Source organism: Thalia democratica, chromosome 5, assembly GCF_965202585.1.
Source record: "Thalia democratica chromosome 5, ktThaDemo2.hap1.1, whole genome shotgun sequence".
NCBI lineage: Eukaryota > Metazoa > Chordata > Thaliacea > Salpida > Salpidae > Thalia > Thalia democratica.
This window is the reverse complement of record NC_139169.1, coordinates 52,281,011-52,341,637: the sequence shown is the minus strand read 5'-3', so window position 1 is coordinate 52,341,637 and position 60,627 is coordinate 52,281,011. Positions and strand designations below refer to the sequence as shown.

Here is a 60,627-nt window from a genome sequence, read left to right as displayed (position 1 = left end):
GAGGTCACTGATCAATACCAGCAAACGGCTGCTTTATGGTTAAACATGATAGGCCGTTTGTAGATTGATGACTGCCGGTTTTTTAGTTGCGGCTGACTGACGAGTTTCAATAAGAACAAAACCCATGTCTAAGTCTACCGAAGGCTTGTGATCTGATGATTAAGTTTAATTGTTTTTAGTGTGGATCAATGAAATAGATGTCTTAAGTAGAATGTTCAAGCTATTAGGAAGTATCCCTTGCCATTAACCCGTAAGAACCTTACAAGTTTTTTAGGTCTAATAAATTATTAGACAAGTTTATCCCCAAAGTAATAGAAATAACAGCACCATTAAATGACATATCAGGTGGCCAAAAAAGATTAACAGGACAATGCTATAACTAAATAAAGCACATGCTCGATATTTTTATATAGCAAAGTTTGCACTTGCTGAGACAGCAACTTAAGAACATGAAGATCGCAACAAGCCCCTAAAACTGTAATCGGACGATCACGTGGGGGCAGATTGAAAAATGGTCCCACTTGAGTTTTTTTTACAAGATGCCTATTAAGACTAAGTAGGGTACGCTCTGTTTTCTATAAAGAGCTGCGAGCTCTAAGTATAAAACATTTTCATACAAGGATATTGGGTCGAAAACTCAACATAAGATCTGATTGTTCAGCGTTGGTAAATGTGTTAAGAAACGAGCTTAAAGACCAACTACAATCAGAACAAAGATACGTTAAAAAAATCAAAGAGTATGACCCTGAAGCTTTACACATACCAGAATCATAAAATATCGTGGCTGATGCATTCAGTTCTCCATCCAAGCAACAGCAATTTACCTAAGACAGTAAGAATCAGACTCAGATAACTAAGATTTCCTTTTTTTTTGTTGAACATAAATAAGTTTCTCTGTGTTTACAGTTTCTTGTATCTTAACAGCTCAGTTGAACTGTAGTACAGGGTTGCCACTTTACCTGGAAAAACCTGGAATTCGACAATTTAAGCAAAAATAACCTGGAAAAACCTGGAATTTGAGAAATTTTGAAAAAACCTTGATAAACCTGGAATTTTTAATAATTTTAATAGTAAAATTTCGATTTGACATAAAAAATCTATCATATAAACAAGATTTTTTTTGTCATCATCAAAAAATTTTTTATTAAAAAACACATTTAAAGTAACTTTAAAGTATCTTTTTAATGTTTTTATACTATTTAACACAGTTTTTTATATAGAAATTAGCTTAAAACTAAAAATAGACCCAAAAATGTGTACTTTTAAAAACCTGGAAGAAATTTAGAAAACCTTGAAAAATTTTGAAAAAACGAGTGGCAACCCTGTGTAGTAATTTGTTTAACACAAAAATATATGTCTTAGTTCAATAAAAAAAAAGTTCTGTGCAAAATATTTTTATCCACCATAATTATTAATATTTACCAAATTGTTGTTATGTTGAAATGTTTTGGCGCTATTTTGTGTATTCTAACTAGTAATAACACACTAAACCCTTAAAAAAGATTTTAAACAATGTTTAACAAGAAAAAAATACGCTTGAACCTTTTTTTGAACTACTTCCTGAATTTTCTCATATATATTTTTAAGTAGTTATTTTAATGATGAAAATTAAATGAAAAAATATTAGTTGTTCTTTTCATTGAATTCTAGTGAAAAATGAAACTTTTATTCGTAAACATTGTTTATTAAAAAAATAAAAACTACTTGTAAGTTTTACTTGTTTGCTTTAGTTATTTTAACGGTATTTTTCACGAATTTATTCTAACGGTATTTTTGATAACTTTATCGATAAATAAGTATCTTTTTTCTAATAATTTGTATACACTTATAATTGAAACACTGGTATAGGATTATTAAAAAATATTATTGTTTGTCAGCATGAAAAAAAAGTTCAACAATTTTTATTATGTAGTTGTCATGTTGGGACGTTCTAACACTGATATATTAGTGTTTTTAATCTAAAAAGGATAGAAGTATAATTTTCATTTTTTATTTATTTAATTTTTTCAGTAGAAGACACTAATAAGTTTTTAAAAGTTACTCAAAACAACCCTACCCTTAATTAGTTAACATAAACCTAAAACAGCGTAAAAACTTCTAAACACGATAATTGACTACAACATGACAAGTACTTAGTAAAAAAGAGTTAGATATTTCTTTTAAAAAATTCGACTAGTAATTATGTGTTTACTTAGAGCAGGGTATCCCAAACCGGGCCATTGCAGAAATTTAAGGGGCAGCAAAGGAGGCCATAATTTGAAAGTTACACTATATATTCTGGAGTTGATGATGAAAAACAAAAAAAAAGGTTTCAATGGTTTTTTGAGAAATTTTGTTGGAGGGTGTTATAGCTTATTTAATTTCTTTATAGGGGGCCTTTAAAAAAAAGTTTGAGAAACACTGACTTTAATTTTACTCAAAAAAAAAATTATTCATGCACTTTGTTACCTAAAATTTGTTTTAACATCGTTATTACAGATTAAATAGTTTTTTAAGCAAAATTTTTTTTTTTAAGTAGCTTATTGAAAAACACTGTTAACGACCTCTTATGTGTTTATCTAAAAAACTAATTACAAAAAAACTATGTTTTATGTTTTCATCTAAAACGAAACGTAAATATCATTAAAATTATTATCATTAAAACAGTTTAAAGATTATAGTGGAGTAAAATATTTGAAATTATTAGTGAAAATGTTTAATGTTTTCGCCAAGAAACTCTGTATATTAGGAACTAAAATAAAGTTTAAGCGTGTTATTACTTTAGATTTTATACGTTGCTTTAAGGGTATTCTAATTGTAAAAAAGATTAAGTCATAATGCACTTAAACTTTTTAAAGTTCTATAATACGCTTTTAGAGGCGTATTCTAACTGATTTTTTTTTAATTAATTTATATAAACCTTTTAAGTTTTATAGGACGCTTTCACGCTGTTTTAGGTGTTTTACAACTGAAAAAATAAGTAATATATGATGCACTTAAACATTTTAAGGAAAAAAATGGATTGATTCCTTATAAAAAAAATTAATTCTGATTGCCAGTTTCTTCACTGCATGTTAAACCGCAAAGCTCTAGTTCTAAAGCTAAAAAATGACATCAAAAAATTCTAAACAAAGTACTTTAGAATATGAAACTTAGACGTCGTTAAGATTATAAGTCAAAGTAGTACAAAATCCAAAATAAGTCGTGAGTTTACTGATTTCTGCCAAAAGTATTTTGCTGACCGCGACACACTTTCATTTAGAAGTTCAGATTTTGCAACGAGGAAAAGTCCTCAAAAGATTTATTGTAAAAAAAAACAATAACAATTTATTATTTAGAACAAAAGTAAAAGTGCCAATCACTTCAAAGATCTAGAGTGGAGCGGCTGAGTTCATTACTTATCTTTTATATTTTTAGAACTGAACTTATTGAATACTTTACTACAAGGTTTATAGTTTATTTAACGACAAAAGTTACGCTCAAAATATTTGATCCTAGGACCTAGTGCACGAAAAAACCTTTCGGTTATCGAGTCGTTTACTACGGATACCTTACAACGTTTTGTCCAAGACAAGTTTAGGTGGAGATATTTTTACTTATATTGATAAAACAACTATCATGAAAGAAAATTTAACACGTTTGGTCGAAAAAGTTACTCTTGAGACTTTTGCATACTACAAGATCTTAAATATTTTTTGAAAACATGTAAGTGGGAAACTGAACATTCTGATCTAGAAGGTAAATAAAAGTAATTAATCATCTCAACTCGTTTCTGAACTTTTTTTCTTATACTTCTTTAAAAGTTAATCAGATGATTAAAAGATTTAGATAGTTAAGGAATCTATTTTTCTACAAGCATTATAAAGATTACCATCTAGATAGGCCATTGAAGATATAATTAAAAAGGTAAGTAATAATAGAGTTCAATAAGCCTACTTCCGTGAAATCAAAAATTACTCAAACTTCTGGGTCGAAGTTCTACAAAATTCTTGATTCAACTGTCTTGCGACAATAGCAGTTAAAAAACTGGTTATGATGCCAACCACCTATCTTGCAGAAAAGGGTTTCTCAACGGGAACGGGTCTAAATTGCACGAAGACAAAACTGCACGAGTACACAAAATTGCACGAAACCAAGTTTTCACGAGAGCACAAAATTACAGAAGGGAACAAAGTTGCACGAAGACGATTTTGCACCAAGGGTCAATTTTGTACGAGTTACATTTTTATACGAGAGTAAAAAGAAAACTAAAATATATTTTTTTTTCAAATACTGACCGAGGGTAAAGGTAAGGAGTAACAGTGATAGTGCAATTAAAATAAAGAAATAACTAATAAGAATTATTATTATCATATAAATAATAATAATAAAATAATAGTGTTAATAGAATTTAAATAAAATTAAAAATTATAATTATAACAAAAACCAAAAAAAAAAAAATTATCGACCGAGAGTAAGAATTAGGGGTAACAGTGATAAAAAAAAACTACAGTAACCTCTTGCATCTTTACGCACTTATGACGTTACGCACTCTCGTTTTGTTACGCATTTAGTTTTAATTCATTATATCAGAAATTTTAATTTCTTATCAATTATAAATTGACTTGCTATGTATAACAGAAAATAAATGTTAATTATCAAATAAGTCACATATAAATAAAGATAGAGATAAAATCTACTTATTATTAAAATTAATAAATTTTTTACAAGTGTTATTATTTCATATATATTTAAATTTTTTTTAAACATATGTATAGTTTTATCTTATGTTTTCATATTTATAATTAAAGTAAACAAATTGTTAAAAGTGGTAAAGTTCCCAGTCTGCTTTTAACTAAGGCAATATCAAAAAACAGCCATTATAGTAAGTATATTTGGTACGTCTCGTATCTCTACGATATCTCGTATCTTAACGCTTTTTTTCTGTGGACACAATGAGCGTAAATAAGCGAGAGGTTACTGTATATTGAAATTATTAAAAAAAATTACCTGTTAAAAAATGTCTCCGTGCAAAATTGTCTGCTCGTGCAAAAGTGTCTTCGTACAAAAAAGTATCTTTGTGCAAAAATATCTTCGTGCAACTTTATCCTGTCGTGCAAAAGTGTCTTCGTGCAATTTTTTGCACTCGTGCAATTTTGACAGCTATCCTTCTCCACTCTAGTTGGCAAATTTTTGGTTTCTTTTCACATATTAATGACCAATAGTTTTTACGATTTTTTAGTGAAATCTAACTAAAAATTTTCAATTATAACACAGTGTTTTAGTCAAAACGCAATCAAAACTATTTAAGTAAAAACGTTCTTCAAAAATACTACATTTTAAATTTTTTGTTCCTTTTTACTTCAAGCTCATTGTTACCTTAAGTTTTTGTTATTATTTTGATTGAAAAATAAATACAGTACTCTAACATTAAGATACGCGCTTTTTTAGCCGTAAAAGCTTTGCTCAAAATGCAATTTTCTTAGCTTTGATATTAAAAAATTAAAACCTAAAGTAGTATTAACACAATAGTATTAAAAATAATTAATATTCTATCAAACTAAACTCACCTCTCTATATCTTTAGACTTTGTAAACTTATGTTCCTTGACTAATTGATAAAAATTTAGTTTTACCTCAGAAGTTTTAATTTCTTAGATTAATTATAAATTGAATTTGCTATGTATCTATAAATGTTAAGTATCTATAAATGAATCACATATAAATAAAGATAGAGATAAAATCTACTTATTTTTAAAATTAGTATTTTTTTTTTACAAATTAACATAAAAGGAGCTAGAAAATAAGATTAGAACTTATAATTTTTATATCAAATCCAGTATTTAAAACAAAAATAATATATTCTAACGAAAATAACTTGGGTCAGTACAATTTCAATTTACATACCCAATGATTAAAACATAAAAATAATATTACTTAAAAAGTCGTAAAAAATTTTTTGTTTAATTTTTCTTCGTAATTCTATTTTTTAGTTTTTTGTTTACTAGATATTAGTTGTTTATTTGTTTCAGAACATAGAGATTCTAAATTTAGGTGTAAAAACTTGATATTTCTTAGACATTCTGGTTATTTAATTCAGTTTTAGGTTTACAAACAGTTTATTTAACTTAATTAAAATACTTTTATTATTACTTTATTTTTTTCAGAATATTTGTTAAGTTTTATAATTTTGTTTTTTAAATTTAGCTGTTTATTGTTAGGAGTGATTTTATTTGAAGTAGTTTAAACAAGTTCTATCAAGTATTAATGCTAGCTTTTGTTGATTAAAACTGAATTGTTTACAAATCTATAAAAAAGTTAAACTTTTTTTTTGCTCTAATTTTATTTACCTACAAACACATATACTAGAAATTTAAAGACACTATTTTAAAATACATGGTGCTCTTACAGTTTTATGACATTACTAAATATTTTATGCATACTGACATTACTAACTCTCCCCATTTATTTAATTTTGAGATATTTGTTGCATTTTTTGTAGTTGCTCTTGTAGAAAGGGCAACAAGAAAAATGTGAATGTACATAATAATAAAAATCTAGGGGAGGAGACGGTGTGGAGCCCGTAGTAGACTATGGTTTCCATGGTCAATATTGGCAGTAATGGATTAAAAAAGGGTGCTTACCATTTTTAAACTTAAAAAAAAAAATTGTACTTATAGCTACATTCAAAGTTTTTATTTTTTCATTACTGTTTTAAAGCCTAAAAGAATTAGTTACAAGTAAATGGTGTGCAGCTCGATGACCGAAAGGTCTTTCTCCACACCAATCCATTGACCTTAGTTGTGAGCGTTCACATTTTTCTTTCTTTCTTAATGTTTTTATGATGAAAGTTTTTGTTTGGGTGAATTTTGCTTTAATAATTATTAAAAAACTTGGGTGGTTTTTAACATGTTTGTGTTAGGCTTAATGTACGTAATTAAAAATAGAAATTTTCTAGCCACGCACTGCTGGTTGAGTACTCTCTTTTGAGTTGTGTTCAAAGTGCGTACCCAGATGGCAGGTTACTGTAACATCAATTCTATTGTATTTAACTTCTCTTAAAGTAAACACTATTTAAACAACCATTTACCTGATTAAATTTATGTACAAATACGATCATATAACAGTTTTTGGAATTTTTAAAAACAATTTCCATAATTTAAAAAATATTAACATTTTTGTTCCTTAGAAGCTTGTTTTAGGACCTTTTAACGCAGTTGAGTGTATTAAAACTGAAAATATAACACATTTACTTATTATACCGGATTTTTTAGAAAATATTAACACTAACTATATATAGCACTATAACACCATAGCAAGGCCCTAAAAAGGTTAGAAATATTTATACTTGGTTTTTATCTTAGTTGACTTTTTTTTAAAATCGTTTTAGATGAAAAAGAAGTTAGCATAATTAAATAGCATTATATTTGTAAAAAAAGTAAACACTCTTAAAATAAATCAACTTTAATTTAATATTTTGTAAAAAACACTGTTAAAAAAATCTAAAAATAGTTTCTTCATTTTTTTTAAAGATACTTTATGTCACCAAGTCGTTATGTTGGAACATTTCAAACCAGTTTTGCACATTCTTACAGATAAGTTATTTAATGTTAATTAAAATCACGATCTTCAAGTCAAAATTCACTAATCAGTTTTTCTACAAAAACAACGTTTTAAAAATTGGTTAATTAAACTTATGTCTTTTATCCTGCTTATTTACCTTAAAATGTTAATTAAGTATCATAAAACATTTTACCTTTCAGTAAACCATTTTAAAAACTTCTGAAACAGAATTTTACTTCTGAAGTGACAAAAAATTTAACAATTATTAAAAAATATTATGAAAACACTGTTTTAACATCTTAAAAAAAAGTTTTATAGTATGCAATAAATTATATTTTACCTTTTAAGCATAAGAAAATACAATGTTATTTTATACGAGAAGTTTAAACAGCTATTTTTTACGAAAAAGTTAATTACGACAGTTTAAGGTTGCTGTTACATTTATTTTGGAAAAAAAGAATCATCTAAATTATAAATAAATTTTCTACAAAGCAGCTCAAAAAAATCATGTTTTTTAAAAGTTGGTCTTAATTCATAGTTTTTACTAAGCTTTAAATTGCTTTTTGAAGATGCGTCAAACAAATGTTGCCCAATCAACGAGAAGTATTTTTCGTGGGTTTCTCTCACGAGAACATTGAATTGGAGAAACCCACAAATAAATAAAAATTCTCGGCGATCATGAGTCTGCAAATAATTATAAAAAAGAGAACTTTTCAGTTTTAGTGAGAGCGGAGAACTCTTTTCAGCTACATATTCTAGAAGCCTTATACATTCAATCTTTAAGACCCAGTTTATGTAAGCAGAAAAAGTTCGTATACCAAACTAGACTTTTTAAATCCTTATATCAAGTAATTAGTTTCTCATCATTTTTTTTAGTGTAGTTTTTTTATCTATGGTTTATTTCAGTTTGATTTTAATCTAACGAGTTTTATTATTATAGCTAAGTTCTACAGTATAAGCATTTAGTTAATTTTTACATTCGATTATTACGTCATTTTATATTTTAAAACTTTAAACTATACAGTATAATTTTATTTCAATTTAGTTTAACTTAGTAAGATACAATTTTTGATAAGCCATACTACGAAAGTACTAAAATAAATTTAAGAGAAAAAATGAAAAAATAAGTTATACACCGGAAAAATCTGTTCAAATACTCCTTTCTGCAGGCATTGACCGTTGAACGGACACTGAGTGGCGTTTCTGCAGTTACAGGGTTTATCAGTTGTGCTTGGTACAGATAGCACTTTTTCATTGCGTGCTTTGATGATTTATTTTAGGTTCATAGAACAACTGTAAGTAATCTTGACTGTGTTCTTGTTGAATATCTTGTGCAGCTTGGAACCTTCGTGGAAATGCGTGTTTAAGTGTTGCAGGAATTTTGGTTTTGATCGAGTTGCGGTAAGGGGAGTGGAAATAAATGATGTTTCTTCTTCTACACTTTTTTTTTTACTGGGTAGTGTCGGACATTTAAATTCATTAAATGGGTTGACTTGAAGCCGCTTTTTGTTAGGGCGTCATTGTACGGATTTTTAGCAGTGTCAAAGATGTTTTTTTTATTGGCAGGTAATTTGCAAAGGCGGTTATGAACCATGGCGCTGGTCGCATTTATTATAAGTTTTGGATGTAATTTAATGGAATTAATAGGAAATACGTAATAAAATAAGCTGTATAAATTGTTATGATACTTAATAAAATATACTATGGTTATTTTTTTATTCGTCATAGTTTATACAGACAACTTTTATAAACTAAGCTAAACAAGTTTTTGTTTAAATTTATCTTTAAAAAGCTAAATATAATATTTTATGTTTTAAATTTTTTTAATCTAGGAACTGTCAATTAATGTTAAATTCAAAAAAGAAACTGTAAGTAACATGGATACACTAAACTAACTTTCATAAAGAAAACTTTGCAATTTAATTTTATTTGCTATAAGAATAAATATTAAAAACGCGTGCAGCACAGTGTTGTTTTGCCAAAAAAAATGGTAATAAAAAATAAAAATTTTTAAATGTTAACTAAGTAAGTTTGTTAAAAATTTAAAAAAAAATTCAATTTTTTTTATTTAATTTGTAAAAACTTAAAAATAAAAAATCATAAAATACCACAAGAAAAACTAAATAGTTCAAGTTTTAAACACTTAACATTTTTTTAACAATAAAATAATTTTTGTACATTGACTGCACAAAAAATACTTTGTTAGTAAAATAACTCAATAGATATTATTTTTAGCAGAAAAAAGAATTATCTCACATACTTATAATAAACGGTATAAAAATATTTGTTTTTTAGTATACAGGCATATGCATAATTGAATTTCAATGATACATTTTACGTAATTTTTATGTTATATCTATTACGTTTACCATACAATTTTTAACTTTAATTCAAGTAACAATGCACTATATAAAATTTTAAGTATTTAAATCACAAAACTAACTTATTCATTATGATCAACTTTAAGAACACTCAAAGTTTATTTTTAGATAAAAAAATTTCAAAATACTAATGCTAGCTTGTTTAAATTAGTCATGCAAAATTATTAAAATGAACATTTTTAGTACTAAATTAAAATTTTAATTTAACTTACATTAATCATAAAATATGTAAGAAAACAAATTATAATTAAAGTTTAAGCCGTAATGTAGCTATTTTAATCAGAATCTTCATCATACTTTTCTTTAACAAAAATAAGTTCATTTTTACTAAAGATTGTAGATAATTTACTTCTTTGGTACATTTTCGAAATATTTCTCATGGGAAAGTGAGCCATTAAGTCATAATGTTGGCGGGAATATCCGTCTTGTTCCATGCGATTAAGTAGAGACTGTTAGCAATTACAATCATTATAAAACGGTTAGTTTGTACAAAAATTTCATTATTTTAATTTTTACATTATATTACTTTTTATAACTTTATTACCCAAACAACTTGAACCGTTTTAAGTTTATGAATAATTGAAAACAATATAATCAACTAAAAAATCTTTTTTCTGTTTTTTGTTATGTTTCTTTTAAATTATGTTGTTAATATATTTTAGTCTTATTATCAATTTATTTTTATTTTGTTAGCAGTTGTTTATTGCTATTTTTACTACAATTTGTTTATTTTTGAATTTTTATCACTATAAAACAGGTTTAGATTTATGGTTTGTTAACAAAATGTTAGCATTTATCCTTGTAAAAAAATCTGTCATAAGGTTATACTACTGCGGTGCACTAACTAGTTGCGTACTGTTTAAGTCTAAATTCTTATGAAGTTAATGAAGTTATAAAATGTTTCCTTATGGAGTTTTTCATCAACATCGGTGCGCATTTGCAATTACGCACCGAATCAGTATACTGGGTAATTTACCTAACTTGTCACTAATTGGTATACGAAATTTCGTTTTACTTTACAAATACTAGAAAAACATAGTTGAAAAAAAGCAAATTAAGCAGAAAAAATAAACAATAAAGGATAAAGATATTGCATTTTTTTTTACTTTTTTTTTTTTTGGGTGGCACGCATGCGCCAGCTTCCCTCCCCACGCTACGCCCCTGCTATTGTGTATCAAAAATTTTAAGTTAATATTAAAATTTTATTTCAAGTAGAACTACATAAATAATAAGTTTTGTTTGAGACAAAACAAATTTCAATTTCAATAAGAGAATAGTTGCAGGGTTGCCACAGATCAAGCTGAGGAAAAATTCATAACTTTTCTAAATCAAACTCTTAATTTAAACTTATTATAAAATACATAATCAAACACTTAAAACTGTAAAGTTTTTAATATTATTTTTATATTTTTTCAATTATAAATATTAAATTCTATTAACAATACAATGTATAATACAATATTTTCTATTTGAATAGGATTTTATTCAACTGATGATCTCGTTTGAATAGTTTCAAGCGACTGAAACATTGTATTGTTAATAAAATTTAAAATTTATAATTAATCATTTTCCTTATATTTAAGTTAAGAACTTTGATTGTCATCTTTAAAGTATAAAGTACACAAATATTTTTATATAGGTTAAAACAACAGTTTTTTGCTGAATTCAATCAGCTAACTTTCATTAAATCACTTAAACTATCTGTGTATGATTGATGTATTTTCAATAAACAGCTCTATCAGCAAAATATAGTCAGACTTAGCATAAAAGTTGTAAAATAACCTAAAGGTAATAATTTCTAATTTGAAAAAATATTTTTTTCTAAAAAATGTAATACTTAAATAAATTGTTCAATTAGTTTAAAATACTACCTAAACTATGTAATATAAAATTCTTAAACTAAAAATCAATTAGAAAAGAATATACTTAAGTAACTGTAAAAAATATATAAAAAAGTAAACTATATATCTGTTATAGAAAATATTTCCTCCTATCATTTAGTATAAAATATGAAATCTACTCTTATTTATTTTAAAAACTTAAGTTATTCTACAAAAAATTACAAATAAGTCAAATTACAATGGAATATACTTCTCTTATAACTTATTATTCAAGTTTAAATAACTTTAAAAAAATACGAAGAGGTATAGTATACACATAAACTTCCTACATAAAATACTAAACTTAGTGATTAATCATAAAGAACTAAATTATTTACTTAAACAAAAAACACTTTAATTCTTAAACTCTGCAAGATAAACTTTTGTGTATATATCACAGTTTAACAATGGAAGTGTCCTTGCCACAGACAGGGTTGCCAAATATTTTTGTCAAATTTTCTCCAGGTTTTTATAATTAGACGTTTTAGGGTCTATTTTTAGTTTAAAATTAAGTTTAAGGTAAAAAACTGTGTTAAATAGTATAACAACACGGAAAACAATGTTTTTTAATAAAAAATGTTTGATGATGACAAAAAAAATCTATCAATATGATAGGTTTTTTGTGTCAAATCGAAATTTTACTTCTCAACACATGTAAAAATTATTAACAAATTCCAGGTTTTTTGGCAACCCTGCACAGATCATCAATACTAAAAAGCAAACAAAAACTGCTTGTTTAAGTAGGGTAGTTGTTCAATACGTTAATGGAAAAATATTGCAGTTTTATAAAGGATATTTTATTAATTTATGCCAGATGAAGGCATTGGAAATTAAGTAATACTGTAAACTTCTAGGAAAATTTTGCAATATTTTTCTGACATAAGAATTTTCAATTGATTTTTACCATTTAAGGCTTTGAAAAATAAGGAATTTTGTAAATCTAAACTGCCAATTCTAACTTTTTCTTAAATTTTGTTAAATTTCTTGACCCTTTTTCAAAAACCCTCATTTTTTCCTGACTTTTGTTATTTTTTAGTTTTTCCTGACTTTTCCTGATTTCCAGACTTTTCCTGACCTTGTGGCAACCCTGACAGTTTGGTAAAGTTTAGTTTTTTTTTTTAATGAATCCTTAATTGAAAAACTTCAAAATAAACAAATTTTTACAGACTGAAGTAGAAATTATCGGTTTAGGTATGATTAGGTTGAAACGATCGAACTAGAAGTGATCGGTTTAGATCGGGTTTGAAATGATAGGTTTAAAAGTGATCGGGTGAGAAATAAACGAGTTAGAAGTGATCAATATAGAAGTGATTGGGTTAGAAATGATCGACTCCAGGTAAATTTACACCATTGACAAAAGAATTTATAAACATTAAGAACTTGTTTATCCAAATTTCAAAATCATCCTCATCTAGCCACGAATCATTAAAATGTGTTCTATATTGTAATTTATCCATACTGATGCTTAACTTACTTAACTTTTTAAAACAAACAAAAGGCACATTTTACACGTTGATCTTATTTTAAAGATCTTTTACTTGGCTAACTCTTGCCTTTTACCGTTTTGTAAAATTCAGACTAGTTTTTGAGATATGAGAGTACAAAGTCGGAAAGCTCAATAGTTTTCTAATGGAAGGACCTTAGTAAAAAGGCAAAAAAAGATCCATCTTCTCCGACAATTTTTAAGACATGTATTTGAAACTTTCTCATTTTAATCTTAACTAATTATAAACATTTTTATAGTAGGATCTTTTAAATTTTGAGTAAATATATATTTTATTAAAAAATAAATATTTGAACAGCTTTTTTCCGGTGCATAACTTATTTGAAAAATATAACAGAATACATTTAATTTATTTTAGTACTTTCGTAGTTAGGCTCATCAGAAATAGTATCTTACTAAGAAGAATGAATACAAATTGAAATAAAATCATACTGTAGTATAAAGTTTTAAAATATAAAATGACGTAATAATCGAATGTTAAAATTAACTAAGTGCTTATGCTATATACATAGGTATACTAATAAAACTCTTTAGAATTAAAACAATCTAAAATAAACAAGCGATAATAGTTAAAATTAAAACTATACTTAAAAACAAAATTTAAAAAGAAACTAAATACTTTAAAATTAATTAATATAAGGATTTAAAAAGTCTAGTTTGGTATACGAACTTTTTCTGTTTACATAAAATGGGCCTTAAAGATTGAATACATAAGGCTTCTAGAATATGCAGTTGAAAAGAGTTCTCCGCTCTCACTAAGACTGAAAAATTCTCCTTTTTATGATTTTTAGAACACTCAGGATTGTCCTACAAATGTTGCCCAATCTCAATCGAGAAGTATTTTTTCGTTGGTTTCTCCGAACGGCCATCAAACCAGCTTTTCGAGAATTTCGGAACATGCTGATCGATTCTTACATGAAACCTTTGAGATATTTTTCCCACGTAGTCACTACCACAGTGACAACTAAATTTATAGATGATGTTACTTTTTTCATGGGTGGGAGAAACATCTTTGTAAATTCCACTTAGAGGTCGATCAGTATACAAAACTGTTCTTGAATGAACAGAGCTGAAAACCTGGTTTATTTCCTCTGAAATTTACCTAGAAAACCTCTCAGAAATATTTCCAAGGTAAAGAAGTTTCAAGTATACTGGACACTTCTGAGGGCCAATCATTTTTAAAGCTGTTGAACTTCTAGCTCTTGTTATAACTTTCGAAACTAAGTTACCTTGATAACCAAGGGAAAGGAAAGTGTTTTGAAGTGTTTTTAACTCGCCTTCAAGAAAGCAAGGAGAACAAAGTCTAGTGAAACGCTTCACCATACCCGTTAAAACTCCTAACTTCTGCTTGACTGGACCAAAAGATGCCCACGGAACGTATAATGCTTCTGTATTTAATTTACGATAGATTTTAGTTAAAAGTTCCCCTCAACTGATCGTCGGACACAAACATCTAAAAAGTTTAATGAATTGTTGTGTTCTACTTCTTTTGTAAAACTGAGGTTTTTGTCAAGATTATTTAGGCCATTTAGAAAACCGGAACTTTCCTGTCTATTTTCAAACATGACAAAAATGTCATCTACGTATCGAAGATACATAAGAGGACTTTTACAGTTCAAAAAAACTTCCTTTCTTGGTAACCAACAAAAATATTAGCCAAGATAGGACCTAAAGGTGAACCCATTGCAACCCCATTTATCTGTTTGTACATTTTACCATTAAAACTAAACTCAACGCCTAAAACAGCCATCTGTAACATTTCTTTGCACACGAATTCCGGCATCTGAGGGTGTTTTAAATCCGAATGATACAATACCTTTAAGCAAATTTCAATAACCTCCACTACTGGAATATTAGTGAACAAGCTTTTGATATCATATAAAATCATATAGCTACTTTTGACTTTGCTTTCATAAAGGCAACTTAAAACACTTCAAAATACTTTCCTTTCCCTTGGTTATCCAGGTAACTTAGTTTCGAAAGTTATAACAAGAGCTAGAAGTTCAACAGCTTTAAAAATTATTATCCCTCAGAAGTATACAGTATACTTAAAACTTCCTTACCTTGGAAATATTTTTGAGAAGTTTTCTAGAAGTTTTCTAAGAAAATTTCAGAGAAAATAAACCAGGTTTTCAGCTCTGTTCATTTAAGAACATTTTTGTATATTGATCGACCTCTAAGTGGAATTTACAAAGATGTTTCTCCCACCCATGAAAAAAGTAACATCATCTATAAATTTAGTTGTCACTGTGGTAGTGACTAAGTGGGAAAAATATCTCAAAGGTTTCATGTAAGAATGGATCAGCATGTTCCGAAAGTCTCGAAAAGCTGGTTTGATGGCCGTTCGGAGAAACCAACGAAAAAATACTTCTCGTTTGAGATTGGGCAACATTTGTTGGACAATCCTGAGTGTTCTAAATATTATAAAAAGGAGAATTTTTCAGTCTTAGTGAGAGCGGAGAACTCTTTTCAACTGCATATTCTAGAAGCCTTATGTATTCAACCTTTAAGGCCCAGTTTATGTAAACAGAAAAAGTTAGTATACCAAACTAAACTTTTTAAATCCTTATATTAAGTAATTTTAAAGTATTTAGTTTCTTTTTAAATTTTTTTTTATAGTATAGTTTTAATTTTAACTTTTATCGCTTGTTTATTTTAGATTTTTTTAACTCTAACGAGTTTTATTAGTATACCAAATGTATATAGCATAAGCACTTAGTTAATTTTTAACATTCGATTATTTCGTCATTTTATATTTTAAAACTTTATACTATTTCCTTTATACTTATTTCAATTTGTATTCATTCTACTTTGATAAGATACTATTTCTGATGAGCTTTACTACGAAAGTACTAAAATAAATTTAAGAAAAATGTAGTGTTTTCTGTTATATTTTTCGAAAAATAAATAAAAAAGTTAATTATTTTTTAGTCGTAAAATTCTTAAGTTTCATTATTTTTTCAATTCTTCAGGGTTGCCACTGGTTTTTAAGAAACTTTTTCCAGGTTTTCTGAATTTCATCCAGGTTTTTAAAAGTACACGTTTTTGAGTCTATTTTTATTTTTTGTTTAAAGTTAAGTTTTATGTTAAATAATGTGTTATAAGTAGTATAACAGATTGAAATTGTACTATAAAGCGACTTTAGATGTGATTTTAATATTTTTTTCATAATGACATTTTTTTATCTATATAATAGACTTGTCGTGTCAAATCATTTTTTTAGTACCTAACATGTAAAAATTGTCTAAAATTCCAGGTTTTTTCAGCCTACTTTGTCAAATTCCAATTTTTCCAGGATTCCACGTTTTGTGGCAACTCCAATTCTTACAATAGAATTTTTATAAATGCAAGGAATATTTCCTGAAAATTTGAGATTAATTGACTAAAAATGAAGAAGATAGATTTTTAGTAAATTTTTCAAAATCCTGAGAAAATCAGCAATGAAAATTTTTTCCTCGATACGTTTGTACTGAAAATTTTTTACACAACTAACAATTTCTCAAAAGTTAATAAATATTTTTTTTTCTGTAAAAAGTATTTTATAGTATATAATAATTAAAGTATATATATAATTGGACTCCCCTATGCCCTTAATTTAAAATCAAACACAAATATTAATCACTGGTAGACTTACTAAACTATAAGTACTATTTAAGTTAAACTGAAAAAACTACTAGTTGAGAAATATAAACATCTGTTATTAATTTCACTCTTATAATTTCAAAATAAATATAAACTATTGTATTTCAAAAAACAACTTGAAAATAGAAGTTGATAAATTAGAATTATTTAAGTCTCCTAAAAGACAGGGTAGGGTTGCCAAATTATTTTAGCAAATTTACTCTAGGTTTTCAAAATTTCTTTTAGGTTTTTAAAATTACACCTTTTAGGGTCTATTTTCAGTTTAAAAAAGTTTAAGGTAAAAACTGTGCTAAACAGTAAAACGACATTGAAAACATAACTATAAGCTTCTTTGAATGAGTTTTTTATCTATACGATAGATTTTTTGTATCAAATCGAAATTTTACTACTTAAAATTTAAAAATTGTTTAAAATTCCAGGTTTTTCAGTGATTTTTGCTCAATTTCCAGGTTTTTTGGCAGCCCTGTAAAAGATAACTTTTTCTTTAAATTTAAACCAATTTAAATTAAATAAAATAACAACCTACTAAATGCTTTAGTTTAGATTAGAGCATGCTTAACCCCTAAACAAAACAAATATTTAATTGATGTCTTAAGAGAAGTTACTAATTACTAAGTACAAAATAATACCTTTTACATCTTAAATACTTAGCTTAAATTCTAATTTTCCTACACATAAAATAAAAACTAACAATAATCTAAATTAAAATACTGTGTAGTATCCTGGTAAACTTAATGTAATTTTAAAACTCTACTTTTAAGCTAGACAAGATTTATAAATAATTCGCAAATCGGTCCAGGACACAAACTAGAAATATAAAATATTTAAAGAATTTTTTAAACGAAAAATTTATCTGATATATAATACTACCACAAAAACTTAAAGCACTAAGCAAAAAAAAGTAAAAACTAGGGATTTTCACAAGACTTTCAATTTTAAAGAATAGCTAAGGGGTTTAAATTCAAACTGAATTTTAGCTTTTGTGATGCCATAATTGTAGAAAAAAAGTTTTATACGTATGTACTTTTAAATTCCAACCTTCAACTTTTACCAAATACCTTGAAACATTACATTGCTTACAAATACAAACATTTTTTAGGTTTTTTGCTTGTTTTATGCTACAAATTACAGATAAGAGGTTATTTTTTGGTCTTTTTAAGTTTTTTTTATAAAATTATGCGAAGACTCAATGAAATTTTTTAAAGTAATCTTTAGTATTGCACAACTTATTTTGTAATACTTGCCAAATAGAAAACTTCAAACAGGTGAAAACTCAATGGTCACATTTTTATAAGCATCCTAATATATTTGAAACATAATGTTTTTCCTTGCGTACTTCAAATATTTCATGTCTTACATTAAAATATTTTTAAATACTCACCGCAACTAAAATTATTGGAAACCCTTTTTAGAAAATTTAGTTATAAAACCACAAACCTCAACAGTATCATCGGAAGAAAACTTCCACATAAACCTAGGTTTTTTAGTAGAATTATGTATTACAGAAAAAGTAATAACATTACAACATTTAAATTCACATTGTTTTTGCTTTTCTTTTTCTGAAAAAAAATAGAAAAAATATACATTTTCAAGTTTTTGTAAATAAACAATAATATAAAAATAATGATTACGTGTAGAAAAAGGTGTAAATTATTCGAAAATTCATTTTTACTTTTTTTTGGAAACTTAAATTTTAAAGTACTAAAAACTTTTTCAGTTTTACCTACAGTATAAAAATGGTAATATAACTTAAAATTTATAAAATTTAAATTACAAATAGTACTTTATCCTTATTTTAGATATGTTGAACTAAAGTCAAAAAGGTGAAAATGTACGGCGAATGAAAATAACAACCATGATATATTTATAATAAGATTTTAATTGATGGTAAATAGGTCTATCTATTTGCATATCGAGCTTTAAATTCAAATGTTAAACTCAATTTTTTTTTTGATATGCTGTAAATATTAACAAAAAGTTTAAATTATGTTCAAAATATTGGATTGCTAATATGTTTTTTTTTAAGATCCGAAAGAAACAAATTTGTTTGAGTACAATAAAAAGTCTTTATGTAGTACTTGCTATATTCAAACTGACGTACGTTTATCTGTGTTAAACTAATAACCCAGTTAAACGGAATTCTGAGTTAAATAAATACTTCAAAGTATATAAAATTAAGTATAGGATGAAGATATGTATTATCGATACATAAATCAGAGGTATAAGTAAACAAAATAATAATTACAATATACATTAATCACAATTAAGGTAAAAAAATAATCATATAAAGAATAAGTTTAAAAATATTAATTAAATTAGCTTTTACAGATTATACAACCGCATTTGCCAGTGTAATACATACAATTCTTTGGAGTACTTGGGTTTTTCATAACACCGTGGAACTTTTTTACTAGTTTACCACAGAGAAACGTACTTCAGTTATAACTAAAAAGTATTTCACAAAACTTTGTTTAAAATTCTAAAATTAACTAGTAAATTTTTTTCAAATAAATTTTTACATAAAGAATAGAGAAACATAAAAGTTAAAAAATATAAAGCAGCTACTACTTTCTGTTAATACAAAATAAACACTTATGATCAAGTTGTAACGTAAATCAAAGGATTTTTACGCAAAGTTTAAAAACTTCGAACTGACATTTTCCTTAACTTTTCTTGATTGGCGCCCAATTAGGTTTATAATAAGACTATAGGATGTAACCTATCAGTATAGTTGTAGACGGCGTAGATGTAACCTATAACGGCGTAGAAAATTAATAAAAGGTCATATCGCTACATTATTATTTACTTTTTAAGTTAAATTATTTAATTAGAAATGGCCCCTGGAAAATACCATAGGAATAGGAGTTTTAGGAACTTAATTTGTCTTTTAATTGCTACATACATATTCTATGACTTCAGAAGTTTTTAAGCAAATCCTTAGTTTTTCAATACAAAAACCCAATATTTGTGAAAAAAGAAATCGACAGCTTAATTATGCATTCAAAAACCTTATCCTTGAATATGTTTTTTATATATTCAGATTTTTTTAAGTATTTGTACCCGCAAATTCTAACACTTTGCCAATATTGAATAATTTTATTAAAGTTAGGAATACAAAAAACAAATTTATTAGAAAAAAAAAGTATATGTAAAAACCAATTTGAAAAAACAATTCTTAAGCTTTGTTTTAGAAATCCAGAAACTGACAAAAGTATTTGAACTGACAAAATCTGAGGTTTTGCTAATAATTAAAAAAAATTACCCCGATGCGTAGAAACCTTGAATTCACCATATAATTAAAAAAAAATTTAATATTGAAACTTTAAATAGAGATACTTTTTTAGGATAATCAGTATTTTCAAATCGAATTAAAAATATAATTTTAATTTAGTCAACGAATATCTTTAATAATTTTTTTAATTCAAATAAAGAAGTTCATACTACAACATTTATTAAAAGTCATATAGCAGCTCTCTAAGACGTTTTTCCTCTATGCTTCGTTTTATTAGGTTAATTTTTCAAACTTCATATAAAATTGGTTAAGCTTACTATTTAACTTTATTTTTGTTGGTGAGCTTAAAGATGATTAGTAGATATAGTTATATATATATATATATTTTTTTTTAAATTTGATGCTTATTTCTACCAAAATTTATCGATAAATACTGAATAAAAGTATATTTGCAGTCAAATTGGCTAAAATGGTATACATAAAACGAACAAGTCATCATATACTTTAGCTTAGAGATAATTCTTAAACGGTTTATCATTCACAGTTTATTTTTTTAATTTTGTAAAGTTCCAATTTTGTTTTATGAAAATACTCTTCAAATTGCCCGCGCCAACAGACATAACTTTTGTTGTAAACAGAATGTTTTTACTTGGTTTGAAGGTCTAAACGCGCTAAAATCTTAGATGTTAGGCTCAAAATATTTTATAAAAATATTTAATAATAATACAGTTTTATTTCTAGTTGCGAGTTAACTGTGAACTTAGGTTTAAACTCTTGATAAATTTCACATTAGCAGAAAAAAAAAACATTACAAAAACAAATAACATTTAAGTTTTTTAAACAAAAAATTTGAGCCTGAAAACTTGCGTTAATTATTCTAAAGTAACCTAGATTATGGCCATAGGGGGGTTAGTCATGTTTTTTACAAGTTGATTTTATTTTATGGAGTTTTTTCTAAGCTTCAAGATGCTTATTATTGTTTTAAAAAATTCCAATTATTTTTTGAGATATGATCAGTCAAAGTCGGGCCGCATAATAGGTTTCCTATGGGAAGGGAAAACTAAAACAGCGAAAAAAGACTGTTTTAGTTAAAATCTATCTCCTCCTACATTTTTCAAGTAATCTTCTTCAAACTTTCACAGTCTAATCTTTATACAATAACAAAAAACGTTACTTTGGAATTTAAAAAAAATTGCAAAAAATTAAAAAAAAACACTTTTTTTTTTGATAAAATTTTTATTTTTTCAAATTATTTATATTCATAAGTAACGTTTTTCCTTTTAGTATAAGGAACATTTCTTGAAAATTTGAAGAAGATTGCTTAAAAAATGAAGGAGGAGAGAGATTTTTAGTGAATCTTAAAATTTCCGAGAAAATTGACACCAAAAAATTTACGGTCCATACGTTTGTATCGGAAACTTTTTACAAAAAATAAAACATTTTAAAAGTTAAATGATATTTTGAATTCTATAAAAACTGGCTTGTAGTTTGTATTTAATGCTTTCATATAAAAGCCAAAGTTAATTTTTGTAAAAAAAAAGTGTTCTATTTTTTTTGTCTCTTTAAAACATTAATCTTTTTTAATTTAAAAGTAAGGGCAGGTGGAATTACAAATGATGAATTTTACATGTTTGACCCTCAAAAAACGTACATCCTTGGAGGGGGTTAGTAAGTCTGATGTTTTTCTACCTTAGAAAAAATAATCGAACAAACTAACCTAAAATTTAGCTTTTACTATTTATCATTTTATTATGTAATACTCATAATTACTATTTGTTTTATTATAAAGCTTTTAGTGTTTATTATGCATTGCATTATATACAACAGTTATATTATTTTATGAAAAATTATTTTTTTAATCCGGAAAAATGCTTTTCCGGACATTTTTACAAAAAAATCTTGCCAAACATGTCCGGATAAGTGAACAAGCACTGTACTCAACTTTAACTAATTAAAATACTTTTAGTTTCTATTTTGATCATCAAATAAAAAGTGTATAAGTTTATTTATTAATAAGAAGTACAACTTTTAATATACATTAGAGGAAAAAATTAGAAATCTCAAAACTTTTACGCAATATACAATAACTTTTACTAAATAATTTTTTAAATATATAACTCAATAGCCTAAATTGTTTTCTAATTTTGACTTTCACTTTAATTTTTTTTGATCAACTTTAAGTGCTTCAAAAATACAAGAAATACTTTAAGATCAATTAAACAATTAAAAAACCTTCAAGTCCAACTAATGAATTTTTTGCACCATTTGTTGAATTCTTAATATCATCTGTCCTTTTTTTTTGTTGAGAAAAACATTTTATATTTTTATTACAAAAATTTGGGTAATCTTTAAAGATAATAGGAGATTTTTTTAAATTATTGTATCTTGGGCGTTTCGTATCATTTGAACACAACTCTTGGTAATCATTTATAATAATTTTGCGCTTCAAAGGATTTTTTGTTATTCTTATTGTATCCAGTGATTGTGAAACTTTGTCAAAGTTCAGACTATCTTCGTTTAACTACATAAATTGAGTTGTTAATTATTATTTGTGAAAAAAATAGTGCACGTACAATTTTTATTTTGAAAAACTAAAAAGATAGTTTAAAAAGTGCTTAGAAATTATATAAAAATAACAAAATATAAATATTAATGCGATTTATAAAAATTATTAAGAAAAAAGTTTTTGTTTGACTTGTAACTTTTATAAGCCTGACTTAATTCAAAAGATCTTAATTAATTTTAATACCGGGTTAGTACACAAAATTTTAAAACTTTAGCCAAACATTTTAAATGCTAAGTTAACTGGGTGGCATTCAACTTAAATTTACAACATTGGCCGTCAGTTTCAACTGAACGCTGCGTCGATGCAGGGCCAAACTTGCAATAATTCAAATCTAACATTTTGGGTTTCACTGTTGCTTTTTATATCTTTTGACATTTTCCTTAATCCTTGCTGGTTAGCAAACAGTTAGGCTTATTACCAGATAAAACAGCGGTGATTATCAGTTCAACTAATTCAAGCAAGCGTTTTAAAAACTATCTAAGTTTTGGTCCTTTTGACCCCATAAAAACAGACTTAGCCTGACCCGTGGCAACTGTGTATTTAAAGATGATACTCCCGATCCTAAAAAAAAATCATGTTATCTATCAATTTAAGTGTCACTGTGACAGTGTATAAATCGGGAGAACTTCTCAGATATTTCATCTGTGAAGGGATCAGCATGTATCAAAATCCCTAAGATATTCAACCAAAGGACGTAACATATATCATGTTTCTATTTACATACTTATGCTTAAAAAGTCGAGTAAACTTAAGTTTACAAATTTGTTATCTAAACAATATATAAATCAAATTTTCTATTTAAACTCATTTTGACGTATTTATTCGCTAAAGCTTTAATAAATGTTAATATTATATTCTATAGATCAGTTATACACAACAGTAGTTGAAAAACATGTATCAAAAATTTTCTACTTTAGTAAAAATGCAATGTATTTGTCGATATCTTTTATCTAATAACTTTGTAATCAAACTTATTAGCAGACTTAAATTACAAATATTTTTTTTATTTTTAATCAAACAAAAATTACTTATATTCTTCAAACCGCAATAACTTAGAAAGTTTTATATTATGAAGTATTTGTTAGCTATAAGGTTGCGTGTTTAATTGTTTGGTAAAACACAACAAAATAAAACGATAATCATATTACTTACAGATAATAAGTTTCCAACAAAACTCTAATAATAACTTAACAAATAAGAGGTTTTATCACAAGGCCCCAAAGCTCAAACTATATACTTACTTATTTTTGTTTCAAAATTCTATAACTTTTTAAATGTGACGCAACAACTAATTTATTTACTTAAAGAACGCGGATGTTCTAAAATGTTATTTAACACTGATGGTCGACTCGTAGCAATTTTATTTTACCTATAGAATATTAATATGTCTAAAACTTGCTATTCTTTAAAAAAATAAATTTATTACTTAACATTGAGGGTATGCAATGAGCAATATCATATTAGAAGAAATTATACAGATCTGGGCGCTAAGGAGTTTTGTAGAAAGATCACCAAGACGTATAATACAATGTACTTCGAAGATTTAACAATTTTCAATCCTTTTTTTTTTGTTTCAACATCTGTGTTAAACAGAGATAATCACCCAATAAAACGCCATAAAGTTAAGTTTACTACATAGTTTTTGTTAACGCATTTTAAGAACACTGAACTTGTAGGGATTGTGGACACGTTTCTGTTTCACTAGTATAGAACAATATAAACAAAATATTATTATTAAATAACAACAATAAAATATAAGTTTCATGGGAAAGGTAAGTAACTGATAAAACATTTTTGAGTTCTAGCTTCAGTCTACTAAAGGCTGTATTGTAAAACATACGGAATACAATCAACTATAATTGCAGAAATTGCAGTAGTGTTCTATGATTAAAAAATTTAAATTGATTATGGCTTAGCTTTTAGCGTCTCATTAAACTACAATTTGTAGTGCACTGAATTTTTTTCTAGTTTTGTGTGCACATATTCTGAATAACTTAAGAGATAACTGATAAACTGTGTGTATATATCTGATGAAAAATTTAGAAGGTTGTCATTTTAAAGAAGTTTTGGATAAAAAAAACTAAATATATGATTAGAAATATTTATATAAAAACTGTTTGTTTTAGAAGCGCTTTTAACTTTTGGTGATCTTTGCTCTTATGATGTCATAATCTAAACAAAAAATTATTGAAGATACAGTACATATACTTTTCACCGTAATATTTTCCAAAATACTGCTTAACTTGAATCTGCAAATAAATATACATAATTTATTGGGTTCATCGTAATATCTCGTGTTAAAAACTTACAGCAAAGAAGTAATTTTTTGGTCATCTTAAACTTATTTCAGAAAATCGAGCTTTTTGATATTAAATTTTCTTCAAATTATCTAGAATTTTGCCTACGGTGTTTTTGTAAAATTTACAGAATTGGAACATAAGTGACCAGTAATTATACAATAAGAATATAACGCACAAAATTTCAATAAAACTAGATATATCTCGAGCAATTCTCATAAGTAGAGTATAAAGTTAAACAACAGATAAGATTTTGCAAATGATATAGTAAGTAGTAATCAAGTAATCATAAAGTAATAAAGAGATTAAACCAAAACAAATGCAATTAGTAACAATTAAAATCATTTAAGTTTAGTTACGTTATTATTAATCTACATTAAAACTAAACATCAATATGATGCAAACAACACTTATAAAATATTACGAAAATAAAGAAACAACATACTTAGAATCTTTTTGCTTACATAAAACAGGTTTCCGTAACAAAATACAAATAGCTTCTAATTTAATCAAATCGAAAACATTACTACAAGTTTTGATATTTTTAAATATTTTATTTAGACTATAACTGCTTCCACATGTTGAATTATTAACTAGATGTACTGCAATGAATGCAATGTTCTCGAAATATATCTAGTTTTATTGAAATTGTGTGTCTTGTATATCTTATTGTATAATTTCCAGAATTGAAAACTATTATTAGCTCAAAACTCGAAAGTTGCATTATTTTATACAGCAGGGTTACCAGTACTCAATAAATAAGTGAATAATACTGATTGTTTTTTCAACTAAAAAGTCATGTTCTATCAACTGTGTGGCAACTTTCTCATAAGTCTATCATTAATGCATCAGCATTTTGAAATTTCGTAAAAATCAATTTTGTTTATTCATATTTTACAATATTAAGATTGCGTTTTAAAACACTTTAGTGTACTATTTACTTTACTACAGTGCTTATTCACTTATCCAGACATGTTGGGCAAGATTTTTCTGTAAACATGTCCAAATAAGCATTTTACAGATCAAGTACAAAATCATTTTTTACATCAAATAATATAACTGCTGTATATTGTGCAATGCATAATAAATAATAAAAGCTCAGCTCTTGTTTATCTGCTTTAAATTCTTTAAACTTCATTTCATTTTTCAAAAGTCGTATAAAGTCGAACTGCCTATGTCTGACTATTATAAAAGACTTTGGCAGATTGGTTTTCACCTTTTTTAAAACTTCTAGTTTATTTTTAATGGTTAGTGCATATTGTCTTCTTTAGTTTGACTTCTTGTCCATTTCTAAAACCTGGTATGTTGAGTAAAATGCTTATAAAATCAGCAATCTTTTAATTTTCAGCTGGTAACTTTTTTCATCTTGTGAAATATTGCAAAAACCCTATATGCAAATTTTCAGCTGATTTGAAGTAGCAAACATAAAGACTATTTTAGATTTTCTGAAATCAACCCCAACGAAAACTGTATGGGACCCCAACAATTCTTTTTAGCTGAATTCTTTTTACATGTGGCCAATTATCACAAAAACACATTGTGCGCAGTCTAAAAAGATTTGAAGAAAGTTTTATTGTGGCATTTCTTGTTTTTTCTTTAAAAAACAAGAAAATTCAAGAAAAGTTACAGAAATAGATAAATTACATAAAATCAAGAATTGCCTAGGTAAAACTTTCTTTTAATCGCATTAAATTGTGCACAATGCGTTTATGTGATAACTGGCCACATGCAAAAAAAAATCAGTTGAATATTCTAAAGTTGAATTTTTTGCGTCCTATACAGTTTGCATTGGCTTTGTTTTTAGAAAATCCAAACTAGCCTCTATATTCGCTACTTCATATCAGCTGAATATTTGCACATAGGGTTTTTGGAATACTTCACAAGGTAAAAAAAAATTCCAGCTCAAAAATCAAAGTTCGCCAACTTTTTAAGCACCCTAATGTTGAGTGCGTCAAGTTTTATAAGTAATATAGAGAAAAAAAGTTGTTATGCACCTAATCTTAAACAAAAAGTGTTTTAATTAACAACTTTTAATAAAATAGTTTGTATTTATAATCAAACACAAATATATTCATTTCCTAAAAAAAACTTAGAATTTACTCGACTACTAAAAAAAAAATTAAGTTTAGTTTAAATAAAAACCTTTAAATCATACTTATAATGACATTTAAAAAAAAAATTAAAACCGACATAATTTACCTCAAAAATGTTTTTATATGTTTTGATTTTTCGTAAACTAATAAAAAGATTTAAACTTCTAAAGGAGAAATTATATTTATTAAGTTCTTTCAAGATTTTTTAATGCAAACTCAGTTTCGGTCAAAGATCTCGTCAGTGCTTATATGAAAAATATTATTCAAATTATTTTTTATTTGAATAAGATTTTTTATATAAGCACTGAAGAGGTCTTTGACCGAAACTGAGTTTGCATTAAAAAGTCTTGAAATAATTTAATAAGTACAAAAATGTTTTATAACCTAACTAGTTTTAAATAGAAGTTGAATTATTCTTTATTAGTATTATTAAGTCATAATAATGAGCTATACTGTAGAATTTATAAAATCACTTAAAGTATTCTAACGGCATGAAAGATTAAAAGTTGTATCACACAAAAATGTTTGTGCTTAATATTAACCTTATTTTAATTCTCTTACCAACTGAAACTGTCTGGATAAGTGAATAAGCACTGTAATACATATTAGTAAAATTAACTTTTTACTTTTTGCTTACTTGATATTTTTTTCCCCTTGATTTTACAAATCACCCCTAGAGAGCAATATAACTCTTTATGGGAAAATCCTGATCTATAGCAATAACAACTCAAACTACTTTTTTTAGCCTACTGAGCTCACTAATTTTGATCGATAATATATCGAAAGTTACTTTGATATTTCAAAAAGGTTAAAGATGCGTAAAAGCTGATACAAAGCTCTACAAAATAAGACTAACTTGTAAAAAAATCTGGACCTGTTATTTAATTAGTTTCCAAACACAAAAATAGCTAGCGTTAAGGACTCACTTTACCTATTAACAATATTCTACAACAAGTGAGGAAAACAGTTATGGAGAATCAGCTGATAAATAGTTAAACTGAAGTTTAGAAAATAGCTATGTTTTAATAAGAATAGTGATGACCATTGAAAAAAGTGTAACCTGTGTAAAAGCGCAGGGTTGCCACAGATCAAGCTGAGAAAAATTTCCCGACTTTTCACTAAAATTTTCCTGACTTTTCTAAATCATACTCTTAATCTAAACTTATTCTAAAATACATAATTCAATACTTGAAACTATATAAAGCTTTCAACCTAATTTTAATAAAGGTTAAAACAACAATCTTTTTTTGCTGAATTAAATCATCAAACTTCCATTACATCACTTGAACCATCTGTGTATGATTAACATATTTGCAAAAAACAGCTCTATCTAGCAAAATGCTTGTATGATTACCTTACAAAAACAGCTTGTCTGAAAAAAGACACAATTTTTTAGCATTTCCTTACATAAATATATCTAAATAAACGAAACAACTTATAAGGTACTTTTACAGTTAAAACCTTAATATTGAGCTTCCACAACTAAAACCTGAAACATGTCCTGGACAAGACGTTAAAGGTATCCGTGGAGTGCGACTTTGATAACCAAAATTTTGTTCGTGCACCAGGTCCTAAGACCAAATATTTTGAGCGTCCTTTTTGTGGTTCAATAAACTATCTATAACTATATATAAACAATAACGAACTTCTACAATTAAAAACACAAAAGAACTTAATCAAATACTGTTTGTTTTATATGTACTAAAATTTGTTTTCTCCGTTTCTTTATTAGCATTTCAACCTCTTTATCTAATGAAGATATGGTTTTCTTCATCTGGTCTGCATCCCGCTTCATTTTCTTGGCAGTTAAAACCATTTGCCTCATTTTATTTAAACCGTTCTCATCTGCTGCCTCTACACTTGTCGAAAAGAATATTTTCTCTAAATCTAGCCACAATTTTTCTTTTCTTCATTTCTTTTCTTTTTGCATTCATTTATTTTTACCTCCAATTTTGCTGCCACAGTTATTTACTTTAACAAAAAACACTTTGATTCTAAAATTATGCCAGATAAACTTTTGTGTATATATCACAGTTTGAGTTTCAATATGGAAGTGTCCTTGCTACAGATCATCAATACTAAAAACATTACAAAAACTGCTTGTTAAAGTAGGGTAGTTGTTCAATATGTTAATAGAAAAATTTTTGCAGTTTTATAATAGATATTTTATTTTTTTATACCAGATGAAAGCAAATAATTTTGTTAATTTCTAGGAAAATTTTAGTCTGACTTTAGAGAACTTTTAATTTTTTTTACCATTTGAAGGCTTTGGAAAATAAGGAATTTTGTAAATTTTAACTGACAAAATTTGACTTTTTTTTAAAACCCCATTTTTCCTGACTTTATTTTATTTATTTTAGTTTTTCCTGACTTTTTTTTGATTTCCTGACTTTTCCTGACCTTGTGGCAACCCTGAAAAGCGTCTACCGTGCAACAGTGAAACCACTTACAAAAAGAACACTAAGCATTTCTAAACCGCTCCCCTTATATGTTATGTTTAATTTGTAAAATGTAAATATTTTTTTACACTTACCTTTTGCTTTTTGTAAGTTTGACGATTGACATCAATAGTAATATGTTTATTTTCTTGGAGAAATGTTGTCACTGTATTGTTAACATAAATAAGTCTTTTTATTTTATTTTATTAAACAATCATATAGTAGAATAGTAAACATGTATACACTTATATAAACTCAAGTTAAATATAATATATATTTGTTCAATTTTATTCTAACTTACATTGTGATTCAAAAGTAATTTGTGGTGAAACAAAAAAATTCATAAGTATTTTCTTAGAACTAGGGTCTATAACAAAGGAGAACAACTTGCAACTATCCACAGACTTTTTTAAATCCTCATTCATAAACAAAATATTTTGAAAGGTTTCTTTGTTTGGCTGTGAAACAAAAAAAAAAGATTTAAAAATTTAAATTAAATCAAGAAGCTATAATGTAAGTAGATTTAGTTATAACAAAATATTTTTTTTAAATAAACGTAGTAAACAATAGAACGATAAATTTTTATAAAAAACGCTTAAAGTTATAAATATTACATTTCTTATCTCAGAAAAATCAGCTTGATCATAAATATGGTCGACGCTGGAAATCTCAAAAATAAATTAAAAATTTTGTTTATTTTTTAAGGCAATACAGGAGTGCAAAACTTTTATCTACAAAAATAAACATTGTCTTCTACTTAAAAGCTTAAATTATACGCCATAAAATAGTACTACTTAAACAACATTAAATTTTTATTTAATTTTTGAAGTGTAGCCAATTTCGTATAAATTTTCAGACACAAGCGTATAAAAATAAACTTTTCATTGCCTATTTTCAAAAATACATTTAAAGTCTAGAACTATATTTTTTAAATTAAACTTTTGATTAAATTCATACAAAAATACGAGAAAATTATTATTAGTTCTTTATTATGCTCATTGATACTTTTAGCAATTAAGGCCATAGGGGGGGTCCACTTTGTTTTTTACAACTTGATCTTATTTTGTAGAACTTAATCTGAGCTATCAGACACTTTTAAGCGCTTAAAAAAACTCAAAGTAACTTTTGAGATATAAGCGATCAAAGAAAGGGCATTCAATAGGTTCCTTATGGAAGGCAAAAACTAAAAATGCAAAAAAAGACTATTTCACTAAAAATCTATCTCCTCCTTCATTTTTTGAGTAATCTTTCTGAAATTTTTTCAGAATATGTATCATTAAACTTTAAAGAGATCTATTGTAGGAATTTTTTTAGTTTTAAGTAAAAAAAAAAAATATTGTCAAAAAACTACCCTTTTTTTTAGTTTTTTGTGGATAAAAGTTTTATTTTTCAAAATTTAAAAAATTCCAACATTAGGATTCTTCAAAATATTAAAAGGAACATTTCCTGAAAATTTGAAGAAGATTGCTTGAAAAATGAAGGAGAAGATAGATTTTTAGTGAATTTTTAAATTTCCGAGAAAATTGACCCCAAAAAATCTGCGGTCCATACGTTTGCATCGGAAACTGTTTACAAAAAATAAAATATCTCAAAAGTTAAATGATGTTTTTGAATTCTATAAAAACAGGCTTGTAGTTTGTATTTTAAGCTTTCATATAAAAGCCAAAGTTAATTTTTGTAAAAAAAAATGTCGGACCCCCCCCTATGGCCTTAAAACTGTACAACAGTTGGACAAAAAGTTGGAAAGTTACAGAATAATAATTTTTATTTAGTTGTAAGGTCAGGGTTGCCACTCGTTTTTTCTAAAATTTTTCCAGGTTTTCCAAATTTCTTCCAGGTTTTTAAAAGTAAACATTTTTCGGTCTATTTTTAGTTTTAAGTTAATTTCTATAAAAGAAACTGTGTTAAATAGTACAAAAACATTTAAAAGATGCTGTAAAGTTACTTTAAATGTGTTTTAAAAAAAAACTTTTGATGATGACAAAAAAATTTTATTCATATGATAGATTTTTTGTGTCAAATTGAAATTTTAGTACTGAAAATGTTAAAATTATCATAAATTCCAGGTTTTTCCAGGTTTTTTTCAAAATTTCTCAAATTCCAGATTTTTCCAGGTTATTTTTGCCTAAATTGTCGAATTCCAGGTTTTTCAAGGTTTTTCCAGGTAAAGTGGCAACCCTGTAAGGTAAAAGTTCAAAAAAGGAAGGTAAAAATTCAACTGATATTTTCTTGATAAAAAACTTATTGAGTGAAAAATTATAAAAATTTTATCAAGTTAAAATTTGTTTATAACACTTGATATTGTTATATTTTACTTTGTAGTTTTAGATTGAAGTTAAAAGCTATTTGTCAAATAACAACTATGGCAAAATAACTGACCGTGAACACAGTTTTAAAAACGTTTAAGCTCTTTTTATTAGATCAAAATATACAATTATAAAATTAGTTAAAGTTATACTAAAGTTAAAGTGAGAAGGTAAGAAATATGTTTATCTAATTATACAATAAACCACAGTTTTTTGCGATTTTTTCATATATGATATATTTCTATCATCTTTCATCATAAAAGCGATTCTAACTTGAACAGTTGTTTAAGTAATAGCTTGTATAAAACAAATGTACTGTTTTTTTTTAATTCTCAAAATGTAATAAACTATTTAAAAGCCCTTTAAAAGGGGTTTTTGAAATTTGATTTAGTTTACCTAATTCTACTTTTTTTTTTCAATATATATAATTAAGTATCCGGGTAAGGCAAAAAATTTACAGATAAAAATTGAAACGTGTTTCCGGATCAGAAAGAAAAACTACCAACAACATAGAAATTTCCTGAATATATTATAGAAAAAAGCATTTTTTATACTAACTTGCAACCACGCAGATTATTTAACTCAAAAGCTATTAGAGTCAAAGAAACTATTAGTACTGTTGAGAAACTTCATGCAATTTTTGATGAAGAAAAACGTTGCCAAAAACTATTTAATAAACTTTTAATTAAATTTGAGTTAGCCTGAATATAAGCTAAAATATAACTTTACCTTAAACGTAAATTTTATTAATATCTTAATGTAAATTCATTAATGAGAGAAATAGATTTTTACATCCTAGTACAAACTTTATTTACGTATGACTTTGAGCAGGGTTTTTGAAAACGGACTATATGGTCCCCTTGTGAGCCAAGGGGAGTCGTGACTAGTGAAGGAATCATGTAGGTACCATAAGATCATAATCAATTTTTACACTATATATTATGGAGTTGATGATGAAGATCAATAAGGTCTTCAGCGTATTTGAGGGCAGATTTTTGAGAAATCTTATTAGATGGGGTCATCGAATTTATTGTTACATCAATGAAAAAAAAGTTTGGTAAACCGTGACTTAGAGACTTAACTTTTAAGTCGGCAACAAACTTTATAGGTAGGGTAGCTTTCAAATTTGTACGAGCGCACAAAAATGCAAGAAAGTTACTTTTGCACAAGGGGACAAAATTGCACGAAGGGTCACTTTTGCACGAGCAGACAATTTTGCATGGAGATAATTTTGTATGGGTTGAATTCTTTTTCTATTTTTTTAATTGTTGTTTATTATTTTTTTTTACTTTTACTTTTATCCCTAACTCTTACCCTCGGTCAGTAACTTTTTGTTCTGTTTTTTTCATTTTACTATTTTTTTTTTGCTCTTGTGCAAAAATGACCCTCCGTGCAAAATTGTCTTAGTGCAATTTTTTCCCCTCGTGCAATTTTGTCTTCGTGCAATCTTGACCTTTTCCCTTATAGGTGATATCTTTAAAAATTTGTAACCGTTATTGTTTGTAATGAAAAAGTGTTATTATATTTTATCTAATTGCTTTACCATTGATTTAAAAATTTCATAGTGAACTTTGAATTATTAAATCATATTTTAACTTGGTTTCCTAACTTATTGAACCATTTATATTATAGAAAACCTTGGTTTTAAACAAATAAATGCTAAAGATATATAAATTGAGTGAAACGTATACTATAGTTAAAAAAATATTGTCTACGATAAATAGTAAATGTAGTAACTTTTTTACTATATATTGTTTAAAAATAAAGCTAGCTAAAACTTAAATTCAATCAGTCCATTGATGACCCCAGCTAATAACTAAAACGTTTATTAATAATATTTATGTTTTTTATAACTACGTCCTGGACAAGACATTAAACCGCATGACTCAGTAACCAAAAAGTTTTATGTACACTAGGTGGTTAAACTAAACTTGTTGAGCACTTTTTTTGTTCTGTAAACAATAATACACATACATTTAATTTTTCTTTATGAAAACTGTTTTTGTTCGATAACATAAATAGTTTAATACAGTTAAATAGCAACAGTATATTAATTTGTTTAGATGTATAACAAAACAGTTTTTACATGTTTCATGTATGCTTTTGCATATAATCCTCAGAAAAGCTTTTCTTTATTGTAATTATATATCTAAATAACTATTTAGCTCCAGTTTTGTGTCAAGCACCATTGACCAAAATTTTATAATAAAATTACAAATGCATATTATCTTTAAACAAGTGACTGTTTAATTACAGAAAACAACTTATTTAAAAACTGTGTTAATAATTTTGTATAAAATGTACTACTTATGCTATCATTACGTAATATCTAACATTGTAGAAGTTATTACTGTACTAGTTTGCTGTTCATTGAATAAAACACCTGGCTGAGGAAGTGTTTAGAGCGCTGAAGCGACTGTTCCAGGCAAAATTTATTTTTTGTTTTACTTAACTTATATACATATATCAATTTAGAAGATCTCAAAATTTAACTCAAACCTCGCTTTAAACAAACATAAAAAAAATATTATTTATTGTTAACATTTTTCTATCTGTTATTTTAAACAATTTTGAAAGTTTATGCAAATTTAGCGTGTATTTAGGTCGAACATCTCAACGTTTCCACGTCAGGCGAGAGCAGCATGTCACGAAAAAACTAAAAAGATTTATTTTTAATGACGACGTGAAGCCTAAAGGTAAACAGTCATCTATTCATCAGCACCTCCTCAACAACCCTGTTTGTGCCGAAAACTACCTAGATAGTAAGTTCGAAATGCTATCCCTAGCGAGAAACACCTACCATCTCTTAGTTCTAGAATCTTTGTTTATTAGAACTCGCGAGCAAAAAAAATGCAAACAAAGAGATTTTTACAATTTAAAACTTTATAAATACAGGGTTGCCAGTCGTTTTTTCAAATTTTTTCCAGGTTTTCCAAATTTCTTCCAGGTTTTTAAAAGTACACATTTTTGGGTCTATTTTTAGTTTTAAGTTAATTTCTATTTAAGAAACTGTGTTAAATAGTTTAAAAACATTAAAAACATACTGTAAAGTTACTTTAAATGTGTTTTTTAATAAAAAAAATTTTGATGATGACAAAAAACCTTAATTATATGATAGATTTTTTGTGTAAAATCAAAATTTTACAACTGAAAATGTTAAAATTGTTAAAAATTCCAGGTTTTTTCAGGTTATTTTAGCCTAAATTGTCAAATTCCAGGTTTTTCCAGGTTTCCAGGTAAAGTGGCAACGCTGTTAATAGGGTGTTTTTTGTAGTATTATTGTTGTCGTTTTTGTCGTATTTTGTAATGTGCTTTTTATTTAATTTAGTTTCAGGTAAAAAATCTCTACTATTTTAAATGTTTTTGTTTCAGCAATTTTGTCTTATAAATTACTTCAAACTAGCTTAGTACAACTCAATTCTAATTTAAACTTTTTAAACAGACTTTTATACGTTATGACGTAACTATTTTTAGCTAGACTTTTCAAATTCATTGTATATAACTAAAATTACACTATAATATTAATAGTTTATATCAATATTATTCTGAGGATTCGCTAAATGAAATTAATTAATAAACTTTTTTCGAAAACGAGTGACTTATCTTTAATTTTTTTAGTTAAAACCAGTACCAAAACCAAACTATTCAAAAAGAAAAACAAAAACAGTATGACGTAAGAATTGAATATTGTACATTACAAAAATTCGGTACAAAAATTGATCTTTTTTCTAACTAATCAAACAACTAAAATTCACAAAAACAACAGTTAAGTGACCATAAAATACTTTAAAATTTGTTGTATTTTAAGAGGAGCTTTTTCATATGTCGACAAGACAATATGAATTCACTCCTATTATTTAAACAACCTTCCTTGTTTAAGACATACACAACGGTTGTTAATTCTTTCAAGCACAGCCTACAAACAGGGTTAAGGCCATAGGGGGGGGGGGGTAGAAGCCATTTTTTGACCAAAAATAACATATAGACTTATATTATAGTAAACCTCATAATCTTTCAGATGCTTTTTTTAGATTTTAAAAATATTAAGTAACTTTTTTTTTATGACCGGTTATATAAAGGGTTGTCTTTATAAAGGGTAACTTTAATGCCGTTTTTCTCGAGTTTTTAAAAACGGGCTTTAAAATCTATCTTCTCCTTCATTTTTCAAGCAATCTTCTTCAAATTTTCAGGAAATGTTCCTTACATTATGAGAAAAAAAAGTTATTTGTGAATTTTAATAATTTAAAAAAATAAAAATTTTATGACAAAAAAAAAAAAAAAAAGTGATTTTTTATCAAAAAAATTTTTTTTTTTTCAAAAAAAAGGTATTTTTACTTGAAATTTTTTAAAGTCACAAATAACGTTTTTTTGATATTGTATAAAGAATAGACTGTGAAAGTTTGAAGAAGATTGCTTAAAAAATGAAGGAGGAGATAGATTTTGAATGCATTAGTCTTTTTTCGCCGTTTTAGTTTTTCCTTCCCCATAAGGAACCTGTTATGCGGCCCGACTTTGGCCGGTTATATCTCAAAAACTAATTCGAATTTTTAAAAACGGTAAAAAGCAACTTGAAGCTAAGTAAAAACTCTATAAAATAAGATCAACTTGTAAAAAACATGGCCTACCCCCCCTATGGCCTTAATACCATCTGTTATTGGCTGTACTCTTTTTATCATCTCCCAAGTTAATTTTAAATCGATGTTTTGGCGCTTTAGAATCACTAAAATTTATTTAATCACTAAAATTTGCTAGTAATTATACTAGCGTACTTACTGAAGACTTAAGTCTAATAAAAAGCGCATGTAAATCAATACTTTATGTAGGGGTAGGGAGTACTTGGGTGATGTTTGCTGGACTTATGAGTCCATATTATTTGGATATTTTCTCCGTTAAAAGGAATCTGAAAAAAAAATAAAACGTTTTCAAAAAAAAAGTTTGCCGCCCAAAAACTAATACCACCCCCAAAGATCACATACTTTTTGATTTTTTGACTTAATCAGTAATAAAATCACTTATACATGTCCTAGATTTTAAAACTATATCTTAAATGAAAGCTTATAATTATTGGCATAAATTAAAGACATTTTAACTGCTTTTGTTGTTTTATGACGTCATTATTACACTAAATTTGCAAATTTTGTCAGTAAAGTTGTACTTTTTTTTAATATAAAACGCAAATTCTTCTGCTGTTTTACTTTTAGTTTTTTGATTTAGAATATAAAATGTGCTAAGTCAGCTAGGCAGAAAGATATTACTAATGTAATGTCAATTCAATTGCATGTTGATATGTATATAAAATACATTTTAAATCAAATTCCATTATTAGAAATTATCATTATTAAGAGCATTTTATATAAGTAAATTTAATAAAAATTAACTGCTATGAGTTTAAAGCTAAAAAAGATTTGATAAAAAGTTTTGAAATTAGAGAATTAAAATATTTAAACAAACTAACAAATCAAGTTTTAATTTATTTAGATGTACAATACTTTATTAACTTTAACTAATAGTAATTTTAAAACAATAACATACTTAAAGCTATTAAAAAATTACTACAGATAAACATTTATTGTTTTATTTAATAAAAATTCTTAAATTTAAAGAATAAAATTACATTAACTTTAATAAATTTACATGCACTTTCTATGATATATAAGTCTAGATTTTTTACTCTTAGACAGGTGCTCTCAAAAGTCATAATTTCTAATAACGGAACGTGATTTAAAATGTATTTTATATATTTATCAACATGCAATTGAATTGACATTACATCAGTAATATTATTCTGTCTAGCTGACTCGACACGTTTTATATTCTAAATCAAAAAACTAAAAGTAAAACGGCAGAAGAATTTGCTTTTTATATTAGAAATAAAGTACAATTTTACAGACAAAATTTGCATATTTATATAATAATGACGTCATAATACAACAAAAGCAGTTGAAATGTCTTTAATTTATTTCTATAATTATAAGCTTTCATTTCAGATAAAAATTTTAAATCTAGAACATGTATAAGTAATTTTATTACTGTTCAAATCGAAAAATCAAAAAATATGTGATTTTTGGGGTTGAAATCAGTTTTTTGGGCAGCAACTTTTTTTTTGCAATTTTTTTTTTCTAGATTCTTTTTAACTAAGCAAAAACACATCCGAATCATATACACTTGTTTGAATCTTACAATATGACCAAAAAAATGTACTGTAATCCCTACCCCTACATTTTACAGACAAATTTCGCACATTTAGGGTGATTATGACGTCATAATACATTAAAAGCAGTTAATATGTCTTTAAACATATGTCAATAAGTATAAGCTTTCATTAAGACATAATTTATAATTCTAGAACATGTATAAGTGATTTTACTACTTTTTAAGTCGAAAAATCGAAAAGTATGTGATTTTTGGGGGTGAAATTAGTTTTTTGGGAGGCCAACTTTTTTATAGATTTTTTTTTTCAGATTCTTCTAAATGAAGCAAAAACACATCCAAACATATGGACCTGAATAAATATTACAATATGACCAAAAAAATGTGCTGTACTCCCTACCCTACTTTATGAACAAGGAAACATGTGGCGAAATAATAGAGCAAATAGCACCAGCTCTCTTTTTGATGTAGCGCAGGGATCGTTTATGGGTGCAGAGTTATGTAAATTAGTAGGACTTTTTTTGTTAGACGGGTTGAAAAATATCTTTGGTTTAGAAAGAGTTGGGTTATACAAGAAGATGGTCTAGCTGTACTGCCTAATTCTTCTGGCTTTAGAGTTGAAAGGCTAAAAAACAAACGCACGCCTTCTTTAAGTCTATGAGGTTAAGAGTCACTGTTGAACCACCGATGTTGACGACTGACTACCTGGATGTAAAGCTCAACTTGTATGATCTCTCCTATATGCCTTATAAAAAGCAAAACGCTTAAATTATGAATATAAATAAATGATCTAGTCACCCAAAAAATATTATAAAACAAATACCAAATATAATTAATACACGTTTAATTAAAAGATAAAGTAACAGAGAAAACTTTTTAAGACAAAACACGACTACGAATTAATAATGAAAAAATGCGGTTACAATGATAAACTTAATTTTAAAACAACAGAGCAAAAAAATAAAACGAACAATAAAAATAAAAGAAAGCGAGATATAATTTGGTAAAATCCCCCATTCAGTCAAAACAAATATCGGCAGAGCATTTATAATTCTAGTAATATTATACAAAAATCTAAGACAGGATTCATTCAAAAACATCCTTTATTGAAGCAAACAACAAATAAAATCAATTTCGGCTAATACTTATCAACTATAATGAGTAAATTAAGTTGTAGTTGATAAGTGTTAGCCGAAATCGATTTTATTTGTTGTTTGCTTTAATAAAGGATGTTTTTATATAAATCCTGTCTTAGATTTTTGTATAATATATGCAGTACTAAAAAGTTATATACTAATTCAAGTAAAATAACATTTCAACCTAAATAACCCATTATCAAAGATTTTTAACAAACATAAAATGCCAATCAGTTATTCATGTATGGCGAACTTGGAGAGATTAATTAAGTCACACAATCTAAGGGTTTTAAACATAAGTAATTTAATCAAAAATTAGTGTAATTGCGCTGGTGGCTGCAAATATGATTATAAAACATTATAAAACAAATTCCTAACATAATAAATCAACGCCTAAATAAACGATCAAGCAAAGAAGAAAATTTTCTAAAGACTAAAGATGAATATGAAAAAATGCGGATACGACAACAAACTTAAATTTGAAAAACCTGAGAAACAACCTAATAATCAAAAACACAAAAGAAAAAGAAATGTAATCTGGTACAACCCTCCTTCTAGCAATTCTGTAAAAACTAATATTGGAAGAATATTTATAAATCTAGTCAAAAAACACTTCAATAAACAAAATCCGCTAACAAAAATTTTTAACAAACATAATATGCGAATAAGTTATTCGTGTACGGCAAATTTAGAGAATATCATTAAGGCACACAACCAAAAAATTTTAAATCAAAACTCAGGAATTCAAAGTCAATGCGGCTGCGCTGGTAGCTGTAAATATAATTTGAAAGGGGGTAATTGCCGTTCAGAGAACATCGTCTACAAGGCCACAGTTAACTCTGGCGTTGAGACGAGGTTCTATGTCGGCTTGTGCTCGACTCAGTTTAGATTCAGGTATGCCAATCATAAAAAATCTTTTAAAGGCGGCATATATGAAAATGACACTGAACTTTCGAAGTATGTTTGTGGCTTAAAGCGCAGCGGCATTGACTACGAAATATCCTGGGAAGTTATAAAAAGAGCACAGCCTATAGCCGACGGCAATAGCCCAATATGTAGGCTGTGTCTCAAAGAAGCATCAGCCGTTGTATATGCACTGAAAGACAAGAGATGTTTAAACAAAAGAAGCGAGTTTGTATCATCTTGTAGACATATAAAAAAGTCGCTTTTAAAGTTTAACAAGTTTTAATTTTATCTTAAAATAACCTAAATTTCAATTTGCATCTTAATTTTATCTTTATCTCTTTCAATTATCTGTCCTAATATATGGTTACTCACTGAAGTTATATGAATTTTTGCTAGTTTATTGTCTGTCGGTAGATTAATTTTTGCACAAGCCGTTTTGCATGAATTTTGATAGTTTCTAAATTACGTCATAATCTATTTATGCAAAAAATTTTTTACTTTCATTGGTGATTTTGTTTTGTGCTTTATTTTAACTTGTTTTGAAGCTGATGAGTGAATAGTCACGAAACTCGAGTCCTTTGAGTTTTGCATCTTTAAATAAACCTTTTTATTAATAAAGTCCTCAAGGTGGGCTCAGTGTGAAAAATTTAATTTATTAAGTTAAGTAATAGACTTCTCTATAAACAACTGTTTCTGCGTTCAACACACGTCCTCAGCCAAGTATTTTTATTTAATTAAAGGCAAACTTCTAAGTACAGTAACAATATTATAAAAATTAGATATTACATAACAATAGAATAATTAATTCGTGCATTTTAAACAACATTAATAACACAGTCTTTTATATAAATAGTTTTCGGTAATGAAAACAACCAGTTTGCAATCCATTTCTTTTCTTTAGATATATACTATTTATTTATTTGATTATATAAAAAACAATAAGTTTATACGACCGTTCCGTATATGAGATATATTACCTCATATACTTATCAGTTAAGCTAAAGTTTATTAAAAATGTTTGGCAGATATTTTGAATTTGAAAACTTTTTAAGTATACGACGTAGTAATAATGAAGGTTTTTGTACAGCAAGTTAAGTTTGAAAAAATACGCTGAACTTGTTAGTTTAAGAATTTAACGTAAAAAGTTTGGAAAGGGTGTATTAGAAAAATATTTTAAACTGTTCGCGGCTTAATTTTACTTTGATTTAATATTTAGTTAGTTTTAATTTTGCTAAAAATGTATTTTTGGTAATGAATGCATATATTTTGTCTTTCGCCTTTCTTGTTTAGTGTTATGTTCATATCTGATTTATCAATTTCTATTTTTCTAAGTTGCAAAGTTTGCAGCCGAATTTATTATTGAATTTTTATTTTTTCCTGTTTAGCATTTCCCATTTAATTTTGTAGTCTGTATTTTTATTTTTTAAACTCTAAATGTAGTTTGCCAGTTCTGCTGTATGTCTTTTGTTAATGTTGTTGAATGAAGATTTGTGATTCCTATATTTTTGTTTGAAAGCATTTCCTGTAGATCCTAAGTACTGTTTGGTTGTTTTATTGGATGTTATTCTTGCTCTATATATTAACAGAATCTAGAGGAAAACTTTCAAAAAAAGATATGAGAATCACAAATCTTCATTCAACAACATTATCAAAAGACATACAACAGAAAAAAATTGACAAAAATATTTAGTCAAATTTACAATAAAAAAACTTCTAAAAAACAGTAGCTTAATACAAACTTTACTTACAAAAAAATTCCTAAAACTCTTCAATCTACTAAATGATTCAACAAAATACCTTCCAAATAAGAAAATTGCATGACAGTTTAGTAATTAAGCTTGTGTTGTTGCTAATAAAATCATCAAATATAGTCTGTTTTGTTGGTAATACACCCATCAAAAAAAGTCCTTTAGCTGCTGCATCGTCTATTGCCTGTTTATGAAAAGTCTTTAATACAAATAAAGAAAAACTATAAAAATTAAAGTCATTACAATTAAAGATTGTAAAAATTCAAAAAATATTCATGTAATTTAATTTAACTTATATTTTAAAAACTTTTAACAAATAATTTTAACTATTATGGTTATCACAGCTTTTTTTTCAGTTTAGTTTTTGAAAAAACTTTATAAGGTTTAAAAATGATATTTTTACCACAAAAATGTCCCATCCTAACTCAAACATTTTATTATAAAATATTTTATTTATAAACTTCATCATTAAACTTAAATTATAATTTTTGATTAAAAAAAAATGTAACATTAGTTTAAGACCAAGTGATAAGAGGAGGTTATTTAATTTTTATAAATATCTTTTATTCAATATTTTGAACGATTTAGCCTGACTTTTACCTTCCTCTTAGATACTTGTTTTATGTACGCACTTCTAGTTAAATATGCATTCTGAATACGCATATTTTAATAAGCACGTGTTTTAAGTTCACATTGTTTTGACAAGTACGCATTTAGGTACGCACTTCTTATTAAGTACACATTATTGAACCGAAATAAAAACTTTCTTTCAGGTTTATTTTTTATTTAGACTATCAATTTTTAGCAATAAACTTTCCATTTAGTAGCTGCTGTGTTAAGAATGTGTACTTCAGCGAAAAATAAATGTAATAATAAGTTATTGAAATGTAAAAATAAATTATATCTTAAACATAAAAAAATTTGCACTTAACTGGGTATACTTTTTTTCACTGATTACTGCTTACCTTTTAGCAAATAATTTCTTAGTGTCACATGTGTGAAGTAAACCACTGTTAAAGAACTTTTAAATAAGATACTAAAACTAAATTGTAACTATTTCTGCAAAACGAAAATTAATATTTAAATTTAAACATTTGCAATTATCACTCATATAATTGATGCAAAACATTTGATTTAAAAAAATTTACGAAAGATATCTACTTTTATTTATTTTAAAAACTTAAGTAAGTCTACAATATATTACAAATAAATAACATGTTCTGTTATATAAATTAAATACTTTCTCATATCATTTAAAATAAAACCTTCAAATTAAAAAATCAATAAATACTTTTGTAGTCTTAATTACTTTACAAACTTAATAATAAACATAATAAAATAACCATACATCTGTTTAATAAAATGCTTTCTCCTATTATTTGTTATGAAATCTTTAAAATACAAAATTAATGACATTATCAGCTTTTACTTATTTTTGAAACTTAAATAACTCCGAAAAAATTACATAAAGAGGTAAACCATATACATAAACTTGTTACATAAAATACTAAACCAAGTGCTTAATTATAAAGATCTTAATAACTTATTTAAACAAAAAACAGTCTGATTCTAAAATTTTGCAAAATATACTTTTGTGTATATATCAAAGTTTCACTATGGAAGTGTCTTTGCCACAGATTATCAATACTAAAACATATAATACATACAACAACTAATTGTTCAAATAGGGTAATAGTTCAACATGTTTATAGGAAAATTTTACATATTAGTCTGACTTCAAAGGATTTTTTGTTAATTTTTTACCATTTTTTAAGGCTTTGAAAACTAAGAAATTTAGTAATTTAGAATGGACAAATTCTGACTTTTTGCCATTTTGACCTTAAATAACAAATTTATTCAAAAAACTGATTAGCCTGACCCGTGGCAACCCTGTAATCCTGTAGAGAAAAATTCCAAAATTTTCATTTTACAGGGGCAACAGATGCACCCTACTGCATACAGAACGATGTGAATTTAGCGAAATAGCTAAGTTTAAAAAATTTTAAGAAGCATGATGAGAATCTATATGAAAAGAAAACGAAGAGAAAAAAGAGGTTAGCTTGCATTCTACCGGGATCAAATAGTTTAAGTGGTCTCAAGTTGTATTTTCTTTTGAGTTTCTTATTTAAGGACATAGGAGGTCCGACATTTTTTTTGCAAAAAATAACATTGGATCTTATATGACAGCTTAATGTACGAACTACAAGCCAGTTTTTAGAGAATTAAATAGTCTTATTTAACTTTTGAGATATAGTAATTTTTATAAAAATTTTCCAATACAAACGTATGAATCGCAAGTTTTTTTGGGGTCAATTTTCTCAGAAATTTAAAAATCACTAAAAACCTATCTTCTCCTTTATTTTTTGAGCTAGAGACCTCAAACTTTCAGGAAACGTTATTTTTATAGTTTAAATAACTTTGAATGTTTAAATTTTAAAAATATTTAAAAGTAAAAACTTTAGATAAAAAAAGAAAAAGACAGATGGTTTTTTTTAATAAAAATTTTATTTGTTAAATTTAAAAAAATCCTGCATTCAATCTTTTATGAACTTAATAACACACTTTCTGTGAAAATTTGAAGAAGATTGCTTAAAATATAAAGGAGGAGATAGATTTTTAGTGAAATGGTCTTTTTTTGCGTTTTTAGTTTGGGCCTTCCATTAGGAACCTATTGAGGTTACCGACTTTGAGCACTCATATCTCAAAAAATACTTTGAATTTTTTTAAGCGGTTAAAAAGGTCTGATATATTAGATAAAACTCTATAAAATAAGATCAACTTGTAAAAATCAAGGTGGACCCCCCTATGCCCTTAACACTTTACAAATATCAACCTGAGTATTAAGCAGGTTACTATCCTTTACTGTAGAGCCAAATTATTAATACCTGATATCACCATAATCTATTATCTATATGACAACTTCCCAACCACCGCAAAAAAAAAATGAACATCAGGGTTACCACTCTTTTTGAAGAAAAAAGCAAGCCAAAGTCAGCAAAAACTAGCCAAGCTCATAAGAAACTTGAGCAAAAAACTAAAAAACAGTATCTATCATGCTTAAATACCTAAAAAAATGTAATATTAACAGAAGGACTTGAAGAAAAATAATCTATGTCTTGATGTGTGAAACTCATATAAATATCAAACTAGCCTGATTTCTTCAAAAAATTCAAGTAGATAAGAGTTAACTAGAGTAGCCTGAGTAAGCTTGCAACTTATTAAAACAATTACAAAATTAAAACAGCTTCAAGTTTATTATAAACTATAGATCTTATTTTAAACTTTCATGGTTTTTTAGTAACTGATATACTTTTTAGTAAATATTTTTTAGTACATTTAATACCATCCATAAAACACATACTTCTAAGATTAAATTAACTAAAACCTTATGCTTACAAGTTTATATTAGTACTACAGGGTTGCTACTCTTTTCCAGTCAATTAAAATTGTCTTTAGTGACCAAATATTGTCCTGAGTTAAGGGCATAGGGGAGCGAGTCCATCTTGATTTGTACAAGTTGATTTTATTTTGTAGAGTTTTATCTGAGCTATTAGACGTTTTCAGCCGCTTAAAAAATTTAAAATAGCTTTTGTGATATAAGCAATCGAAGTCGGCGACCTCAATAGGTTCCTAATGGAAGGCACAAACCAAAAAGGCGAAAAAGACTATTTCATTAAAAATATATATTCTCATTCATTTTTTAACCAATCTTCTTCAAATTCTTACAGTAAGTCCATTATTAATTTTAAAAAATTGAAGCAGGAATTTTTTTATTTTAGAAAAAAAATAATATATACAAAATTTTTTTTTGTTAAATTGTTATTTTTTAATATATTTTAAAACGCAACATTCAAAGTACTTTAAATTATAAAAGGAACATTTCCTGAAAGTTTGAGGTCTATAGCTCAGAAAATTAAGAAGAAGATAGATTTTTAGTAATTTTTTTAATTTCCAAGAAAATTTACTCCAAAAAATTTGCTGTCCATACGTTTGTATCAGAAACTTACAATATCTCAAAAGTTAAACAATATTTTTTAATTTTAAAAAACTAGCTAGTAGTTTGTACTTAAAGCTTTAATAAAAGATTCAATGTTATTTCAAGTTGAAAAAAATTTTGGACCTTCCCCCCTATGCCCTTAACTTAAACTGTCATAAGTCATTTTGAGTTTTTTTAAATCCTTGATAAAGTTATTTTACTTTTCAAAATTAATAAAAATCAAGTTTTTTAACAAAATTAGTTATAAAAAAAACAATATATTGAAAATTTATTGACTAAATATAATTTCAAATATAGTAAAAATATGTCTGTAAATATTCTTTCAGAACCGGTCAAAATTACACGAGGGACTTAATTGCACAAAGACAAAATTGCATGAAAGAAATGAAAAATATGAACTGTTTACCAACTTAAAATTGCCCATTTAAAAGTAATTACACCATGATATGCTAAATCGCCAAAAAAATGGCAACATTGTCCATTGTACCAAACCCTGACTTAAATTATCTTTAAATCATTTAAAGTTAAATAAAAACTGACCTGTGAAAAAGATGCATCCATTTCCAAAGTGCATACTAAAAAATAAATGAATGTTAAAATACTTGATAGGTAAAATGTTATGGTATTAAGTTCAAACCTTTTTGACAAACTTGAAACTTCCTTTTGGGACACTTAGAAATATGCTTTTCATTCTCTGTAAATGTTGCAGTTTTACTTTAATCAAGATATAAATTATTTTAATAATAAAAATAATTGTTTGTAAATGATATCATAGTTACTTCAACTTTTAGAAAAGTCAGTTATAAAAATGTACTAACTTCCAGTATCATTTTTCATGTTAGCCATACTAAGTTACTTTATAGATCTATAATAAATTTACCAATTAATTCTGTCTATAGTTGTTACTAGATAAAATTAGTTTAAAACTAAATTATTTATATAAAAATACCAACATACACTTTCTGATTTTTGTAGAATTTTTTTTTACTTTATAGTTATAATAACTACAGTATAAAACTGAACTTAAAGTATAATAATGTTAACATTTCAAAAGATTGACAATTAACTTTTATCAAACTTTTAAATGTTTATAATATTATATTTCAAGTCCAGTTTAATTTTGTTTTTATTGCAAAAACTACAAAAAAGACATCAATCAGTCAAAATACTGAAGTGAAAGGATTTATTTTTACAATTTTTAAACTTAATCATAGATTGATATACGGTTTTAACTCTTGAAGTCAAAATATAAATCCTGAGTAACATTAAACTAAACTGAGTTTTAAAAAAATTTTGCTCTTGGCGGAAACTACTTATACCTGATAATCATTTTTCTTTTAAATAACAAAAAGAAAGGTTATTTATTTACGATTTTTTGATTTAACAATAAAACCTAAACTTGTGAGAAATACTATTCTAAAATATTTAAACAGAGTGGCCAGCTGTTTTTGACAAATTTCTTTCAGGTTTTCTGAATTTCTTACAAGTTTTTGAAAATACTTGTTTTTGGGTCTATTTCAAGTAAAATAAAGTTGAAGGTGAAGAACTGTGTTAAATAATAAAAAAATATTTTAAAACTACTGTAAAGCTAGTTTAAAATTAGTTTTTATTTTAAAAAAATTGCTGATGTCAAAAAAAAATATTCTATATGATAGATTTGTCAAATCTAAATTTTACTACTTAACATGTAAAAAAGTTTAAAATTCCAGGTTTTTTGGTGATGTTTCTACAAAACTCCAAGTTTTTCCAGTTTTTTTTTTAATTTATTAAATTCCAGGTTTTTCAAGGTTTTTTTGGCTTATATATAATTTAGGCTTAATATTTTTGATCTAAATAGTAATAAATTCACTTATAAATATAATAAACTTATAACTTATATCTAGAAAAAAGCTTTATTAATAGGCATACCATTATTTAATTTATTTTTACAATTGCTTTTGATGTATTATGTGGGGTTAGGTGTCAAATATGCACTAAAGGACACTTTTGCACAAAGACACCTTTACACAGATTGACATTTTTGCACAGGTTTAAACTTTTTTTTACTATCACTTTCACCCCTAGCCTTTACCCTTGGTCAGTAACTTTTTTTATTAATTTATTTTATTTTGTGTTTTTCAACTATCACTGTTAGCCCAACATTTACTTTAATTGGTATTTCTTTATCTTACTGACGTTTTTGTTCTTATTTTCTATTGTTTATTTATTTATTTTTTTACAAGCCCTAACCCTTGTTTTGTAATTATTTTTTTGCATATTTTACCTTTCCCTAGCATGAGGTAGTAACAAAATAGATACACTTTGTTGTTCTTTAAATGACCTCCAGTGGACCTAAAGGATTATTCATCAACAATCACTTATAGAAACTTAATCAATGTATGTTTGTGTGTTCAGTTAACTGTCAACTTGTAAACAAGCACATCACATTTAAGATTCTGCTTCTAACACTCTATAAGATAGTCAATAGGAATGTTCATAACTTTAATGTAGAATTTATCACCCTTTATGATGATCAAATTGGTGTGATCAACCCTTTTGTTAAACTTGAGCTTGTCTCACTGCATACAAAAGCCCAGGCTTCTACTCTGCAGACTTTTGTTGATGTTTTTGTTGATTGTATTTATACGAGCGTACCAGATGTCTTGCCTGGTCGATAATGTATAAAACGCTGCACAGCAAAGGACAATGCTGACGTCACTAATCAATACCAGCAAATGGTTGCTTAAGGATGTCTTGCCAAATATGTGTACTATTTCTGCAAATATGGACCAGTTTTTATGGCTCACTGAGCATAAAAAAGCATTTAAAGTACTAACTTTCAAAATTCAACAAAAACTAATCAAAGACAATATGTAAGCCAACAAGTAACTTAAGCAACAACAAAAAAAGAAAGTCTAAAATGAAACATTGTTAAATTTCAAAACTACCAAGGTATATGAGACAGTAAATTAAATAAGGAACTAATTTAAAATTAACTATTTTTAAGTGTTGTCCAAAATTATAAAATGAAAAAATTATGTAATTTTTTTTTTTCATTATAGTTACAGTTTATTGCTAGTTTTTCATTATACTTAAAGTACTAAAAAACTATTTATATTCTTTAGCTTTGTTTTATTTCTGGAAGATAATACATTAAATCAAAATAAAAATATTTATTTTCATCCTTTTTACTTAGTAATAATTAATGTAATTAAAAACTTTAAATTATTAAAGCTAAAACTATTTATGACTAATATACTAATAACTTATTTATTATATTAATATTTGGTAGATATTTTTTTTTTACTTCCTTGAATAAATGAAAATAATGCTGACTTATATAATATATATTATTTTTAATTGTATTACAAATTTTTGGAAATCAGATTTAATTTTAAAATAATCGTGCAAAATAAAACTTATAATAAAACTAAATAATTTTTTAATTTAATTAGAACTACTTGACTAAAAAATCTTATAAGATTATACACTTTATTATAAAAAATTAACTAATGAAACTCTTAAACATTTAAATATTTAGTTTAATATTAATAGTTTAAGTATCTAAAAAGGCTAAATACAGATCATCTGAGTAGAAATTTCTAGTTTTTGTTAAAATTGTATTTTATTAGACAGATTATTGATATTATTAAAATTATGATTTTGAAAAATTAACAATTAATGCTAAAAAAATTAAAAAAAACAAACACTTAAAAAACACGAATTTACATCCTCAACCAATTTCCATCAACTCATATCTTTTATTAATTGTTTCTTTAAAATAATAAGACTATCGAAATATCTTTACAACTCAGTAAAGTTTTTGAGAACAGTAATATCATTCAAAACACACTGCCTACGGTAAAATACTATACATGAGTTAGTTTTGATAAATGCAATCTAACAATGAACGTAAACATTATATTTTACTAAATCGACCAAGTTGTATTTAACAAAACTTAATTAGTAACTGTATTTTAAAACGTTTATACTAATTTTTTAACATAAAATTAGATTTTTAAACAAAAAGTGTAATAATATTTAAGGTGTTTTTAAAGAATAAATTATATATTTAAGCTGAGTGGAAAAAAAGCTTTTAAAGTTTATAATTAATAAGTAAATGTAAAAAAAATAATTTAAAATAAGAATGTAGTAATTTATTTGTACTCAAAACATAAAAAAAGACATAAGAGTTTGTAAGGGGCAGATTTTAACTTTTTGTAAATTTAAGTCATAACATAAACTTTATATTTCTTCATAACACCTTAAGTTAAAGAAATTAATACTTACATAAGGTTTGTGAAAATTACTGATAGTTATATTGTTTGTTACTTGTATTATTTTTATGGTGTATCACAATTTTTTTTTTGTTTACTAAACAATTTCAATAATGTACATATATTTCTACAGGGTTGCCACTTGTTTTTTCAAAAAATTTTCAATGTTTTTAAAAGTACACACTTCTGGATTTATTTTTAGTTTAGAAGTTAAATTTTAGGTAAGAAACTGTGTTAAATAGTATAAAAATATTGAAAAAATACTGTAAAGCTACTTAAAATGTGTTTTTTAATAAAAAAATTTTTGGTGATGACAAAAATTTTTTATCTATACAATAAATGTTTTGAGTAAAACCGAAATTTTACTACTGAACATGTTAAAATTATTAAAAATTTCAGATTTTTTCTAGGTTTTTTGTTCAAAATTAAGATTTTTCCAGGTTTTTTTGCTTAAATTGTCAAATTCCAGGTTTTTCCAGGATTCCAGGTAAAGTGGCAACCCTGTTTCTAGTGTTGCAAAAAACAATATACTTTTTTGTAAGTAATAAATTATTTAATCAATAGTTGTCTATGGAAGAGAACTGCAATAACTAATTTTGTTGATAAGAGTAAAATATGTGAAATATATAAACCCAAAATCAACTATCTTTTGCAAACCCGACAGCCGAATTGCTAAAGTTGTCAGGCTTTCTCATTTGTGATCAAGAGACCCAAATTCAAAACAACCAAGCGTACATTTTAATTTGAAATTATTATTGAATATTATTTTTTTTAACAAATGAGTTATTTACAATAATCAGACTAGATATTAAAAACCATTAATAGTTAGTTAATTTTTTTTTTAGATTAAAAGTAAACTAATTTTGTATTTATCGAAATAAATGTTTTATCTTTTTATTTTGAGGTCATATTATTTTACAGGTTTATTAAATACTAATTTAAATATGTTTATAGGTCATCTTAAATGACCATAAAACAATTTATAACTTTTAAATATATTTTAAAAACTTTTGAGGCATATATTACTTGTATTTGTTTTAATAGATTTATATTTGAGGTTCTAAATTGAACAAATATAGTTCTCAACTTATTTAAAAATAAGGAGACAAATATACAAGATTAATTATTCAAGATTTTTATTTGCAAAACTAAGTTTCACCCTTAAAAGAATCTTCAGTTACAATTTAAATTTGAAAAATAAATGTTAAACAGAACATGGAAGATATAATAAAGCAAAACAAATTAAGTAAATTATAAAATGTAAATTATGTTAATTAGAAAATTTATCAAAAATTTGAATAAATGCTAATAATGTTTTTTGAAGTTAAAAGTTTTACATTCAGTATAATTAAGTTTCAATTTAAAGACTCAAAAGTTTCTTTGTACATTATAGTATGTAAGTAGCTTGTTTTATTCCTTAACTTTTGAGCCACTAATAATTTTTTTTATATAAAAGTTTTACTTTCAGTTTTTTAAGAGCCTAAACCAATAGTATTTATTTAGTATTTATTCAAATACTTTATTAATTTTCTAAATAACAAAATTTACAATTTCTAATTTACTTGTTTTGTTTTGCTTTATAGTATCTTCCATGATTTGTTTAACTTTTATTTTTCAAATTTAAATTGTAATTGCAGATCCCTTTAAGGGTGAAACTTAGTTTTGCAAATAAAAATCTTGAATAATTATTCTTGTGTATTTGTTTCCTTTTTTTTTTATAAGTTGAAAACTATTTTTGTTCAATTTAGAAACTCAAATATAAATCTATTAAAAAAATACAAGTATTATATGCCTCAAAAGTTTACAAAATATATCTAAAAGTTATAAATTGTTTTATGGTTATTTAAGATGACCTGTAAACATATTTAAATTAGTATTTAATAAACCTGTTATTAAAATTACAATAATAATATAATATATTCAAACTGTTGTTAATAACATTTAACATTCTAGGTTTTCAGGTTAAATGACCAGCTTGTTTTTTTAAGTTAGGTAAAAGTCCAATTTTTTTTTCATTTTTCAAATCAAATTTCAATTTGTTTTTCAACTTGGCTTGCTTTGGTTGTTATTAGTGCAATTATGAAACATTGTTATTTCATGCTCAGTAAACCATAAAAAACAGGTCCTTATTTGCAGAAATAGTACACCTATTTAGCAAGACAACCATTGCTTAATGTGAAAGCATGATAAACCATTTGTAGATTGAAGACTGCAATTTTTTGGTTGTGACTGATGAGTATTAAAAGGACAAAAAATTCTCAGTCTACCTAAAGCTTATGTTCTGATGATCAAATTGGTGTGATCAACCCTTTTGTTTTATCTGTCTTCATTGTTGTATTTATTTTGCAGTATTTTTTGTTCAACTGGTAGATGAGCTGCTTTGTCACTTTTTAATAACATCATTAGTTCAAATTATTTAATATATTTAAAACTCCTTTACTCAAAGCCTGTACTAATTACATAAATAAAGAAGTGTTTCCTTAAAATTTGAGGTTTCTAATTCAAAAAGTGAGGAGAAAATTATTTTTTAGTATAATGTTAAATTTATGATAAGATTGAAAATGAAAAATTTATGGTCTTAACTTTTGTATTGCAAATGTTTTACAAAAACTTTAAAAGCTCAAAACAAGGCTGCCAGTTTTTGAGTCAAAAAAAATTCTTACCAAAAATTGTCGTGTGTCATCCTGAGGTATTTTAATCTTTGAAAAAAAAAATATTTGCCTCTTGTGCAAACATAATGTTATTTATTGAAGTAGTTAACAGCTAGCCACATGGCTAAAAAAAAGTAAATACCATTTATAAATCTAATTCTTCTACAAAATTGGTTGTAAATAACAAAATATTAAAATAGAATAAACTAAAACTTTATTGAGAATTTTTTTAATCTTCAAACTATCCTGAGTCAACCTGAGTTTAGAAGAAAATTATTCCTTGAGTCATCCTGATATTTTCAAAAACTTCAAAATATCCCAACTAATTCTGAGTTTCTTAAGTGTGTGGCGACCATGTCAATAGTCATATAAATTTTTAAATCTATAAAAACTGGCTTATAGTTTATATTTAAAGCTAAATTTTAGAGTTGACGTTAATTTTTGTAAAACAAATGTTTTACCCCCCTCCTATCATGGCCTTAACTGTAACAAAATATAACCCTTCTACTAACAATACTATTTAGGTATTATTTCTCAGTAAAAAAAATTAGATCTTTTATTATAAATATTTCTTTTCTTATCAATTTACATTTAAAATAGAACCTAGATGCAAGTTCAGCATATAACATTTAGGTGGGTCTTTCAACTTATAATTGCTTCAGGCTTCAACTCAATCCTGTAAATCCCATCAAAGCTTTTAATTCTAAAAAAGGCAATATACCGTATGTCCTATGAACCTTCATTGATTAATGCTGCATAAATGTGTTCTACCACAACATCTTTATTCCTATCTTGTTGTATATTAGGGGAAGAAACCTCTACTACATTTCCGTTTGTTAAAAAAAAAAAAATTATTTTCTGACAAAAAAGCAGAGCAGCTTAAAAATCTTTTATCATAGGAGTTACTATTTACTTTTAAAATCTTTGGACTTTTAAAAAACTTTATGTTTGTACGACTCTCTAAGGAATATAAAATCAGTTTGGACAATAACTTTTTTATGATAAGAATGAGATTTTTTAATTGATTGTAGCTCTTCCACGCTCCTCACTAAAAGTCACCCAAACTTTTACCTAGTTTATTTAGCATGTACTGATCTTTTTTCTTACCCTTATCAATTTCCTCTGTTTCTGTAAAAGTTTAAAATTTTTTGGTCTGCTACCCATCTTTACTCCACCATATTTCTAAATTTAGGAACTAGATTTTATCTTTTCAAAGCCATATGATGAAAAAACCAGAGTAAAGTCATTTCTTATCCCTTTGCTGTGAATCATTGGTTCCTATACTTTACTATTGCAAAACCTCTTTTGAAATAACATAATACTATGTTAACAAAAAAGCTTATAACAACTGAAACATTCTAAAAATATAACTCTTATGTGAATAATATTTATTTAAAAATAAACTAAAAAGTTCTCAAAAAGTTTAAACCAAGGACTGGGTGTACAAAAAACCGTTTGGTTATCAAGTCATATGAACTATAATACTTTTCAAGTTATGGATAATTGACAAGTTTCAATAAGTACAAAACTTAGAACTCAGTCCACCAAAGGCTTGTAGTCTAATGATCAAATCAGTATGATCAAACGTTAATGTTAATTTTTATACTACAAAAATTAAATTAAAAAAAACTAAAATTAGTTTTTTAAAATTGTAGGCCAAGTTAGAATTTTAAATTAGCAAAAAGTACATTATAACAGATAAAATTTGCATATTTTGTGTGATTATGACGTCATATTAAATAAAAGTAATGAAATTACTTTTAATATATGCCCAAAAAACATAAGGCTTTATATATAAAATATAAGTTATAAGTCATATATCAAACAATCATCTTACATAAAATCATTTATATTTTACATTACTTTAATAACTACAATGTTTTTTAAGTCAAAAAGTTGAAATACTTGAGATCTTTGGGAGTCAAAACAAATTTTTGGCTTGGTACTTCTGATTTTTTTTTAATTAAAATTAAAAACTAAAATTTAATTTTTCTTAATGAATCCAAAACTCATCCAAATCCAACTAGTCTATGTATACAGCAAATATTACCCAAGTACTCTATAGCCCTATATCTATCACCTTTTTCCTACTTGATATCTTAATGTAATATGAGTATACACGAAGTAGCCTAAATATACAAACTTAATGGGCAACAAAGTATACCCTAAAGCAAACTGTCCTCAGTAAAAGTGTATCTTAAGGCCATAAGGTCAGGGTTAAATATTCTTTTACAAAACCTAATATTGGCTCTTATATTAAAGCTATAAGTAAAAACTAAAAGCCAATTTTTTTTTAATTAAAAGTTTTATTTTACTTTTGGGATATTGAATTTTTTCCAAAAAATTGGAACAAAGATATATTAGAATTAGCATTTTTTTTATTGTCAAACATGTCAGATATTTAAAACTTAACTAAAAATATATTTTCTATTTAATGTTTTGAGCTGGAGACCTCAACCTTTTAGAAAAAATTTCTTATATAGCTTAAAGGGTTTTAAATGTAGGCTTTTTTCTATTATAAGAAAACAATAATTTTATATAAAAGTAACAAAAATAAGTGGGTTTTTTAAGCAAAGTTTTTATTCAACTAAAACAAAATATTTTGCATTGAAAAGATTAAATATTTGTAAGGACTTACGGTAAAAAGTTGAAGATAAGTTAAAAAATGAAGGAGTATTTTAAATGATATGGCCTACTTTTGTGTTTTTGGTTTGCACTATCGATCACCAACCTATTGAGCTCACTAATTGTGCTTGCTTATACCTTTGTTAAGTAGTTAAAAATGTTTGATAGCTAAAATAAAACTCAAAAAAAAAGATATAATTGTAAAAATTAAGGAACCCCCATAGGCTTTTTAACAAACTAATTTAACTGATTACTTGACTATTATTAAGTAGTTATTTCAACCACTTACATTCTATTATTAGTCACAACGTTCTTAGGTTGATTTTTCTCAAAAGTTGTCATTTAAACTAAACAAGAAGCTATGATGTATTGTTTAATAAGCTATTTAAATATGTTTATCAATATTGTTAAAAATCAAACAACATTAATTTAATGTTAAATGAAAATATTTAAGAAAAGTTGAATTTTTGATATACTTATGTCCAAACCTATAAACATTGAAATTTTTTATTTATTATTTTTACTGTCAAAAAACCAGTATAATTAGTATCAATTCAAAATTTTATTATCAAAACAATGTTTCACTTGCTTGAACCTAGTCAAACAAGATCATCAGTTGAGTTAGGAAGTTAGTTATTTAATGGTTATATATTCATTATAAGACCAGTTCAATGCATTTTATCAACAACTAATTGTGAGTTCACTATTGTGGTGGTGATCACATGATTGGTTGTTGGTGTTTTTATTGTTGTAGTGCTGGTGGACACTTACTTAGGGGTTAAGGCTTCATGATTTTCCCACACTTTGTGGTTTTTAGAGTTGAGATTTTTGCCTTGTGAGTGTTCTCCAAATGGCGTGTCACCAAGGGATTTTAATTGTTTAAAAGATAGTTTTTTGTTTATTCTATTTTTGGAAGAGGTAAGGTTTGGAAATGATGTTTTTTTAACATAATAATTTTTAACACATTAACACAGCAGTTTGGTTATACGCACAAATCATGTTCAACAACATTTGAAGGAACATTTTGCTATTTTTTATTGATATTCAAAATATATTTACTACCAGGTCTAAATTTGTTCAATCTGCTTTTTAAAAAGTAAAGACATCGATAAGGTACGCACTTTGAGAGGTACGCAACGCACCCAAGTAAATTACGCACTATTTTTTTTATTTTGTTTGGAACTAAATATTCATGACTTTTTTACAGGTGTTATCAGAGACGTAGACAAACTTTTTAAAGCAAAGAAAGATAACTGTGACTACTATTTCAACTACGTTTGACTTTTTTACTATATCAAAACTTTATCGTCTGACAAATAAAAATTATTATTTTTATATATAATGTATTTGACTAAAACTAAAAGATAAATAATTAGATATAATTAAGTTTTGTTAAACCAAAGTTTAATTAAACTTGTACAAGAACTGTTTTAAATGAAAATTAATTATATTTATCAGTATATAAAAGTAAGAATGCAACTATTTCAAAGAAATGAAATTTAAATATAATTTCGAAACTTGTTAAATATAACAAATACACTGTACTTTTATTTTAAATATACTACTCTGAGTTTTTGTTTTACTGTGTTTCTTTTTTCGTCTGCTTTGTTTGCTGAAAAATAAATTTAAATAAATTAACAAACATATTTTATTAGATTGTACCTATACAACAAAGGTTTTAGAAGTTTTGAAATAGTTTCAAGTCAATTTATTTCTAGAATATTTGAACACTTTGTAAAAAACTAAATTTTTGAAATAATTTTTTTAAACATGATTATTTACCTAAAACTTAGTTATAAAAGGCCGTTTCATAGCAATTTAGAAGCAACTGCTACGCTCTTTTTGTTTGTTTTTTTTATATTAGAAACAAAAGTAAAACAATGATTTTAAAAAAAGTTAAAACATTATTAAAGGAAAGTAAAGTAGAAGCGCAGTAGGTTTCGGGTTAGGTAAAATTCCCTTTTTATATTGTTTACATAATTTTGATATTTATATCCATGTTTACAAACTTATATTCAAATTGTATCTTTACCAGGGCCTAAATTTAAGATGAAATTTAATAATGTAGTTTATCATTAATAATTAGTAAATTAGTAAATTAAAAACGCACAAAACTTTTGGTCCTAAGACGTGTTATTCGATACAAAGAACCTTTCGATTATTGAGTCTTGCACGACGGATATCTTTTGTAATATATAATAATTATTACATAACTGTAATTATTATATATTATAATAATATGCAAAATAAATTTTAAAAAAATAATTTGAAGTATTAAACATTTAATTGCATTAATAATTTTTTAAATATTGCATTTTAATGACTATAATATAACGAAAATTAAATATCTCAGTTTAATTTATTTTTTTAAAGTTTTAGGAGCATGCAACATTAAAACGTAAAATTAAATTAAAATATTGCAATTTAAATTATACAGTTTAAATTTAATTTGCTTATAATATAATATTAATATATATAAAAGAAAAATACAAATTAAAGTATCTTTATAAAATTTTTAATTGACCTGTTTTTCTAATTATTAAAATTTTACCATTTTTATATAATGCAAATTAAATTTATAGTTTTAGAGAAATATATTATAAAACTTTAGCTGCTTAATTCATTATTACATTAGATTAAAATAAAATATTTCACTTTAAATTTAATTTACTTATAATACAATACTAATATATGTAAAAGAAATATACAAATTAAAGTAAATTTAAAATATATCTAATTGAATTTTTTTTAAGTTATTAAAATTTTACTATTTTTATATAATGCGATTTAAATTTATATTTTTAGAGAAATAAATTAACAATTTAGCTGCATATTACATTAAATATTTGATTGAATTGAAATATTTCAGTTCAAATTTAATTGACTTATAATATAATTTTTAATATTTAAAAACAATTATTTATACAACAGTCAATTTTGCTTAACTTGTTTTATTATCTCTACAAGTTTATGCATGCATAATATTTATTGTTTATATAAAATTTACAAGGTATTTGATATATATATAGCTTTGTAAAATTGCTATTCTATATTCAAAAACTATGTATGTGCCTTATAAAACAATAAATCTTTCAATACATTTTTCTTTATTTTATTAAGTATCTGCAAAATAATTATTTTTTTCTTTATTCAACAATAATATATTAAAACAAACCTTTTGGTTACCGAGTCGTTAACATCATGCTTATACAACCTAATACTATTTAATATTTTTTTTTTTTAAGAAATAACACAACCAAAAAAGAAAGTAAGTAAAATGTAAATTTTGAATAGTATATTTACTCAGAAAATTGTAAACAAAACGTTAATTTAAACTTTTCTAACAAACTTAAAATAAATAAAAAAGTAAAAAAAACAGTCGTTCGAAAAAAGTTGTATATATTGTCTGATTACAGTTAAGTATGTGTGCCCCGACTGGAGTTTTGATACAGATGTACAGTTGACTAAACTAAACTTATTCTTAATGGTTTAGAACATAAATTTAAATTATCATTTAAGTTAATATTATTACCTATAAGCAGATTAACCTGTTTGATTCAATTAAGTATATTCTATACTTTTTTAATTTTAATTTTTTAAATCATTTTAAAGGTGGAGTTTCACGTTAAAAAAATTAAGTTATTCTTATAAAACATTAATTGGGCTTAGTCGTGGTTTAAAGATTAAAACAGCATAATCAAAACTTTATGTTAATTTGAACTGGTCTCTCTGCTCACAAAAATCTAGATTTTGGCATTGTAAGATAATTTTCGTTAAGTTTTTTTATTTAAATTGTAACATTTTAAAAATTAGATCAAACATAGTTCTAAACAATTTATGCTATATATTGTTATCACCTTTTTCACGATGCAGTGGTAAAAATTGTAAAACCTTAATTGTGTAAAAACGAAAAACAATAGTTAAATTCATTTTGTGTTAATTTAAAATATACTTTTGTTAAATAAGCTTGTGTTTAAATATTAGATTAGTTTTTGTATTATAAATGTTTAGTTAAATCTTGTTCCGCTATGACTGATTTTTCGTGACAAAAATTGATGAATCAAATTTAAAAGTTAAATACAAGTTGTTTTTTTTAAAAGGTCTGTAGTTTTGAGTTTTAAAAGTTATTATATTTAAATCAATGTTAGAGTTTCATTTCTTTAAAGTAGTTGCATTCTTACTTTTATTTTTATATACTGATAAATATAAATAATTTTTATTTAAAACAGTTCTCGTACAAGTTTAATTAAACTTTGGTTTACAAAACTTAAATTAACTCTAATTAGTGTTTTTTTTAGTTTTAGTCAATTACATTATATATAAATATAATAATTTTTATTTGTCAGACGATAAAGTTTTGATAAAGTAAAAAAATCAAACGTAGTTGAAATGTCATTAGTAGTTACAGTTTTCTTTCTTTGCTTTAAAAAGGTTGTCTTCGTCTCTGACAATATACTTGTAAAATGTTTTTAAACATTTTGTTCTAATTAAAAAAAAAAATAAATGGTGCGTACCTTACCTGGATGCGTACTTCTCAAAGTGCGTACCTTACCGATGTATTTACTTTTTAAAAAGCAGATAAAAAAAAAAATTGGACCTGGTAGTAAATATATATTGAATATCAATAAAAATAGCAAAATGTTCCTTCAAATATTTTTGAATATCGTGTGCCCGGATTCGTGTGTACAACCGGAATTTGAATTGGCATGTAACCTAAAACTTGAATTACAACAACTTAGCTGTTGGTTTGAATTTGTTTACATCAGCTATATTTTTTAAAGCTTAGATAGTTTAAGGGCATAGGGGGGGGGGGGGGTCCACACTGATTTTTACAAGTTGATCTTATTTTATAGAGTGTTATCTGAGCTATCAGACATTTTTATCAACTTGAAAAAATTCCAAGTTGTTTTTGAGATATGAGCAATCAAAGTTGGTGACCTCAATAGGTTCCTAACGGAAGGTTTAAACTAAAAATGCAAAAAAAGGCCATTTCCCTAAAAATCAGTCTTGTTCTATTTTTAAACAATTTTCTTCAAATTTTCACAGAAAGTCTATTATTAAATTTTAAGAAAGTTAAAACCAGGAATTTTTATAATTTAAAAAAAGGAAATTTTTATTCAAAAAAATCACCTATTTCTTTGTTTTTTATCTAAAATTTTTAATTTTTGATATTTTTAAAATTGCAACATTCAAAGTCTTTAAAGTTATAAAAGAAAGGTTTCCTGAAAGTGTGAGATCTCTTGCTCAGAAAATGAAGGTGGAAATAGTTTTTTAGTGATTTTTAAAATTTCCAAGAAAA

The 60,627-nt window shown here is 25.8% G+C and overlaps 1 protein-coding gene across 3 annotated transcripts; it reads right to left on the bottom strand.

Annotated features, from left to right (window-relative positions):
- Window positions 1–9,749: 9,749 nt before the first annotated feature.
- Window positions 9,750–56,276, bottom strand: LOC145836072 (uncharacterized). Of its 3 annotated transcripts, none has more exons than XM_082943871.1 (9): window positions 56,100–56,276; window positions 46,434–46,490; window positions 46,337–46,371; window positions 41,849–41,983; window positions 29,855–30,011; window positions 29,649–29,719; window positions 22,392–22,680; window positions 18,365–18,486; window positions 9,750–10,350 (listed from the first exon to the last, which is right to left on the bottom strand). In XM_082943871.1, exons 3-9 carry the CDS (start codon window positions 46,355–46,357, stop codon window positions 10,177–10,179), a joined length of 969 nt encoding a protein of 322 aa, XP_082799997.1. In that variant the 5' UTR covers window positions 46,358–46,371; window positions 46,434–46,490; window positions 56,100–56,276; the 3' UTR covers window positions 9,750–10,176. The 3 variants fall into 3 exon arrangements, with proteins under 3 accessions (XP_082799997.1, XP_082799996.1, XP_082799998.1); XM_082943870.1 differs by lacking the exon at window positions 56,100–56,276 and adding an exon at window positions 46,615–46,691; XM_082943872.1 differs by lacking the exons at window positions 18,365–18,486; window positions 22,392–22,680; window positions 56,100–56,276 and adding an exon at window positions 46,615–46,691.
- Window positions 56,277–60,627: the final 4,351 nt, after the last annotated feature.

What these genes read in the sequence shown, in the direction of transcription:
- LOC145836072 (XM_082943870.1), bottom strand. Translation starts at nt 46,642, where the DNA reads ATGGCTAACATGAAAAATGATACTGGAA. An exon ending in TGGATGCATCTTTTTCACAG is followed by an intron (nt 41,984 to 46,336) that starts GTCAGTTTTTAT and finishes TTTCATAAACAG; the next exon opens with GCAATAGACGATGCAGCAGC. An exon ending in GCAATTTTCTTATTTGGAAG is followed by an intron (nt 30,012 to 41,848) that starts GTATTTTGTTGA and finishes TTTGTTTCACAG; the next exon opens with CCAAACAAAGAAACCTTTCA.